Source organism: Musca vetustissima, unplaced genomic scaffold, assembly GCF_032173495.1.
Source record: "Musca vetustissima isolate MV318-11 ecotype Yass unplaced genomic scaffold, APGP_CSIRO_Mvet_v1 utg6435, whole genome shotgun sequence".
NCBI classification, from domain to species: domain Eukaryota; kingdom Metazoa; phylum Arthropoda; class Insecta; order Diptera; family Muscidae; genus Musca; species Musca vetustissima.
The window spans coordinates 66,954-139,042 of NW_026880411.1; the positions used below are offsets into that span (position 1 = coordinate 66,954).

Below are 72,089 nucleotides of genomic sequence, written 5' to 3' on the forward strand. Positions count from 1 at the left end.
CAAAACTTGATCTATGGCGAATTTGACATTTTCGACCTTTAATATACTCGCGTCATCCTCATATGGGATATTTCTACCGTCGAAATCTAGTTGAACAGCAGTACAAGTACTTGAATCGGAAATAATGGAAGCTACTCTAAAAAGCTAAAACTGGTCATTTTAGTACGGATATATGATCCCCAATGATAAACCAAAATACCAAATTACAGCCAATTCTGTTGACAAACACCAACTATTTAGAATTTTTATGCCGATACGTATTTCGAGTTTTTATAATTTTATACTTCGTATGTCGAAGACTGAGACACTATTGGTTTTTAGCTAACGTTTACCAAATCTTGATATTCACAACTGACATCTATCAGTAGCTTCAGAATTACGGCTATAATAATGTTGATATTGTACAGTATCATTGTGTTTATTGTTTGTACAGTTGAATAATTTTAACCCTTATCATGTCAGTGATGTACCGAACATATCTACGAAGGTTGGGAGAATTCGTATTATTGTTTTAATTTTAACCAAAGAGGTGTGCATACATACAACCCAGCCAATTTTTTTATTTCTTCGATTTTTTTGTTCTAAAAATTGAACGATTAAAACAATAAATGTTGAAACAATATTTGTTTTGGAGAGCGACAAATATTGTTTCACAAAACATTGAATTGTATTATTTTATACTCGGATTTTTATATGACGACAATCGAAAACGATCTACAAATACATTGAAAGTACGACCTACCTAAATTCTACAAATAAGCATTGCAAAACTATAGAGGCCTGATAAGTCTGTATAGTTCTGTATACTGCTCCACTTTTCTAGTTTTCCAACTCAATTTTCTTATCCCAGTTTTTCAACCTATCTGGAATTGGGAATATTATTTTTTATACATAGTCCACATAAAAAAAATTCCGGCCAATTTGATAGACGTTTATTTCAGATTGTTGTGGATTATACATGCTCGGATTTCCGTATACATGACAATCGAAAACGATCTACAAATAATTTGTAAATGTACCTGGACTGCCTGTAACGATAATTTTATCTTTTTGAAATCATCCTGTTCTAAATCATAAAATTCTTCAAAATAAAAAAAAACATTGAAATACAGTTCAGTTCTTAAGAAAATGATTATTTATTAAAATTATTTTTTATGTATATATTTTTTAAATATATGTATATATTATTTACAAATAATATTTAATAAAAAATGCTAAATGCACTAATTTGCTAAAAACTTTGTTTGTTATCATTAACGAATGCACATACGGTAAGTATTCATGCCCCTACACATACGACTTATGATGGATGTAATGACGTCACAAGTTTTCTTTCACCTGGTTTTGTGAATTTTTTGGGCAAATCTCACAAAATACCAGGCGCCCAGAATAAAATAGAAAGTAGCCCGCCAAAAATAAAATAAAAAGAAATTTCAAAATTTGTAGTATACTTTTAGGCGCTTGAATTTTTACGAGGGTAAGGTGTTGCCAGATTAAATTTTTGGAACATTTTTTGGCGTGCAACTTGCTATTTTATTCTGGGCGCCTGGTATTTTTGTGAAATTTGTCAAAAATAAACAAATCTTATGGGATGTGTTTTACTTCATTGGGAACAGGGTAGACGACATGTGACGTTCCTGTTAAATACTACTATCACTAAGAAACTAATATCGAATACCCCCACTAACAGATTTTTTAAACGTCCATAAATAAATAAAAAAACATTTTTAGTATTTGTTTTTACATAAAAAACAATGAATTACATGCACTATTTACTTAATATTATTTATGTAATACAATAACGTAGTGTATAAGATATAATGATGATTGAATTTTTCGGAAATTCGGAAATTGTTCAAACATACCAGGCATCCAGAACAGATAGTTAGAAAAATAAACATATTGAAATACTGGTGGCTTTTAGCTCTATAATATATACCAGAATGGAAATTCGGAGCAAACCATTCAGCATAACTTGTAGTCCTTGGGGAATGATAATGTCTATAAGAAAAATCTACTCCTAAAGAAATTAAAAAAACTCACTTGAAAAATAATTAGAAAAAATATCTCTGAAGAAAAAATAAATTCAATATTGCAGGTCATTAATTTTTTGTTTTAAATATTCAACTGTTATCTGCTTTCCGAAATGATTTCCGATCTATGTACCTCCGGTGTAAGAAATACGATTTTTTGACTCTCAAACTGCTCTATACTAATAAATGAGTAAAGTTATTGACTGACTGACTTAAAGATTCATCAATGCCCAGACGGAACGGATGAATCTACAATATTGAAGTGTTTGGTGAAGGTCTCTCTTGGTCCAAAGGTGTCAGATATGGCTGGATTTTTCTAGAACGGCACTAAATATGGTACCATTTGTATTTGGCGAACCGGTAGAGCTAGAATAGGGATTCGTAGTCGAGCATAAAAGTCGACTTCTAGACTTTACGATTTTTGCCTCTGACTAAAAAGTCGATTTTTAAACTTTTCGATTTTGCCTTTGACTAAAAAGTCGAATTTTCGATCTTTCTATTTTGTCAAGCGTGTTCAAAATCGATTTTCGACATTTACCGACTAATGCAAAATCGATTAAAAGTTTGATTTTTATGTAAATAGTTGCCAACCGATAAAATAAAGTTCTGGAATCTGTAATTTTTGACAATTTGGACTTTGTTTATTATTACAAAGCCCAAATTATCAAGTATTTATGAATAAAATCGAAAGTCGATTTTACGATTTCCTCACAGATCAATAGTCGACTTCGTCTTTTAGACTTTTCAATACAAAAAGTCGATTAATCGATTTGTTGAAAGTCGATTTACTTATCCCTAAACTAGAACTCTTGAAATGAGGGCAAGATAGATATAACAAAGGGTTTTTTTGCAGCGATTCAGAAATTTAGAGTTAGGATCATGGTTGCGGTGTAGGATTGTATGGTACTACATTTGGATTTTGGAGAACCGATTAACTTGAATTTTTGAAATTTGACGTTAGAATAACTGTTGGGGCCTAGGATTGGGCTTTGTAGAAAGTTTTGGAAATACGTACTAACGTGTACTAAATTTGGTACAATTTAAACTTTGATTGAAATTTGAATTTATGGTCAATGTTGGAGTGTGGGATGGGGATATGTAGAAAATTTTGGAAATTTGTACTAATGTGTACAAAATGGTACCAAATGTGGATTTGGGTTAGCCGATAGATTTGAAACACTGAAATTTTGAAATAAGGTTATTATTGGAGTACATCTTTGGTGTAAGGATGTACTTTTGGAAATTCATACTTATCGGTACTAAATTGTACAAAATTTGGTACATTTTGAATTTTGTGCTGGGATTCTGAAATTTGGAGTAGGAATCACTGTTGGGGTTTTTTATTGGGCTATGTAGAAATTTGTACTAAATGGTCTAAAATTTTCATTTGGGTGAACCAAGAAAGTGAACACTGAAATTTGAAGGTATGGTTACTGTTGGAGTGTAGGATTGAGGTAAGGATGTAGTTTTGGAATTTCATATTAAGGGGAACTAAATTGTACACAATTTGGTACAATGTGAATTTTTGGTAAATTGATAGAGCGGGAATCCTGAGATTTTAAGTTAGAATCATTGTTGTGGTGTAGTATTGGGCTATGTAGAAAGTTTTAGAAATTTGTACTAAATGGTACCAAATTTGGATTTGGGTGAACCGATAGAGCTGAAACACTGAAATTTTAAAATATGGTTACTACTGGAGTGTAGTATTGGGGTATGGATGTAATTTTGGATATACATAGTTAGGGTACTAAATTTGGTACAATGTGAATTTTGGATGAACTTATAGAGCTGGAACCCTGAAATTTGGAATCAAGATTGGTGTGTTTTGGAAATTCGTACTTATGTTTGTTAAAGTAGGTAATTATGGAAATTTATATTAATGTATACTAACTGGTATTTAATTTGGATTTGGGTAAATCTATATTTGAAATTTGAATTTTTTTGAAATAAGTACATTATTTTTCGTTTAATTGACCCTACGGTTAATTGGTTTCCACGCTTAAATGAACCACATGATGGGGCAAAAAATATTTCATAGGAAAATACATGTAAATTTTCTCGGATAATTAAACCCTGTTAATTGATTTTCCCGCTTAATTGATTCAAAATTCATGTCATTTTCACCGGTTAATTGCATAATAATAATTGAAAAATAATCTGCCCTTTTTTTACATACATATTTGACATAATTTGTGAAAAAGACTAGGCGGCATAAGGAAAAACTTCGAGAAAGCGTAATTTGTATTTGACATTGAATTTTTTTTAATCATTAGTATTTCCAAGTATACGTGATTACTGTAATTGAACAATCTATTCAATTAAGCGGGTTCGGATAATTGGTTCCTCGGTTAATTGAACGAAAATTTGTGCAAATTATGTTGTGCAATTATCCGAAAAATACTGTATTACAAGAGTGCAAAGGATAATAAATGATACCAAATGTATGGTCTGTTCCCGTATCGCAAGAACCTACTACTTTTTACTACAATAACGAATTTTCCTTTATGGTATCGAAGAAAATAGTAAAATCGAGTTGATTCTTGCAGTACGGGAACATACCATTAGTAAAGAGCTATATTATTGTTGCGGTCAGATTTGATACGTAGATTTGAGATATAGAGGTACATTTAGAAATATAGAAGAGAACAAATTTTAATTATGTTCGGTATTGGTTTTTAAATAGTTAGGACATTTGCTAACGAAGCAGCGGGCATATGCTAGTATGGAATAAAGTTTATAATTCCCTCGAACCATTTGTGCAAAATTTATGAAAATTGGTTAAGTTTTTTACTGTGTTATTTGCATTTGAATTCAACGATGTTCCGAAATGAAAATACTTTTCTGTTCTGGTTAAAGGTTATTTCCATGGTACAATTATAAAAGGTAACAGCAAGTCCCAGCTGATTTGATTCCAACGTAATACTAGTGTCAATATGAATTTGACAAATTATGTTTTTAAAAATCACCCAACAAGAAAATTTGGAACGAATACAATTTGAAATTGTTCTTTATTAAATGTGCTCCTTATTCAATTTACTCAATCTGCCTGCTGGGAAAGTTTGAAGAAGCAAATCTTTCTTCAAGGAATAACTCGCTATTCCCAGCATTTTCATATGTGTTATACATATATGTGGCAATGGCACAATTAAAGGAAAGATGTGGACGCGATAGAAATATAAATTTGATAGATTTTCATTCATGTTTTTCAATTTTTATTTTGAGGATCCGAAAATATTTCATTTTCAAAATAAAAATAATTTGATGATAATTTGTTTGTTTGTTTACATTTTTCTGTCAAGTGAGTTGACACTAGTAGAACTTACAACAACAAATTTCCATGTGGTTGTTGTATCGTTTGTTGTACAACAACACTTGCTGTTACCTTCTATTATTATACCATGGGTTATTTCCTTAAAATGAAAAATCACACAAGAATCGGTCTAATAAAAATGGAAATTTATTTATTTTTTAATACTACTATGTATATTACATTGAATTGGCACATAAAAACCAATAACATCAATTTAATACGGCATTTACATTAGAACTTTTTACCGGGTTAACCTACTTTATGAGGATTTATTTGGCATATATTCAAAGGAATTGAAAATTTAAACCCACTGGGTTAACCAAATCCGGTTTAATGTAAACGACCTTTAAAACTCAAACTACATAGACTGTGTTTTGCCTAAAATTATGCTATAATTCCCCATAGAAATCAGCAGCCATTATGAAAGGAAAATTGCCGTTTTTTAGAAATCAATTTTTGTGTGGTTTTTTATTTTCAGCATTATGTGAAAGTTCAAAGATATTTAAAATATCGACTATTTTTTTTATTAAATGTAATCAAAGCTGTATAGTCGATTTGGGAAGCCTATTCTAAACTCCACACTCGAAACATAACAGATGTTTTTTTATAATGTATGGGATATTACATTGTATAATAAAAGGATATATCCCCATTAGCCATAAGGCTGAGGGTATAGTTAGCGAAACTTAATTTCGAAAATGCATCCTTGAGTATACTCAAAATGCGAAAGGACAAAGTATGGACCTATATTCGCTCTCCTTTTTATTTGTAGATATCCTAGAGAAATACAAAACATATCCGAGAGGAGTAGATAATCCAGCAGTCGAATATCCCTTAACCTAACTTTCCTCCCCAAGCTACTATATGTAAGTATGTTAGGAGTTATGTACATACATATATTTGTGCCTAAAGACTATCGTCGACCTACCAAATATTTACCATGGCATAACCCACCATGTATAAATGTCCCGACATATCGATTGTTTTGATGTGAAATTGATACTCTAACCTTTGAACGTCATCTATTGAAAGGAATGGTATGGGTAACAGAAAAATATTTTTTTCTTCAGATTTGTTTTGATGTGAAATTGATGTCTTTCATGACCTGTAACTTTTCAATATATTGCTCGATTAAAAGAAATCGGTATAGGTATCATGTTAAGGGGTAAATATTGATATTAATTATAAAATCGGCGAATTTAAATTTGAAAACATGTTAAAGAATATAACATACAAACTCAGCATTCAACACAGTTTTTCACATGTAAAATATATAATAGTTCTATAAATTTTAGTTATACACGAAATAGCCAAACTCCGTACCTTTCATATGACACAAAGTTTATTCGAATACTACCAGTGGTTCAAAAGTTATGAGACAAAACCGATATCATTAAAAATTGCATTTGTGAAATTTCCAAATACTGAACAATAGATGGCACTGCAGTCGTCTAATTGTCAAGTCGTTAAGGAAAATAAAGGTATTCCTCCTTTTCTTACATTTAACAAAAAAACAATGAGTCGATATTTTAAATATATTTGAACATTCACATAATGCCAATATACTCTTACTACAACATACATTCTCATATATTGTCAGAATGTAATTAAACTTTAGATCTCCCTCTAACGATTTATGCAAATTTTATAAAAATCGGTTAAGTATTCGTTGATTTATCAGCATTTGAATTCGAGGATCATTCGAAATATACTTCGTGTTCGGTGCTGGGCGCCTATTACCTAAAAATGAAAAATCACACAAAAATCTATTTTTAGAAAACTGCAATGTTTTCTTCATATGTATGTATATTACGAGATATGTTACATTAATATTTGTGCATAAAAACTATCGCCTACCTTATCAATTTAAAAATTTAACGTCAGACTATTTTCGCCCTAAAAGTATGCTATAATTTTCATTACAAACCGGCAGTCAATGAGAAAAAAATTGTGGTTTTTTAAAAAACGATTTTTGTGTGATTTTTCATTTTTGGGTAACAGGTGCCCAGCACCGAACAGTAAGTAAATTTCGAATGATGGTTGAATAAAAATGCAAATATCTCAGCGAATACTTCACCGATTTTTATAAAATTTGCACAAATGATTAGAGGGAAATGTAAAGTTTTATTACATACCGATATTATAGTATGTTATGTTAGAGACAATTGACATTATGTGAAAGTTCTAAGCTATTTAAAATATTGACTATTTTTATACATACCCGGGTGAAGTGTATATTAAGTTTGTCATTCCGTATGCCACACCTCGAAATATTCACCGGTGGACCCCATAAAGTAGATATATTCCTCTAATTTATGCATGTCCGTATGTATGTTGAAATCACGGTAGAGCTTGCAATATTTAAAATAAAGCTTTGAAATTTTGCATATACATTGATAATTACTCCTAGGATGTTTTGGATTGAAAATTGCATATATCGGTCCACGTTTTGGTATAGCTTCCGTATAACGTTACCCCATTTACCTATTTTGAGATTTTTGGCACGTTTTTCAACCGAATTGGCTGTAATTTGGTATTTTGGGTTATCATTGATTGTCAAATCTCAATTTCGGTCCACTTCTTAAGATACCCATGTAACGGTACCTCCCAAATTTTTGCATTTCAAGGAGTATGATCGCCTTTTTCAACCGAATTGACTGTAATTTGGTACTGTGGGTTCTATGTAGCTAATACATCTGCATACCAAATATTATCAATATTGTTCCCTTTTTTAGGATTACCCCCATATAACGTTACCTTCATTATTCGATATTTTTGAACTTTTTTGCACGCTTTTCAATCGAATTGATGTAATTTGGTAATTTTGGTTCACATTTGGGTGTGAAATCGCTCGACAAAAAATACTCAATATTGGTTTACTTCATAGGATAGCTCCCATATAATGTTACCTCTCAAATTTTAGGGAGTATGAGCGCATTTTCAATTGAGTTTCAGATATTACTACCACAAATTGTCAATATTGGTCCACTTTTTAGGAACCGAAACCTCCGAAATTTCGGTACTTTAGATAGTATGGAAACGTTTTTTCCACCGAATTGGCTCTAATTTGGTACTTTGGCATCTAATTAGGTAACACATCTCCTACCAAAAATTATCAATATAGGTCCATTTTTTACGATGGCCCTTATATAACGGTACTATCCAATTTTTTGTATTTTATGGAGTATGAGTGTCTTTTTCAACCGAATTGGATGTAATTTGGTATTTTGGGTTCTAATTGGGTTCGTTTTAGGATAGTTCTTTACACGGGACCTCCAAAATGTCGGAATTTTAGGCAGTATGGGAAGATTTTTGAAACGAATTGGCTGTAATTTGGTACTTTGGGTTCTTATCAGGTAACACAACTTCCTACCAAAAATTATAAATATTGATCCTTTGTTTAGAATAACCCCCATATAACGGGACCTCCCAAATGTCGGCCTTTGAAGCATCATTGGGTAGCATATATTCCTGCAAAAATTGTCCAAAATTTACCCAATTTTTAAGGGAAACCTACTTATAATAGGGAAACCTACTTATAATAGGCCCTTTTCTGGATACTGGAATTACGTACGCGTTTTTTAACAAAATTAACAAATATTTACCATGGCAGAACCCACCAGGTGTAAATGTTCCGATATATATTGACACTTTAACCATTCTTTTTTCTTTCTCCTTTAAGGGAACCACACCCCCCCATTCTCGATTTTAATTTTTCAAGATTTTCAATGGGCTGGTAAATGAATACAAATGCTTGTTAAGGTTTGTAACTTTGCACATATATAATTGAAGATTTAAAAGAGAAGAAAAATAATTTACAAAAAATTTTTGTTATTGTTTTGTTGTTGTTTTTTGTAATTAAATGAAAGTCCTTATTTTTGATGGCGGGCATGATAACTCCTCACTGGAACATCGGAATCCGAAAATTCCAACGGTGTTAGAAAGAGTACATGTCTGGCTCTGAACTAGGATTATTGACTTCGCTCTAAAATTAACAAAATGGCGGACCTTTGAAAAAATATTTTTGGAAAATCGCCGATTTTTTTTACCAAAAACCATGTTCAAAAATAAGAAGATCTTCACCCATTGGCTTTATCCTAGTTCATACGAGAGCTATACACTCCCAGAGAAACGTTGCAAAATTTGGAACCGATTGGATTAATAGTTGTGTGTGTAATAGTGGGGGGGGGGGGGGTCCCTTAAATTTGCCCATTGCCGTCGCAACCTCAATACGGATAAAAAAATTGATTAGTTTTCTTCCATTAAAACAATTTTGTAAATAAAAAACATATCGTTTTTGTATATATATTTTTTTGCATATATTTCTTTTTTTATTATTTATTTTTGAAACATTGAATCTGTTTTTTTGTTATTGAAACCAATACAAGCTCTGTTGTTTGTGTTTTGTTGTCCATTGGAGTTACCATTATTATAATTATGTTTGGTAGTTTTGAATATTAGTCTTAACAATTACCCGGGAAAGGGGGGAGTGGGGGTTAGTAATATATTACATTGTTCCGTGTTAGTTTACTATTTATAATATTTATATAATAATAAAAGGGGGTTGGGTGTTTGATTTTTTTTCTTTCTTGTATTATTTTTTTAGATTATAGATTTGTTTGTCATTTTGTTTCATTAAACATAAAACAAAAACAACATTTACAGACAAACAAAAAAATTTGACTAGTATTTAATTCCTTTACACAATTCTTAGTTGTTGTTTTTCTTATTTTTTCCTTTTTGATTTTGTTTCTTCTGTTCCTAATTACTAATTGCTTTACAGAGTTTTATTTTCCATGTGGGTCTTATGTTTAAATATTTTGTTTAAGAAGATAATAAAGTTAAATTATATTTAGATATGTATATATAAAAAATAATTAGAAAATATTTTTATAAACTTAATGAAATAAGGCCTTAGTTTTTTGTTTTTATAATTTTGTTTTATAGAAAATAGAAATTGCATAAATTAAGTTTAAATGTTTTTTGTGATATTTCAGTTACTGAGTATTTTTTTCATTTAAATATTTAATAATATAAGTTGTAATATTTTTTTTTTAAATATAATACAGAATTATTGATTATAGATATTGTGGTTTTTGTTTTTGGAAAAATATATAATAATTAAAAATAAGTTTGTAGTATAAAAAAATAGTTTAAAGTAATACAAAAGTTATTTATACATTTATAGAGAAAAGGTTAATAATTAAATATAGAAATTATTTACAAAAAAAGTATAAAAAAATAAAATAAAATTCATTTTATTATTGTTTATAACACATGGACAAAGGTTCGGGATCTAAGATACAAATGTTAAGGGATTTTTTAATTCAATATAACAATGTTAATGTTTAAAACTGTGATAGCACTTCACAACTGTCTGAAAAAGTTCCCAAATATCTGAATATTCCTAATGTTTAAAGAAAATCATTAGTATTTCTGTTCGAATCAGCTGTTAATGGAGAGAATACTGCTCAAGGAATGCAACACCATGAAATCTAGAAAATAACACCACCGGAAATCAATGAAAACATTTAAAAAATCGAGTTGAGGACAAACAGAATATTTGATCTAAGATTCTACAGGGAATCCCTATTCTGTATGAGTGCTATTTATCGTCCAAAAAAATACAACATTTGAATTTTAAATTTTACCAAATAATCTACTAGGGACTACCTCTTATTGGAATTTATAAATAATTTTGAATTCTTCTGATGATGACCTGATGTGGTTGAAATATCATTCCACAAATTTTGAATTATCCAACTAATGACACTTGAAAATTTATTTTTATCCCGCCAAAAATATCACTAATGAATAAATCCATGTTTCTTTGTATTTCAGATCCTTAACATTTCAATTCATGTGTTAACTAAGTGTCGACGACGAAATTTTTTTGTCATAGTTATTAAAAATTAAAAAAATTAAATTTCTATTTGGAAAGTTAGTTTTTCTTGAGGATTCCTATAGATTCCCACATTTTTTCTTATGAATTCCTGGACCCTTACAATTACATATTTGTTTTAGTTTTCTTATTACGTGTTTGTTTTGTTTGATTTCCTTTATAACAGTTATTGTATAACATTTAAGGGTATAACAATTTGTTTTGGATGTGTACAATAATTAAAACATTTTATAAATGCTTTGTTTTTGTTTGTTTTCTTCAAATATTTTTTGTCAAAAAAATAATTTCATAAAAATTTTGAGACAATTATTTTACTATATATATTTCCATATAACTATATATATGTATAATTTCTATATATATAACTATATAATTGTAATATATATATATACTTTTTTAAATAATCCAAAAAATAAAATCAGTACTTTTGGTTTACTTCTTGTTTCATTTTTGTTTTTTTTTTTAATACACATATTTATGTATGTGTGTGTGTCTGGTTTTGTGGAGGCGGGAGGGAGTATATGTTTATAATCATGTATCCTGATTATGAACATTTTTATTCACAGGATTTTTCTTTATTTTTTCCTTTTTTTTCTTTGTGATGTATAATCCTCCGGTTTTGTTTTGGGGAGTGTATTTTTTTGGAGATCCATAACTGGTTGACAAATCCAGTTTGTTTTTCTTTGTTCAGCTTAGTTCACAATGCCATGGATGTTATTTGTTGTTGTTGTTATCCATATTACACTTTACTTTCAGGACCCTCGGCAACATTTTTAAATGCCAAACGTATTCTTGTTAGGAAATGCGATGCAATATGCCCATAACTTTTATTATACCATTCTGGAGTTTTACCCCTGGAAAAAAGAGAACAAAAAGAGAGAATTAGTTGAAATGTTTATTTTGAATTTAAAACTAAAAAATCTACAAAATATCTTAACATCGAAGTCTTCTAAGTGTATCATTCTTGTTAAAATGAATTTGTCAAAAGGTTTTTTAATACATTTTTATAAGAGGACCACAAAAATACTGAAAATATTGTCCTCAAGATCATTTGTAATTGATCGACAGACATGTCAGGGAATGGTATACCAGGTCCATGGGAATGATGATTATTTTTCAACACAAACAATTTTTTTGAATATCATATGGGGACCTTCCTCTAAGCGGAAACTAAGACAAGGTAAACAAGTGAAAACCCGTTAAGTTCGGCCGGGCCGAACTTTGGATACCCTCCACCATAGATATACTGACATGAACTTGAAATGAAAATATAGGAAGCATACCAAGAAGTGGACCTATACCGACATTTCTACAAACCCATAATGTAAACCATAATATTCATTTCAGAAATGTTTAATGGATAATTTTACCCTTAGCCTTATGGCGAATGGGGGTGTATACACTTTTACCTGGTGAAAATGTGCCTCATCGAAATAATGGTTCTAGACCCCATGTTTCTTTGGACCGAATCCGTTTCAGAAAATGTTGATTTCATCCAAACGTTGTCTATCTTATTATTTCTTTAAAATATAGTTCAAGTTCGAAGATGGGGAATATCGGTCCACTCCTCCTGTACCTCCCACACAGGGCCTAGACCAAAATGTGGGCTTTAGTTCATTATCGAACCTTAAGCTCTAGTTTTTTATCTCGATATCCTCCGCAGATGAAATGATTAGAACTGAGTCATAGAACCAAACCCAAACACGAAACAAATCAGATAACTATTTTAATATAAAAAAGGCGTTATATGGGAACGACCCCAAAAAGGGGGCGAATATTAAAAATTTTTGGTAGGGGAATTTGTAACCATATACGACTACAAAATACCAAATTACATCAAATTCGGTTGAAAAAGGCACTCAAGAATCCCAAAATACCGAAAATTGGGGGTATCCTTATATGGGGGACATCCGAAAAAATTTACCTATATTTATATTTTTTTTGTGGAGAGATTTGGTACCTATTAGGAACTCAAAATACTAAATTACAGCCAATTCGGTGGAAAAATACGATAAAAATCCCCAAAATACTGAAAATTAGGAGGTACCGTTATATGGGGGCTTCCAGAAAAAGTGGACCTATATTTAAAATTTACCAAATTTCAGCGTATTAGGATGAAAATCGCGCTCAAGAACCCCAAAATACCGAAAATTGAGGGGTACCGTTATATGGAAGCTATGCCTACACGTGGACCGATATATCCCATCTTCGATCTTGACCTGCCTGCAGACAAAAGACGAACCTATGCAAAATTTCAGCTCCCGATCTCAATTCCTTCAGAAGATAGCGTGATTACAACAGACGGACAGACGGACGGACATGGCTAGATCGTCTTAGAAGTTTACCCTGATCAAGAATATATATACTTTGTCGGGTCGGAAATGTATATTTCGATGAGTTACAAACGGAATGACAAAATTAATATACCCTCCATACTATGGTGGAGGGTATAAAAAGTGTTCTAATATATTCCACAACGATTTCGATCATAGTTTATAAATCTGGTCTCGTAATCTTTATAAATAATTTTAGAACCTGGCAGCGAATGAAATGTCAGGTTCATTGGGCAAAACATTTACGGAATGTCATATGGGGACGTTCGTCCAATTGGAAACTATATAATCGTACAATAAGTTCACTTTTCCTAAAGTTTCTACAAAGACTTCGACAATCCATCCTTATCAGATATTTCCAATATGGCATTCATTTTTCTACCTTACACAACTATGTTGTCAGGGTATTATAGCTTTGTGCAGCCCCAAATGTTTGTAACGCCGCGAAATATTGGTCCTAGACCCACCTTTAAGTATACCGATCGTCATATCTCGACTAGCTGAGTCGATCTAGACATGTGTGTCCGTCCGTCCGTCCGTCTGTCCATTATAATTTGTAAACACGATACAGGCCACAGTTATGGACCAATCTTCACGAAATTTTGCATGTAGGATGGGTTCTGGCCAATGAAGACCCCTATTGTTTTTGGAAAAGATCGGTTAATATTTAGGGGATGAAATGGACCAAATACTAAATTTTTGTCGGTTTTTCTGGTCGATCCAGAGGCCGCAAAATGGACCGAACTTGCATGGAGAAGGGGATCGGGCCAAAGAATAAGCATGCATGTTTTGATAAAGATCGGTCAATATTTAGCGGGTCAAATGGACCCTGACTTTTGTGTGAAAAATGACAAAATTTGTATTCTATGGCATATATATTTACTCCTGGAGGATGTAGACCCTAGGAGTTGATAACATATCCAAGAGGAGTGGTTGACCTTTAAATTGATACCAAATATAGTGATGTATCTACTCAGATGTGGGAGTTACAGTCAAATATTTACATGTGCTTACGTATTCAGATATTATTTAGTAATCCATTACCACATTAAAGGGAGAAATATCGCGCTGATGGCTTTGAAATTTTTCATGAAGTTCCAGTTATGGTCAAGAACAACGCCTACAATTTTCGGTGATGATCAGATTAAAATTTTGGGATGAAATGGACCGAAAACATAATTTTTTGTGTGTTTTCGAGTAGAGTATAATCCGAACATCACAACACACCCACCGTGAAGGTAATCTGGACAAGTAATTAGAAGGACTGTACAAGAGGGGGCAAATATCAGGAAATATTACTCAGACTCGGAATAAACATCCTCAGAAAGTTAGAGTTCGTGGTAGTTGTGTAGGATATCGTATGGTCGGCCCCGTCCGACTATACTGCTCCGCTCACTGGTTATAAATAACTTTGAAAATAATTTTTGGGTTCCACTTACTTAACATCAACTCTTGCCAAATGCATAACCCTTGAACGACCACTGCCACAGGGTTCAATTAAATATCTCGAGGCCAATACCACACCGCGTACTGCATTGAACATTGGTTTGGCTTTTGCATGATCGATGGAGGTTTCAACAATCACACAAGCACCACGGGGTAAATCAGTACGCCAAGATCTGAAAAACCAACAACAACAAAATATTAATTATATTCCGAAAATTTACAAAACATTGTCTCTACAACACTACCTTAATACACAAAAATCTGTACACTGTTGGCCATCAATGGCATATTGGAATATTTCCGTACAATCATCGAATTTCTTAATGGTTTGACTTTGCAACAAATTTGGATCCCATGAGGCACGTTGTCTTATTATATAATCCAAAACATCTTTGGGTGGTCCCTCAATTTCGGTAATGCAACGCCACAATCGAAGAGGATGGCCATCGCCCACCTTTTTATAGGCAATTTCAACATTGCTGTCATTTATGGAGGTGGTGGTAATCCAGCCACGGGACCTAAAAACGAAGGCAACAAATTAAATTATTAAAAACCTTAAAAATCTTGTATAAAATTCTCCAACTTACTTTTCTCTACCCTCCTTGATGGTGGCACTTGTGCTCTCATACAAATAGCCACGCCAATTATGAAATTGCATACCCTCACCCAAGGCTTCCAGGGGCAGTGGTTTTGATTCTTCCATATAACCAAATTTACACTTGGCCAGCTTTTCTTTGGGTGCGGTGAAGATTTGCTTGTAATTCTGTATCATAAATGCCAAACATTCATGTGAAGCCTTGGCCTCAAATAATTCTTTGGCATCGGGTACACCCGAACCCTTGGCTTTGCGTCTTGGTGATGCAGTAACCGAATTGCTACCCGTCGATATACTACTATGGAATAAGGAGGGGGCCAAACACACAGCCAAGTTATTGGCTGTCATTTGATTATATTGCGAATTGGCAGCCACCAGTGTTAGGAATTCCAAGAGAGCATAGAGGATTTCACGATTTTCATCGGGCAACAAAAGGACGGCAGATTGTACAGCATCCAAACGGACTTCGGTGGGGAGATCTAGAATCAAAATTAATTTTTAATTACAGTTGTTAATTCAAGAAAAAATTCCCCACTTACGTTGAAAAATTGCCGCAAATGTCTCCGACATTTTGGTGGTCAACAGTGACTCGGGTAAATCGCGGAAATACTGTTTCAACATATCAGCCACATCATAGGCCTGCTGCGTATCAAACACATCCATACATTCCGCAGTGGTCTCTGAGTATTCTATCAATTCTTTAAGTTTTAAAATTCTCGATTTAACACCACTCTTACGGAAGAGACCAATTTGATCGAGAGCATTCAGCTGAAGCCAACGGAAGGCAGCCCTTACAGCAATGGGCAGTGTCTGGCCACTACGTTGCAGAATAAGTAAAAGAGGTACACCAAAAACTTTCTTATCCTTATAATCGGGCATTTTGATTTTCTTTATGAATTTCGGAAGCTCCCAGTTCCATCCCGACCGATGAGTGGGACAATAACGTTCCATATACCCGGTTAGGGTAACCAAAGCCAATTTACGTATCATTTGTAATTGACCGGCAGACATGGCAGCGAATGGTATGCCATGTTCATTGGAATGAGGATCATTTTTCTGGGCAAAACATTTGCGGAATATCATGTGGGGACGTTCTTCCAGCTGGAAACTATGCCACCGTACAACAGGAGAACTTTTCTTGATGGGCTCTACTTCCACCTCAACCTTGGGTTCTTTGCGTGTGGTGGATCTTGAACGGAAACTGGCCGAACGGAAACCTTCACGTTTCTTGCCATCCCTACCCAAATTCAGGGAACCTCCTCTTGACAGTTTCTTTGATTTCACCTCAGTTGTATTGGCATTGGCATCCTTGATCAGTAGCTTCCTACCTTGATGGCATTCGGAATCAGAGTGTGCTCCAATATCATCTACCTTCCCCGTTCTTTGCAGGAATCTTCTTGCCTTGGAGGGGGTCTTACGTATACTCATCTTATTCACCGCCGATGTGGATTCCTGGCTATCGCTATAATACGAGGAGGAATCATCGGATTTACCCTCCTTTACATAGGGCATGGTATTGGTAAAGAAATGCAAGGGACTTGTCCGCATAGACCGAGGCGTGGTGGGTGTCCTCTTGGGACTTGCACGATTTGGACTTAAGAAATTATCACTTTGTGAGGGTACCTTCAGTTCATTGCCAAACATCGGTCCCTTATTGAAAGTGTGCATGGGACTGACGGCAGATGGTGATGGTGGCGTGGAATATACCGCATCCGGTTTACGCATACTTGACCGTTGACCCAACTGCGATAAATCCAATGCCTGTGGACCACTCAGTACAATACCCTGACGTTTTCTTCTACGCGATTTAATCGATTCCACCCTTCTCAATATGGCCTTAGCACCATCCTTTAAACGTTCACTACCCGTACGCCTCAGCGGGCTGGCATTAACATCTGCGCTACCATCGGTATTTAATGCCGTCTCTGCAGAATCATCTGTATAGGTACCGGGTAAAACTAATGATAGTGGACCACCGGTAATATCATAGGAATCATCCTCAAATCTATCGGGACTGGATTCTTTTGATGATGATTCGGTTTTTTCGCAGGTGGATAATTTTGTGGCGGGTGGTATTTCAAGACCCATTTCACCAATACGCGACCAGCGACGTATATGTGGTTGGAATGTCCAGTTTTCACTCAAGGCAAAATTTTCATCATCCGAGTCTTCTTTCTGTTGAAGGGGGGCAAAAAGAGAAATCAAAATTTAGTTGACATTTTTCATGGCATATTTTTAGGCGAAGGCAAAGTTACCTGTGGTGTTTGTGCTTTGTGAGATTGATCAACGCGCATATTGGCACAACGATTTAAGATACACAAACGCCGATATAGAGATTGCAATTGATCATTTTCCAAATTTGTATGATCCTTGGCAACATTGGTCAGGTCAATGGGGAATTGATGATCTGGAATAAAATAAGAAATTATTAAATTGGAAAATATAAATTAAAATTAAATAAATAAATTAAATAGTGTTATTAAAGTTAAATAATGTTATTTTTAGGAACTAATACAAGGCGAGAATTTTTTAAAATACTTTCAAAGGGACAGTCGTGGATTTTTAAAAATATTTTTCCAAGGCGTGGATTTTTAAAAATATATTTTTCAAGGCATGGATTTTAAAAAATATTTTTTCAAGGCGTGGATTTTTAAAAAAATATTTATTCAAGGCATGGATTTTTAAAAATATTTTTTAAGGCGTGGATTATTTAAAATATTTTTTTAAGGCATGGATTTTTAAAAATATTTTTTTAAGTCGTGGTTTTAAACAAAAATATTTTTTTAAGTCGTGGTTTTAAACAAAAATATTTTTTCAAGGCGTGGATTTTAAAAAAAAAATATTTTTTCAAGGCGTGGATTTTTAAAAAAATTTTTTTTAAGGCGTGGATTTTAAAAAAAACATTTTTTTCAAGACGTGGATTTTAAAAAAAATATTTTTTCAAGGCGTGGATTTAAAAAAAATATATTTTTCAATGCGTGGATTTTTAAAAATATTTTTTCAAGGCGTGGTTTAAAAAATATTTTTTCAAGGCGTGGTTTAAAAAAAATATTTTTTCAAGGCGTTGTTTAAAAAAAATATTTTTTCAAGGCGTGGTTTAAAAAAATATATTTTTTTAAGGCGTGAATTTTTAAAAATATTTTTTCAAGGCGTGGATTTTTAAAAATATTTTTTTCAAGGCGTGGATTTTTAAAAATTTTTTTTCAAGGCGTGGATTTTTAAAAATATTGTTTCAAGGCGTGGATTTTTAAAAGTATTTTTTCAAGGCGTGGATTTTTAAAAAATATATTTTTTAAAAATATTTTTCTATATATTAAAAATATATATATATTTAATTAAATATTTTTATTTTTAGCATTTTTTAATGTTTATAAAGTTTTTATTTATTATTTTTTAATTTATTTATAATAAAAAGTATGTTAAAAAAATTATTTTTTATTTATAAATAATTTTTTTATGAATTATTGGATTTTTAACTTTTTATTATTATTTTTTCATTATTTTTTATTAATAAATTTAAATATTATATATTTAATTTCTTTTATTTTTAATTATTTTTTTATATAAAACTGACTTTACTTTTTTTTATATATTTTTTAAACTCTTTTAATTGAAGTATAATATATTTTTATTTGTAATTTTTTAATGTTTTTAAATTATATATATATTTATATTATATATTATATATATATTTTTAATAAATTTATTGTTATATTTTATAAAATATATATATGTTTTTATTTTTAAGCTTAATATTATTTATTTTTTTTAAATTTTATTAAATGTATTTTATTTTTTTTAATTATTTTTAAATTGAATTAAATACAGATTTTTTTAATTATTTTTAATTTTTTTAAATTAATTAAATTATTTTATTATTTTTTATGTAAAATTTAAAAATTATTTTTTTTTTTTATTTTTTTTTTTAATTTTATATTTATATTTTTTTAGAAAATCAAATATAATTATTTTTTAACTTTATTTTTAATTTATGTCTTTGTTATGTTTTTGTTATTGGAAAATAATTTTTAAATATATTTTTCCTTAACTTTTTTAATTTTATAATAAAATATTTGTTTATTTATTTTTTCAACTTCATCACACCTTTTGTTTTTAACATCATCACCAACAACAATGTCTTGATATTCTGTCCTTGCCAAAAATACCATTGAATTTTGAAAATTCTATTGAAATATAAACGCAATAACAACAAGGATCTACGGATCGCCTTCTTCTTCTTCTGCGTTAACGAATAAAAATGACAAATGGAAAATTGTTGCCACGTCTTGTAAGAAGAATATAATTTTCGTAGGACACCGAAAAATTGCTCAAATAGTAGACGTTTCGATGCCATGTGAGAATCAGAACTGAATGAAGAAACCAATTACACATATAGACGACTATGGACAACGACGCCTATCGATGATTATTGGACTAAAATGAGGAAAACAGATGAAGAGAAAAAAAAAAACAAAATTCGACACAAAAAATCAGCTATCCAAAAAAATATACAAGAAACAGAAAAAAACAACAAGAACAACAACACAATACTGGAAAACCAGATGAAACCACGCAATAAATGCAAAAATACAAATTTTAAATTGGCAATCGCGTTATAGTAAAGTGTACGTATTTGCGGAGCAGGCTAGATGTGTGTATGTATGTTTGTTACATTTGTATATATACAGATTTACATTCAATGAAATATAAAAATAAGTATTTTTTTGTAATGGATTTATTTTTTGTTTTTCTTTTTTTTTTATTTTATTTAATTAAAAACATATAAATAAAAACAAACAAAAATTAATAAAAAAAATGAGCAAAACAAGAACAACAACAAATTTTGCAATTTATTAAATTGAATTATGAAAAAAAAATGAGAACAAACCGAAATGTAGACAAAAAATATGACACGAAAAAATAAGGCCTTTGAATATGAGGAAATTGGGGTTCCTGAGGAGGATACAAAGGAGAGGAGGATATAAAGGAGAGGAGGATATAAAGGAGAAAAAATTGTCATTAGGATAATAACGACTGAATTTGGTTCCTAGCCAATGGATCAGTTGAGACAAAGGAGAATATTTTCCTTTGGGATTTAAGAATCGAAATGTAGACAAAAAATGTGACATAAAAAATAAGGCCTCTGAATTTAAGGAAATTGGGTTTTAAAGACAATTAGGGGAGAGGTGGATATAAAGGGGAATATTTGTCATTAGAATAATAACGAATGAATTTGGTTCCTAGCCAAGGGATTAGTTGAGACAAAAGGGAATATTTTCCTTTAGGATTTTTGAATACCGATAGGGTTTCCGAAGATCTTATTTTGGTATATACACTAATTTAGTCATACCATTGGATTCATGTTTCGGTTATAGAATCCTTGAATATTGAAGACTTATTTGAATGGTATTCCCTATTTAAAATTTGTCACAAATAAAGTTCTCTGTAGATTTTTTGTTTGTTTTTTGTGTGTGTATTTTTTTACCAAACATTTTCCAAAGACAATTTTTTATATTGCAATACAATATTGTAGGTAGAAAATCAAGTTCTATATTCATTTGTATATCTATATGAAAAAACCACAAAAAATGGTAAATTATTTAGCCACACTCATATGGGATTTATTTTCCATTATAGCCTCTTAAATAGTCAAATGCGTTGCAGAGATTTATGGAGGAAAGAAAAACAAATCTAAAAAAAAATGCAGGGTCGTATAAAGTATTTGGTTTGGGAGGTCCTTCACAAAAAAAAGAAAAAAAAATATATACCATGATGACTACAAACTGTCCGTTAGCGACTATTTAGTATTCGTTATATATTAATTTAATCCTTGGCAAAAAATTAAAAAATAAATACCTATCCTTATTAAAAAAAAAAACATTCAAAATAAAAAAATATATCATAACACATTGTTCCCAATATTTTAAATAATACTTCTAGCGACTATTTAGCGTTCGTCATATATTAATTTAATCTTTGGAAAAAAAATTTAAAAAAAAAATCAAAACCTATTTTTATTGAAAAAATATAAAAAAAAAAACATTCAAAATAAAAAAAATCTGTCATAACTAACATTGTTCCCTATATTTTTGAAATTTTATTTATTTATTTTTATTATTTTTAATTTTAGACCCTCCCATTATTTTTTAAATAATCCCAAAACCCCCTCTCATTTACCACGTTCCTGTCCAGAACATATCAATATAACTGGGCGTACACATAAAAAAGACAAATGCGAATTTTTTCTGCAAAGCGTCCAGATCAGCCCAGACCACAACACACAATGGTGATGATGTTGTCTGGCTGTTGGGACGCCTTAATTTGTATTTGGAAATTAGATATAAGCCAACAAGAAAAAACAATTCCATAATGACAATTACCTGCCAATTTTTATCAATGGGAGCAACAGGAAGGCCAACAATATAAATCTAAATCTAGCTAAGAAATTGAATTGCATTTCATTGAATTGATTTTGTTTTTGTCTAACAACAAAAAATTTCGGTGTCTATGTGTCAACCACATCCACACACACGCAAAAAATTAAAGACAACAAATTTACAACATGTTCTCATGGCTTGGGGTTTGGAAAAAAATATAATTTGTTTCTTAGCGTTCCGGTAGAGATTAATGAACTTTTAATTGCTTGGTGTGGATTGGCAAATGAGAAGGGTGATATATTTTTAAAATATAGAAAGGGGAATTGAGCATAAAAAGTAATAATAATACCCGTAATAATAAAAAAAAATAATAATAATAACAATAATAATAAAAAATTATAATGATTAATTTAAGTTAAAAAAAAATCACCGATTGCCTTTAAAAGAATAATAATCAAAATATAATATTATAAATTCGCAAAAGTGAAAAATACTTGATGCTGACACAATAAATCGGCTATTAGTTCTTGAGATTTTCACTTTAAATTTTGTAGGGAAAAATAATAAAAATCAATAATTCCCTTAAGGTAAAAAATGTAACAAAAATATATTTAATAAAGTCAATTTTATTTTAATCTATACTAATAAAAGAGTAAAGTGATTGACTGACTGACTGATTTAACGATTCTTCAAATTTTGGGTGAGGGTCACTCTTGGTCCAAATGTGACAGCTAAGGCTGGGTTTTTTGGAAATTCGTACTAGAACGGTACGAAAAGTACTAAATGTGTTACCATTTGTATTTGGCGAACCGGTGGAGCTAGAACTCTGAAATTTGGACCAAAAGGGTTTTGGAAATTCGAACTATAACTATCCGAAAAGTACGAAAATGTACTAAATTTAGTACAATTATGGAGCATGGGAACGGATGGCGCTAAAAACTTGAAATTTGGAGTGTGAATTAAGATTGAGAAGTAGATTCCATTTAAGGAGATGGTTTTGTAAGCTTGTACCCATGTGTACGAAAAGTACTATATGGTGCCATATATTCTGTATAACTTTAATTTGGAAATACAAATCGAGCTGGAATCTTGGAATTTGAAATTAAAATTACCGTCGGAGTGTAGGATTGGGATATGAACGTAGTTTTGGAAATTTATTACTTATGTACGAAAAGTACTAAATCGTACTATAATCGGTACAGTTTGGATTTGGGTGAACCGATAGAGCGGGAACAATGAAATTTGGAGTCAGGATCACTGTAGGGGTGTGGGATTGGGGTCAGGATTCAGTTTAAGAAAATAATACTTATGGATACTAATTGGTACTAAATTTGGTACAATTTGAATTTTAGATGAACCAATAGAGCTAGAATCATGAAATTTGGAGTCAGGACCACAGTTGAGGTGTAAGATTGAGATATGTAGGAAGTTTTAGAAATTTGTACTAATGTGTACTAAATTTGGTACAATTTGAATTGTGAGTGAACCGATAGAGTTTGAATCCTTAAACTTGAATTTAGGATCACTGTGGGGTGTAGGGTTGGTGTATGTAGGAAGTTTTTGAAATTGGTACAACTATGTACTAAATTTGGTACAATTTGAATTGTGGGTGAAAAAATAGAGTTGGAATCGTGAAACTTGGATTTAGGATCACTGTGGGGTGTGCGTTTGGGGGTAAGAAGGAGGTTTGGAATCATTGTGGGGATGTAGGTTCGGGGTATGCATGAAGTTCTGTTAGATGGTTGAGGAGGGTACTTATCGAAATAATGTGTGCTAAATGGAAAAATTAAAAAAAAAAAATTGGATTTGGGTGAACCTTTAGAGGTCGAATCATGAAATTTGGTACTAAATGGTACTCAAATTTAATTTATGGTTGATATTAATTTGTGGATGATTTTTTCTGAAATATGCAGTTTTCTGTGAAAATAAAATAATATGTTAATACATGTTTAAAAATTTCCTACATTCGTTAACGAAGTTGCATATAAAAGAGGACAAAAATGAAAAAAAATATATTTTATTAATTTCATTTAGAATTGGAAAATATATAAATTGGATTGGAACAAAATAAAAGAATTAAAAATAAATTAAAAATTTTCAATTTACTATAAAATAATTATGCTAATTAATATATATATTTTTAATTAAATATTTAATTTTTTGAGAATTTTATATTCCGTAGAAATGTGAAGTGAAGAAAAAAATTATAATAAATAAAATTATAAAAAAACTAATTGTTTTAGGTAAAAAATGTAAAACAAAAATATTTAAAATAGTCAATTTTATTTTATCAATAAAATTAAATAATTAATTTTTTTTATAGTAAATTGAAAAGTTTTAATTTAATTTTAATTCATTTATATTATTTTAACCCAATTTTTATATTTTCCATTTCTAAATGCAATTAATAAAATATATATTTTTTCCAATGTTTGTCCTATTTTAATTCTATTTTATTCTGAAAACGATTTTCGCATTTTGTTCCCTTCAGAGTTCAAAAAAATATATTAATAAATAAAAATTATTTGATAGCTATAAATCTTCTTTCAAATAGATAGCCATTTAATTGAAATAATGATTTAAATGTTTAAATTCTATTAATAGAATATTCAATTTTTTATTTTTTATTACGTTAAATATCCATTCTTCCAAGTGTTTTTTTTTAATTTCAATCAAATTTGAAAGCCACAAAAGAAAAAAACATGAAACATAAAATTTGTGAGTTTGTCTATTTTTAAAATAAAATGATAGCAACCACTTGATTTGTTTCATTCAAAACTTTTTTTTTGGGTTTTCCTATGTTTATTTCTTTGTGCGTACGCTTCAAAAATATATATGTTTAATTGTTTCAATAAACATTGTGTCCAATGCCACACGCAATTTAAATACGTTAGCCAAAATCGAATGAGAAAAAATAACATTCGAAGCAAGGTGCCTATTGTAATTAAAACAGAGATTGATATATAATAAATAAACAAAATCTGAAATGAATATACGTCACACGTATCCAAAAAAAAACATGTTCTGAATGGACAGTTTGTTGGTCGATTGGCTGCCTGAATGACGTTATTAGATTCTTATTATTAGTGATGTATTATTGAAAATAAATAGGCATTATATACGGATTTATATTTTTTTCCTTTAGCGAAGAAAATTAAAAAAATAGTTATTAAATAATTATAATAAAATAAATAATTAAAATTCAAATATTAAAAAAAAATATATTTTTTAAGTCAACATTTTCTAATGAAAAAAATTATATACTTCGGGCATTTTCACCACACCAACATATTCAATCCTTTTATTTTGTCGAAAAAATATATATATTTTTAAATCAGTTATTTTCTCTTTAATTGTCAGACAAAACTCAAATACAATTTTTTTTAAATATTTTTTCTAATGAAAAAAAAAAATCATATACTTCGGGCATAAAATCCCATCCCCAATACCAAAAAATTCCATATCCTTTTATATTGTCATAATATCAATAACAAAAAACCAACGAATTAATCTCAAATCTGTCACATCCTATTTAAATTAAAATTCGTTTTCGTCCTGCCAATACCATCCTTTACCACTCTACCACATTATCTGATTTTCATGAAATTGATATGCGGGATCATCATCACCTTTCGTTCGAACACAAACATTGCTGTTAAAATGCAAATTAAATAAAGAATGACACGAATCTCCATGCAGAATTGCTGGTAATATCGAATAAGCAGAGCCTAAGATTAAAGATCGTATTAAAAACCAGAACATCTCAAATTTCTAAGAAGATTCGGACAAAAATAAGGTGTGGAGTTTTTGTGTGGCATGTGCGCAGAAGCGTGTTTTTAATCTGGAGATTCTTTTTTTATTTTATTTTTATTCTCTGTTTAGAGTTTAAAGACCTTTTTTCCTGCGGCATGCCAAGCGATGATGAAGAAGAAGAGTTCAAAAGGACACTTTATGAGCGAAGAACTTTAATTGTTTGCTAAGCTCAAACACACACACACACACTAACACAAATGTATGCTCATCAAAAAAAGAGACACAAAATCCTGAACATCAAACTCTTTGAAAATGTTTTGAAATAAAACATTGTTGTTCCTTGTCTCTGGTCTGCTGCTGCTGCTCAAGGAAGAGGAGTGTCATTTGACAACACATCGTGGTTGGGTTTTTGGTTCCTGGTATCCCAAAAATATGTTCAACTTTTTTTTGTTGTTATTTTCTCTTTTTTTTGTTGTTATTTTTTCTGGCACGGATGATATAACAATACCAATGTCTGCACAGATTTTACGCCTCAAGGGTTTACAGAGTGATTATAAACAGCAAAAAAAAAAAAAAATACCCGACCACACCAATACCGCCACCATCATCATCCTCATCATCATCGCGAGAAGAATCTCAAACATTAGATTTGGAGTATTTTGAGAATTCCACTAAAGAGATTTTTCATACCAAATAAAAAAAAACTAAAAAGGGAATCTCATGAAATATGGTTTAAATAATTTGTGCGCATGCGTGCCAAAAGATAAAAGTTCTTTGACTTCGATTAACACACGAAGCTGTGTTCTGTGTTTTTGGAGGATCATTTTCTTGCTATTCTTTTTTCTTGTTGTTGCTTTTGTTATTATTTCATGCAGACGACATGAATTATGTTTTTGAAATAACAATACTCCAAAAAAGTGAATCTGTATTTATGGCCTGGCTGGCGGACTGGCTGGTTTTTATTAAATATTGAATCGTTCAGGTTGGTGGCCTTTAAAGAAATTAAAAGTTCGCTCGCTGCATGTCCGATGCACTAAATAAATGTAATTTTATTATATCTTCTGCTTAAAGCCTTTCTTGGTCATAAATAAAAAAATGGTATTCAATGTGGAATTTGTTGTTGTTGTTCTTTGCCATGATGAGGGTTCATTGCTCAAAACCTTAATAAGAAAACCGATTACCATTTTTTTTTGTAAAAATTAGCAGAGTTCGAGAAGAGGACACCGACCGACTTAATGGGTATTTAATGCTCGTGATAAGGTAGGAGACAAATAAAATAAAGTATAAGCGTGATTAAATTCGGACAGGTTACATTTTTTATATGCTCCACCATGAGGAGGTCGTTCAAAATACCTCAAATCGATCGGAACTTACATACGCGAACTATGCCATGGTAAAATTTTGTTGAAAATTGGGCGTCCAATTAGAACCTAAAAGATAAAATCGGAGCCAATTCGGTTAAAAAACGTATCCAAAATATCGAACAATGAGGTGGTCCAAATAATAGGGCCTACAGAATTTTAGTGAATAGTTTTTGTTAGGGAGATTTTCTACCCAATGGGAACACAAAATTCCAGATATTTAGGTTTAAAATCGTATCCAAAAATACCCAAATAACCGATTATATTTTATATGTGGTATGTAATGAGTATTCAAAATACCAGATTACAGCCCAAATAAAAAATGGGTACCGTTATATGGGGAGAAATACCAAAACGAGGTTCGATATAACCCATTTTCAACATCAAACACTGTAGCATTCACCTTAAATATAATAGGCCCTATTGTGATTTCAACAGATGGACGGACAAGTCTAAATCGACAAAGAATATTATTTTGACCCATATCTTCTTTATAGATTCTCCGAAGTTTATTTCGAGGTGTTTGAAACAGAATGTAAATTTTAATGTACTCTCCACCTCATGACGGATAGCGCCTCTACGAAAAAGCATCAGACAAATAAACAAAATCCTTTTTTGAATAAGATCCTAGGCTTTTCTATGTAAAAGACCTAAAGCTTTCTTACCTTAAGTTCTTCAATGAAGAGAAGTTGAAGCTCTTCCCCGAAAAAGACATTGAATTATTTTCTCCTGTGAAGAACTCCCAGAGTTCTTCTATGAAGAATACCGAAAGCTCTTCTTTAAAAAAAAACCCAAAGGTTTTTATACAAAATACCTAAAGCTTTTCTATAAGGAAGACCTAAAGCTCTTCTATTAAGAGGACCTAAAGCTTCCCATAAACAGGACCTAAAGCTTTTCTATGAAGAGGACCTAAACCTTTCTATAAAGTAGAAGAACAAAAGCTATTTTATGAAGAAGATCCAAAGCTCTTATGTGAAAAAGACCTAAATCTATAGTATGAATAATACCTTCAATGGAGAAGACCTAAAGCTCTTTATTGAAAAAAACCCAAAGATCTTCTATGAAGAAGACTTAAAGCTGTTTCATGAAAGATCTTATATGAAGAATACTTAATGTCTTTATTAAAATAAACACTAAAGCTCTTCTATGAACAAGACGAAAGGAAAACTAAAAAAAGCTAATATATGAAGAAGACCCACTAACAAACATTAAAGCTCTTCTATGAAGTAGACAAAAATCTCCTTCATGAACAAGACGAAAGGAAAACTAAAGCTTTTATATGAAGAAGACCCAAAGCTCTTCTATGAAGAAGACTCAAAGCTATTTTATGAAGAACATATTTGATATTTAATGCAGAAAACCAAAAGCTATAGAATGGACAAACCTTCAATGAAGAAGACCTAAAGCTATTTATTGAAAAAAAGCCAAGGTTCTTCTATGAAAGCTTTTCTATGAAGAAGACCTAAAGCTCTTCCATGAAGATGATCTAAAGCTGTTCTGTGAAGCTTTGTTGCTTAAAAATCCAAAATTTTTTCGCTTCCAAATTTTAGCGATTCCCTATTGTCGCCCATACCATCATCACGATCCTTTTCCATTTAATTTAAAAAGCAATACAAATTCATGTCATGACTGCAAGGTAAAGTGTAACACCATAACTTAGGCCATATTCGCATCACCCTTTCTACTTCTTCTTCTTCCAATTTTGGGATTGGTAATATTTTGCAAGTTAGTCATAATGTATGAAATGAAAGACATTATTGTTGCACAGCAAAAGTTTTGCAACAATGCACTTGTACCTGACCTTGAATTGAATGTGTCTGCCTGTATATATGTGCAGATGCATCCGTATGTGTATTAAGAAACATAAATTTTCTTTGATTGTAAGACATGCAAAGCAAAATCGAAAATGGATTCAACGAAAAAAAGGAAACTCTTTCAGGAGGAGAAAAAGAAGAAACAAATAAATACACATGTGATGGCCAGGAGCCAGTGAGTTGGCTGATTGCTTGCTTGCCTGCATGCCTAACCCTTTAGTTGGTTGTTGAGTTTTAATTTTTCCTTTTATTTCTGCAGATCTGGATTGGTCATATAGAAATATATAATTTTTTGTATATATTTCTTTTGAATTTGAACAAAGAAAGAATTTGTTGTAACGATGCGGAGAACTTCTTCTTTAAAAAATTAAAGGGTTCTAGGTTAGTTTGGCTTTTTTCTTCCTAAAATTTCAGTATACATTTCAAAAGATTAATGTCCATTTTAATGAGATTCTTGCAAGAATACACTTGTTGTTGTTATCCTTCGACTTGTGGCCTTCTCTTGTGGTAATCCTGAAAGTATTTAATTTAGAATGGCTGTAAATTGCCTTAGGTGTCAATGTGTGGTAATCATGAATTACAAAAAAGGCTTCTTGGTATTTGTGGACTGTTGAAAAAGGGAGTCACCTTGCAAAGTGATCATGTGCTAATTTGTTAAACCGAAACCTAGATGAGTAAAATGGACTAGGATTATTTCAATGCAAATGGGCAGGAAGTTGTTTAATAACCCAGCAAACAAAATGGCAAATAAATATATTAATGTTGGATAAAAAATGCAAAAATAAAACGAAGAAGCTTAAAAGCTGCTATGTAGCAACCCTAAATGTCTGCTACGAAGAAGTTCCAATAATATTCCATGAAGAATTCCTAAAGATCATCTACTTAAAGCTCTTTTGAAGGGATATCCTGAAATTATTCTATGAAAAATACATAAAGTTCTTATGGTAGGAATACCTTAAGCTTTTCAATGGAATATACACAAAGGACTTGTACAAAGAAGACCTAATGTCTTTCAATGAAGAAATACTTCTATGAAGAAGTTCTAAAACTATTCTAAAGGGAAGACCTAAAGCTCTTCTATAAAGCAGACCTAAAGCTCTTGTATAAAGCAGACCTAAAGCTCCTTTATGAAGAAGACCTAAAGCTCTTCTATAAAGAATACCTAAAGCTCGTCTATGAAGAAAACCTAAAGCTCTTCTATAAAGAAGATCTAAAGCTCTTCTATAAAGAAGATCTAAAGCTCTTCTATAAAGAAGACCTAAAGCTCTTCTATAAAGAAGACCTAAAGCTCTTCTATAAAGAAGACCTAAAGCTCTTCTATAAAGAAGACCTAAAGCTCTTCTATAAAGAAGACCTAAAGCTCTTCTATAAAGAAGACCTAAAGCTCTTCTATAAAGAAGACCTAAAGCTCTTCTATAAAGAAGACCTAAAGCTCTTCTATAAAGAAGACCTAAAGCTCTTCTATAAAGAAGACTTAAAGCTCTTCTATAAAAAAGACCTAAAGCTCTTCAAAAAAAAGACCTAAAGATCTTCTATAAAGAAGACCTAAAGCTCTTCTATAAAGAAGACCTAAAGCTCTTCTATAAAGAAGAGCTAAAGCTCTTCTATAAAGAAGACCTAAAGCGCTTCTTCTATGAAAAAGACCTAAAGCTCTTATTTGAAGGAGGCTTAAAGCTCTTCCATCTCTTCGAAACATTTTATTATTAGTAAATACCTAAAGCTATTCTATGTAGAATACCTAAAATATTCTTTGAAGAATTTCTAAACCTATTGTATGAAGAATACATGACTTAAATCTCTTCTTTAAATATATTGACCTCTTTTGAACTTCAGTTCAGAAATCAGAAACATTTTTTTATATTCCAATTATCTTGAAAATATTTTTAAATAATAAATTACTTTAATTCCATATACAGAAGTCGCCAGTCTTTATATCAAATGATTAATTGAGATCACTTAACCCGGATGGTATATTTTTGTTGTGCTCCGAAAAAAAATTAACCTCTTTGTTCTGCAGAAAACCAAAACAATGTTATGTAACATAATCTTTTTTACTTCCCAACGGCTTCTTGACTTTCATCTCAGGAAGACTAATGACAAAACATAAAGGAAACTTAAATCAGGCAACCTATCTGAGCTTTTTGCGAAAAAATACAACTGTCATCGGTTTCTTTGTTTTTGGCTGACGAAGAAATATTTCAGGTAATTATAATGCTGGTTGAAGCATTAACAAGATGCAGTGGAGATTTTTAGTCTTTGAAATTCCGCAAACAAAAATACGAAATGTTGATTAAGAATATTTTTGAGAAATTAGGAAGAGTTTTCATAAGGTCGACAGGGTTCATATGTATATGTGTTAGCGAACTTTTTTGTATAATATCCGACACACCTTTAAAATTAAAAAAAAACGTGGATTTATTTTCATGTCTGAAAAATCAAAATTTAAATTTTGAATTAATTTTCCTTGAGATTTCGAACGTATTATGAAATTATCAAATTGCATTAAAAATGGCCTGCCAAGACCATGGCAGAACGTTTGACGTTGGACGATGACACAATCAAAGCTAAAGTGAAGCGTGACTTTTTCCAAATAATCAATATCATAATTTGAAAAAATTCAATTCAATATCAATAATTATAACTGACGTAAGAAAACAAAATATGGCGGGGTAGAAAATAAAATATTATTAACAATAAATTAGGTTAAGGCTATAATTAAAAATGTATTGAAAAACAAAATCTGACAGATATTATAAAAAGAGGGTTGGTACACAAAATTAACACCTACAAAATTTTGGGGGATAACAAAAGTGAATGTTTAAATATATTTCGTTGAATTCTGCTTTATATTGAATACAAACTCAAATATATATGAGTTCACATAACTAATCAAGTTATAATTATGGCCTGCCATAAGAAAAAGTGGCCAATAAAAATTTATAATATTTTTATTTGGTAGGGAATTAAATAAATCCTGCAACGCTTTGTTAAACTTAAACACCTTAAGGGATCGAAAAAAAAAACCAAAGAAGGCGAACATCCAACCTTCACAGAACCATTTAACCGGAGAAAAAAATTACTTTGGCAACAAATGATTTAGTTGACTGAAAGTGAAAGTACGACAGCAGATGTCTTCAAAGTAAAAAAAATCTGCAACTGTGTCAAATATCATAAGCTGTCCCCTTTTTATGACATTGTCCAATTTTCGGGTGGTCGAACAAAAAAACCCACATGAAAACATCAGAAAAATTACCTTTCGTGTTTCTTGTTTTTTTTTTCATTTTCATCTTTTTGAAACAAGTCACTGTGGCAGCCAATCACTTTGTCATTCAGTTGGTCCAATAATAAAAAAAACAAACTTGGCCATCAATTAGCAAACACACTGAGAGTGTGTATGTGTTTGTGGTGTAGCCATATGCCATTTGTGGTCTTGTTTGCAAAGAAAAAAAAAAACTGAAACAATACCAAAAACCCTTTGAAGACCACATCACCTAAAACCGACCACCTTCCACAAAACAACAACAAAATGTTTTACATTGTGTCGGAGTTCTTTGCCGGTTTCACATATCTATACCCAAAAGTTTTCTCAGGCAAACAACACATCACAAAGTATGAAGAGGAGGAGGCTTGGCTTGACAATCAAAAAAATGAAATTAAAATTGAAATGTATTAAATTCGTTTTGTTTTGGGTAGTTTATAAATCATTTGATTTCCCCAAGGTGTATTACAACGACAACAGGTTCCAATAAATCTCAGATGATCGGTAGTTGTTTACCTCTTTTTATTCATTTCGTTTACCAAATTTTTTTTTTGGTCATATCGAAGGCAATTCCCTTTGGGGATTTGATATAACTGAACGGAATTTTTATTACGTTAAAGCAAATCTGCGAAGGGGTTTTTTCGTGAAGGTACAACAACTAAAATAATTTAGGAAAATGTATGATTATTTATTAATTTTGATTTAAAAAAAGTACTTTGGTTTTATTAAAAAAATATATAAACAATAAAGAAAAACTCCCCACAAACTAATTGCACTAGTCTCAGGCGGCGACGTAGCCAAAGGGGGAGCCCTGGGGTCCGGCCCCCGAAATGAAATTTTTTTCACAGTAAATGAAATCCTGTATACGTTCCTGGTCTCAGGCCAGGTATTTATGGTCTAGGTTTTCCCAATTAATGTTATTTTTTTTAACAAATCCAGACGAGGATCAGGGGTCAAATACTAAGTATTAGCAGACGTTGGCATTTTTTTAGCAGAAACCTACAGTTCGGCTTGACGTACAATCATGTGTTGTGTTTTTTAGAGTGACTTGAGTGACCTCAAATTGTTGCCTGACACCATCTGACATTTCCACGGGAAAATTTGAATTTTTTAATAGCAAAAACATACTCAATACCGTATGACGTACCAGCAAGTGCTGTGTTGTTTATAATGAGTTTAAAAACAAAGTTTCCTAAAAAGGTGAATTTAATTTGTGAACATTTTCGTGCAATGATTTTTCACAACATTTTTCCGCAGCCTAACACTTTTCAGACCAATTATTTTTGTTAGTGGCCAATAGGCGTTCCATGTGGATTTTTGATAAAACTTTTTAGAATTATATTTTTTTCAAAGAGCATACGATGACTACTACACTAAGTATTGCCTGTCATAATTTGGCATCTATATGGGAAATATGTCACATTTTTCTCTTTTTAGGATTAGACGTACATCCATGTGTTGTTTTGTTTGTCTACGACTGCAGCGATTTCAAAAAATCAATTTGTCAAAAATCAACTCGTAAAAATGCTCTTGCGTTAATTTTTTTCAAAACTTTCCATTTGGGCGCCATTTAATGATAATGACATGGATCAATTAAAAGTCGGCTAATATGTGTAATGAAAATAATTAAAAAAAAATAATAATAAGCTTTTAAATAGATAAGAAAATATATTGGCGCCCAACGTACGATGACTACTACACTAAGTATTGCCTGTCATAATTTGGCATCTATATGGGAAATATGTCACATTTTTCTCTTTTTAGGATTAGACGTACATCCATGTGTTGTTTTGTCTACGACTGCAGCGATTTCAAAAAATCAATTTGTCAAAAATCAACTCGTAAAAATGCTCTTGCGTTAATTTTTTTCAAAACTTTCCATTTGGGCGCCATTTAATGATAATGACATGGATCAATTAAAAGTCGGCTAATATGTGTAATGAAAATAATTAAAAAAAAATAATAATAAGCTTTTAAATAGATAAGAAAATATATTGGCGCCCAACGTGGACATTTTCAAATTATTTAATAATATAAAAATAAAAAATCTAATAAATATTCAAAATTCGGGATTTAAAAAAGGGTTTGGCGCCCAACCTGAAAATCAATTGGCAAAAAATAAAATCCAAATCGGCATACCCACAATCAGGATTTGGGATATTAAATAAATATGAAAAATATATTATGGTGCCCAACGTGGATATTTTCAAATTATTTGATATTATAAAAAATTAAAAAATATCATAGAACTAAAAAAAAAATGAAAAAAATAATGAATAATAAGGATTCGGGATTTTAAATAAATAAGAAAATTATGTTGGCGCCCAACGTGGAAATTTTTAAACTTATTTGATAATGTAAAAATGAAAAAAAAAAATAATTAACAAAAAAATCAGAATTCGAGATTTTAAGTAAATAAGGAAAATATATGCTGGCGGCCAACCTGGAATTTCTCAATTTAAAAAAAAAGAAAAAATGTCGTATAAAAATAAATTTAAAAAAATCGACGGTATACCGAAAATTTTTTGTATGCAGAATTTTTAAAGAATGATTTTAGAAATCAATTTGTCAGAAATTGAATTAACTTGTTAAAATGTTCTTGCACTTATTTTATGCAAAACTTTCGATCAATTAAATGGCGCCCAAGGTGTCTACTGAAAATAATTAAGAATAATAATTATACATATAAATATATAAGTGGATATTTTGGATACGGTATTTTAAATAAGTAAGAATAATATATTGGCGCCCAACGTGGATTATTTTAAATTAGTTTAGAAAATAAAAAATTAAAAAAAAATAATGAATAATCAGAATATGGAATTTTAGAAAAATAAGAAGAATATATTGGCGCCTAACATGGATTTTTAATAAATAAGAAGAATATATTGGCGCCCAACGTGGAATTTTTCGAATTATTTGATTAAATATTCTGACAAAAAAAAAACAATGAATAATCATAATTTGGAATTAAAAAAAAAATAAGAAGAATATATAGGCGCCCAACGTGGATTTTAAATAAATAAGAAGAATATTTTTTAATTATTTGAGAAAATAAAAATTTAAAAAATAATGAATAATCAGAATTTGGAATTTTAGAAAAATAAGAAGAATATATTGGCGCCTAACATGGATTTTTAATAAATAAGAAGAATATATTGGCGCCCAACGTGGAATTGTTCGAATTATTTGATTAAATATTCTGACATAAAAAAAATGAATAATCTGAATTTGGAATTTTAGAAAAATAAGAAGAATATATTAGCGCCCAACGGGGATTTTAAATATGAAGAATATATTGACGCCCAACGTGAAAATTTTCTAATTATTTGATAAAATATAAATGTAAAAATTTATAAAAAAATATAATTAAAAAATAATAAAATTAGGATTCGGGATTTTATGTTAATAAGAAAAGTATATTGGCGCCCAACGTGGATTTTTTTTTAATTTTTTAATAACAACAAAAAAAGCTGTATAAAATCAAATGAGGATTCCTATACATATTTCTGACCTAGGCAAAAAAAATAAATAATCATTTCGACACTTTACCCAAACAATTTTTCATTCATAATTGGTTAAGCATTTTAAAATATATTTTTTTATTTTTATAAAACAGGTTTCCTTCTTCTTCTCAGTGGAAGGTCAATGCGCCTAGAAAATTTAACAACCTTATTATAATATTAAATTTTAATCATGACACTTACCTTCATACATCTGAGCATATTGAGGAAAGCCAGCAGCTCTGAGCCATTTGCAGGCTTCAACAGCTTCGATTTCTGTAAAATAAAAAAAAAAAATTACAATTATTAATGGAATGAATAAAAAAAACAATTTACAAACTATTAAAAATTTTTAATTATTGAACATAAAACAGTAAAAATAAATAAAAAAATGTCATGTGGTCTTGTAGGAAAAAATCGCTCAGAAAAAAAATAAACAAAGTAAGTGATTTTTTTAATCGTTAAAAAAATTGTCATATCATTAAATCGGAGATTAAAATCATAAATAAAAATGTTTTTAAAAAATTGTTTGGGGTCTCTGTAAAATATTTTAGTTTTTGCGGTATCGTTTTGAAATCTTCTTGCAGGAAGTATTTTCAAGGTAATTTTGGGATTAAATTTATAAATAAAAAAATAATAATTAGCATAATTAAAGACCATACATTCTTTATAATTATAATTACATGTTAAAGATATATTTATTGTCACCAAAATAGAAATATAATTATGTTTGATCTGCATCGAGAGTAAATATTGAGAGTATCAATACAGAAAAAAATAGTTGTTTTTTAAATCAATACAAATGTTGACAATTTAATTATCGAAATTGTACTTAAGTTCAAATATTCGGTTTTTATTTATTATTAAAATGAATGAAAATGTTTTCTTATATATTTTCCAAAAAACAAATCTTGCCTTTAAATCGAACAGAGAGAGTGAGAAAAAATCTTGAAATTTAAATTTCATCAATCGAATTTATATATGGAATTTATTTCCCTTATTATTCGAAGACTTCTCTTCTAAATTAGACTCAGAAGTTTCAGAACAAATTTAATTAAATTTGTCTCTATATTCGCAGAAAGGAATTGAATTTTCGGTTCTAATTATTTTTTTAAATTTTCATACCAGAAATTCAATAAAAAATACACCGACATCTTTCACAAAAAATTGAGTGAACTTTAATTTAAAGGTCGAAAAATCATAAACATAATTCAATTTTTAATTTTATTTTAAAATCCATTACAAGTTCCAATTTAAAATTCCACGCAAAAAAACTGTCACCAACAATTGCTGAAAATAATCACAAGCAACAAATAAAAATTCTCCTTCCCCAAAAAATAATTCCCCGCATCATTTCATGTCCTTAATCCACATTTCCATTGTGTCTATCATCTGATATGACAATCACTTTGATGTTCCTTAAATCCAAAAGTTTTTCTTTTTATCATTTCTCTTTCAATCTGACATCATTGATGTGCTGCTCTAGTGCCCATTATTCTATTATTTAATAAAACTGTTACGGTTCCCCGCCCTCAACTGCTCCTTTTTTTGTCGACATTGTTGCCTTGTATAAGGTTAGGTTATTTAGTCTGTTCAACTATTTCCTTGGTAACAGGAGAAGCAACAGCAACAACAAAAAAAGAGGCATTTACAAAATCTGTGAAAAAAATGTTATTGGCATTTAATTTCCTCCCTCGCATACAATTGGGTTAGGCTGGGAGGGTAGTGGTGGTGGAGAAGAATGCGGAGGCGCTAGAAGGAAGAAATATGTTTGTTTGCTCAATTTACAGGCTTGAATGCACATGAATAAAATTATTAGAAAATTGTCACTTGGATAAGGGAACTAGTGCAGGGGAACTAGATTTTTTTTTAATTTTTTTTCGGATACATAATTTTGACTTTAAATCGATGAGGGAAAGAGGGTGAGACAATTTTGAGTCTCTAATTATTTTTTTATTTAAAAAAGAAGAAATCGTTTAAAAAGACGATCAATGGACCGCTGAAAATATAGCGGCTATAAGCGATAGTAAAACATATAGCAACACTTTTTTCGAGACCTTTTGTGGATTTCGAGAAGATGGGGTGTCAGTATAAACGGTTTCAACTCAGAATGGTTAATTTTCTCTTCTTAGAAAATTGTCACTTGTTTAGGGGAACTAGTGCAGGGGAACTATTTTTTTTTTGCATTTTTTTCGGATACATTATTTTGACTTTAAATCGAAGAGAGAAAAAGGGTGAGAAAATTTTGAGTCTTTAATTTATTTAAAAATAGAAGAAATCCTTTAAAAATACGATCAATGGACCGCTGAGAATATAGCGCCTATAAGCGATAGTCCTCATAACCGCTAGTAAAACATATAGCATAACTTTTTTCGGGACTTTTGGATTTCGAGAAGATGAGGTCTCCTTATAAACGGTTTCAACTCAGAATGATAAATCTTCTCATCTTCGAAATTATTCCAAATCTTTGATTGATTCTCATCATAGTTTTTACAATTTTCACTTAGTTCCAGGGAGAAAGCTGTCACTCTTTGTTTTTTGCAAATATTGATTTTAACACACATTTATGATTTGATTTGAAATATCAATTTTGTGCGGATTTAAGACAGATTGTAAGCGTATTATTTTGTTACCGGAATGTAATGTAAGAGATTTACATATTTTGCCACAAGGCAAATAAATATTTAAATCTATCTGGAATAGAATTTAATAAAAATATTATAACCAAAAAAACAAAAAACGAAATTCTTTTCAAGGTGGAATTGAAGCTCTTCCAGAGGTTGAGAAGAATAATTTTTACATTTAGAGGAGATCTTGTATTGAGAAGATTAGGGTATTTTAGAGAGGAAGAATTTTTTTTTTATCTTGTGAAGAATAATTTTTATATTTAGAGAAGATCTTGTATAGAGAAGATTAGGCTCTTTTATAGAAGATAGAAGAGGGATCTCTTCCCTAAATGCTAGGACATTTAATTTGATTCGAAAATTACCCTGCCAAAAATATACTATTCGAGGAGGATTCACTTTTGCAAATTAAATTATTTTCAAGGTGGAATAACAGCTCTTCTTGAGATTGAGAAGAATAATTTTATATTTAGAGAAGATCTTGTATATAGAGAAGATTAGGCTCTTTTATAGAAGAGAGAAGAGGGGTCTCTTCCCTATATGACAGGATGTTTAACCTGATTCCAAAATTACCCTGCCAAAAATATACTATTTCAGGGGGATTCACTTTTGGAAATTTAATTATTTTCAAAGTAGAATAGCAGCTCTTCTAGAGAAGACTAATTTTTATATTTAGAGAAGATCTTGTACAGAGAAGCTTAGGCTCTTTTATAGAAGAGAGAAGAGGGGTGACTTCCCTAAATGACAGGATATTTAACATGATTCGAAAATTACCCTGCCAAAAATATACTATTTGAGGAGGAGGAGGAGGATATGTCTCTATACAAGACCTAATAGAATAAATACGATGAGAGAAATATCGATGTGGAAAGGTAGTGTGCGGGAGGGGAAAATAATGCTCATTTATTGGCGCGTGTCTATACATATTGATTTAGGCCTCTAATAGCTTCACTGAACAGTGATTATCATTATCATCATCAGCATTGTTATTATCATCAATAGATAAATAATGGTTAATGGTAGGTGGTGGGAACGGACGGTCATGGACCAAAAACACCTAACACATACCTGTAACATGTACACACACAAACGTCGTGTGGCTAAGTTCATACATACACACACACACCTCACCTTTTTTAAATACACTTTTAGCCACTTTGCTTTACATTGCGCTCTACAACATTGTTGTTAAATGTTTCGAACTATCCAGAGGGGAAAAGAAAGAAAAAATACACCAGCGAACCTATAACTCACTGGTTAATCACTGTCCAAGGAGACGAAAATGGGACGGGGGAGGGGAATTTTGTTTAGGGAAATCTTACACACACTCACTCACTCACAAACCTAAACATTTCCACCTATTATAGCTTCTAATCGATTTTAAAGATTCACTCGGCCAGAAAACAAGATACATGGTATGGACTATGGGAGGGGTTTTTCGTGTTCGAGATGAATGGTCAGTGAATGGTTTAAAGGGTTATCGATGGAAGAGAGGTAGAGAAATCAGGGGTTGGGGGGAGAAGAGAGAAGAAGCTGGAGAGAAAAAATGAAGATGCGGAAAAGCCAACCAATACTGCTGTATAGATATTTGTAAGTGTGTGTATGGTTCGAGTGTACGTGGCCTATTTTTGTGGCACGCGAATGATGTTGTTATTTGCATGAAAGATTCCGTATCTAGCAGCCTATATAGTAGACCACAGACTTTCATTTTCACCGTTGACCTCTTTAGGGAAATGTGGAAAGGGAAAGGTAGGGGAGGGGACGGAAGGGATGTGTTGTGAGAAAAAATGGCAACTAGAATAACAAATTACAAAATAACAACAAAGTGTATTCCCCGCTAAATAGACCTGAGGGGGCAAACATTTTATGGGCAGAGTTTGATTTGTTTCTTTAAACATGTTGTCCATAAACTCAATGATTTAAATATCCCCCCTTTCCGTGGTGAAATTAATTTTTAATTAATGAAAAAATGAACAACAACTAAAGACTGTTGAAATGTAATTAGGTTTTCTAATTACAAAAAGAAAAGGAGGGGGCGAGAGAGGGAGATACAATTTTTAAATTTAAAAGTCATCTTTAAAAGTTAAATTATTAAGATAGGAAACAAATTTATTAATTAGATAAATAATTTTTTATTCAGCTTTTAAAAAAATAGGAGGATAGAAGAAATGTGGAATTAAATTATTTAATTAATTTTTTTTAATTTAAATATTCAAAATAAAATTGAAAACGGTTTAAATAATTGACCCATTTTAAAAATAATTTTTAGAGGGGCATTCAAAATATTATCCAACGGTTTGAAGTAAAAAATATTATGAATATTATAATTTATAAAAATATTATAAATATAATAATTATAAAGTATTAATAAAAATTAATTATTATAAATAAATAATATAATAAAAAATATATTAAAAATATAAAAATGCAAAATAATAAAAAATTTATATTTTTTTAATTTAAAAAAAAAATAAAACTCTTGTTTACAAATGCCTTGTTATCCTCGATGTGAATAATAGTTTTATAAAATCGGGAAATCAATATGACCACTCTGTTTTAATTTTATTTTATATAATTAATTTTATTTGCTTTCCCCTATTTCTCCTTAATGGGATAATTATTTTTATTATTCTCCTTAAAGAAAAACGAAACAAACAAAAAATAAACTAAACTAAATACTCATGACCTTTGACATATGACATCCACATGAAAAAAAGACCCATGAAATTTAACTCATTTTAACTAACGATTTTGTTGTTTCAATTAAAGGTCATATGAACGTAACACACACACGCTCACATACACCTACAGACACTGTCTAATTTATGATGGTGATAATGACAATGGCCCAGTGTTAACTACAGTACTTAAATTATATATCTACACTTTTCCGACAGACAATACGGCATGACATCAGTGATGATATCAAGAAATGTCATGCCAAGTGAACTCCCTATTACAATAGGAAGGTGGGGGGAAAGCAAAATGAAGCAAATTAAATGGAGAAGTAATGAACAAAAAATTAAGGAAAATCCTTAACGAAATAAAACGAGGTTGCTATTTGGAAGCGAAGAGAGAGGCCACAGCTAGGTAATAGAAAATCACAATTCAGCATAGAAAATTAAAATTCAGCAACGTTTTGGTAATACGACGGACAAATACAGGGATGCTATATAAAAAATGGGTTATGTGTTAAAGACATTTTATGGATTCAAAGAAGGGAGTTCTAAAATCCAGAAATATAGGGATGTTATATGAAAAATTCCGTCCAGTGTTGAAACCATTTTAAGGGGGGTGGGTTGTGGCTTCGAGAAAGGGAGTTTTAAATTGTTAAAAATTATTTAAGGGCAACGAGGGCTACTATATATATCTCTGGCGACATCTGACATTTCGATAGGATATTATTTTTTATTTAATATAATTATAATTAATATTTAATACCAATTTCTTTTTTATATAGCACAATAATATCTATTATTTCTTTCTAAAAAATAGGAAAAAAAGAAATAAAAATAAAACATTTTGACCCAATTATTAATTACTCATAAACTTGTGACCTACCCTAATATACTACAAAAACAATTTTATTTCCCATTATCGGAAAAATGTATTGTCATGTGGTGTACAAGTTTTGTTAGAAAAATAAAGCATTTCAAAACAACAATTGAAAACTTTAAATTGAATAAGAACAAGTTAAATCATAGAAAAGGGAAAAACAAAAAGAGAGAGAGAACTACTTTTGCATTTGACACCATTACAGGTGTGACAGTTGAAAATGAGATAATTATCACACAGGAGAGTTAGATGATGTTTTTTTTTCAGTATGAACACCTACACATTTAAATAATTTATTTTCAAGGGGTTTTATAATATTCATTAAGGATTAAATTTTAAATGATCTTTCAAGAAATACATTTTTTGTTTTTTACATTAAATATTATTAAAATTAAATATTATTCAAGGTTTTTTGAAATATTTATTCAGGTTTAAATTTTTAAATATTTATTAAAGAAATTTAGTTTTTGTTTACTACATGAAATCTTATATATGTTTGTAACAGGCAAAAGGAGACGAGGTAGACCCATGGTTCCTTTTGAGAATATGCATAGAATCACTTTCTAAGTCGATTTATGCATGTCCATGTTATATTGTAAACAAAGTACAGCTCGCATTTATGATCCGAATTGGATGAAATTTGGCATATGTCACTTATTTGGCCCAAGGACGAACCCTATTGAAATTGGGAAAAAATCGGTTCAGATTAAGATATAGCTCCCATATATATTTTCGTCCGATTTAAGGTAAATGGTGCACCAATGTCCCTATATATCTTTCGATTTGCACGAAATTTGGCATAACGTACTGAATTGAGCCTAGTTTGATGTCTGCCAAGTTTCGAGAAAATCGGTCCCGATTTAGATATAGCTCCCATATATAGTTTCGTCCGATTTTAAGTAAATGTTACACCAAAGTCCCTATATATCTTTGGATGTGCATGAAATTTGGCACAGCGTAATGAATTGGGTCTAGAATGCTGTGTGTTAAGTTTCGTGAAAATCGGTTAAGAGTTAGACATAGCTCCCATATATATTTCTGTCCGATTTAATGTAAATGGTGTACCAAAGTCCCTATATATCTTTCGATTTGCACGAAATTTGGCATAGCGTACTGAATAAAGTCAAGAATGATGATTGCTAAGTTTTGTGGAAATCGGTTCAGATTTAGATATAGCTCCTATATATTTTTTCTTCCGATGTTATGTAAATTGTGCACAATTGCTCCCAAAGTTTGTCCGATTGCCACACACAATGAACTGTAGTTAATACAAATTGATCTCTGGCAAGTCTCGTTGAAATCGATTCAGATTTAGATATAGGTACACCAAAATCCTCATGTTTATCAGATATTTATCTAAATTATAAAGCGATATTTGCTTTAAGGGAACCCCATTCTCGATTTTAATTTTTCACGATTTTCAATGGGCTGGTAAATCAATACCAATGCTTGTTAAGGTTTGTAACTTTGCACATATATATTTGAAGATTTAAAAGAGAAGAAAAATAATTTACAAAAAAATTTTGTTATTGTTTTGTTGTTGTTTTTTGTAATTAAAGAAAAGTCCTTATTTTTGATGGCGGGCATGATAACTCCTCACTGGAACATCGCAATCCGAAAATTCCAACGGTGTTAGAAAGAGTACATGTCTGGCTCTCGTATGAACTAGGATTAGTGACTTCGCTCTAAAATTAATAAAATGCCGGACCTTTGAAAAAATATTTTTGGAAAATCGCCGATTTTTGACCAGAAACTAAGTTAAAAAATAAGGAAAATCATCACCGATTGGCTTTATCCTAGTTATTTATTTTTATCTTCTTCCATGTACATTAAATATTAATATTTAATTTAATATTCACGAAGAATATCAAAATGTAATTACTCAAGTTGAAAGAAATCCTAGATTAACAGAGGAAGGAAGTATACTTCGTTCGCTGTATATACTACATACACATATACTTAATGTTTGATATAAATTTAATTTATATAAAACATGTTGTTGTGTGGTAATTCAATTAAAATTGTTCTCCCAACTCCCATCACTCCTTACTGGCAGCATTTGCCCTTTTGACTATTTCCATTCATTTGATAAATGATTTTGAAAGTCCTTGAAAATGTTCGATTTTTTGCAAAAACATGGAAAGGTGGGATTTTCATTTTTTTCTCTCATTTACAATTAATGTATGTGGATAAATAGTTAAGGACATGACATGACATATGTGTGTGTGTGAGTCTGCCTGTGTTGATGTCACAACCTATGGAGCTAAAAAAAATCCAGATTTATTCATTTCTCTTGACAACTAACATCCACATCACATTTAAAGTGTAGGACGGATTGACAATCCTTTTTACAACTAACCATCAACAGAAACATTTGCACTAAACCATGACGAGAATGTTCATGTTGATAGTGGGTGGATGGCGGTGGTATTGGTGTTGGTCTTGGTGTTAGTGTTGTTGATGACAATCCGCAAGATATTGTTATTTATTTGTTTGAATAGCGAACTACACACACACCTACACATATAGTACATACACAAGGTGGGAGGATTTATCTACTCGCCGCTTCATATGTACGCCCGTCCCTAGTGTCCTGTCTGTGGCATCATCGTCATCATCAGGCTTTTGTTGAGTGGAATATTTCCCATAGTTGTTGTTGTTTTTGTTTTTTCATTTTAACCTGTTTTGCAAACATTTTATAAAAGTGTAGCCATTGAAGCGTGATTTGTGCACACACACGGTGCAATCCTTTTTGCATCCTTTGCTGCCATTGATATGACCGCCTTTGTCTATGGCCTGCCTAGCACAATTTTTGTGTGTGTGTGCGGGCGCGGAGGCGTATGGTTAACACCCTCAACCTAGGGATATTGAACATATTCCATAAAAGGGATATGAGTGAAAGTGAAACCACTAATTTTGGTCGTTTAATTAAAATCCCCTTCATATGAAGTGCCTGGGATTTTTAGCATACTCCAGAGTGGCGAGCTGGAATTTAATTTATGTGGGCAATGGATTTTTTCATCATTTGATTTTATTAAAATGTTATATGCAAATTTATTTGGTTCAATTAAATTTTAACACAATTAAGGATGGCGTTATTTATTTTATTTTTTTTTTTTGCTAGCAAAAAATATTCGCGCGTGGGCTTTTAAACTTCGCACATAGCTATCAAAAATGACATGGGAGATAGCCACAAAAAATTTGGTGACATCTTGTTCCATGTTGACATTTTCATATCAAATTTAAATGAACTTTGAAAAACATGAACAATGAAAATGACACTAAATAAATTTATTTTACATTTTGCAGAGGACAATGGTTTTGTATTTCAATTTGGTTGCAAAGAATTTTACTAGGAAATTGAATATTAATATTTTTAAAATATTTTGGACCCCTTTGAATTTTTGTATCCACCAAAAAAATTCATTCATTTTCTTTCAATTGATTTTTTCAATACCGTTTTCTTATTTTGTTTTTGCATTTACGTAGACATACTAAATCACAACGTTAATGCACATGTCAAAATATAAAGAACACAAGACATATAAACAGGAAGATTTTTAATTTTTTGTTTTTGTTTTAATTTTTTTTTTATTTTTGTAAATACATACATGAATGAACAAAATAAATGGCATATAAAGTGGCTGTTGGTGATATTCTCAAGGAAGAAATTAAACTCAGATAAATGACTCAATTTCAATTCTTAAAAATGAAATTATTTCACATGAATCACAATCCTATATTTATGATATATATATATATATATGTTATTGTTCTATAGGCCCAATTTTTTTATTTGGTCAATATAAACAAAAAACGTGTATTCATTTCCTGAAGTGGGTCATTATATGGTGATATTGACCCATCTATAAGTAAAATATAATTGTGATTTAAAAAGAAAATTTGATAATTTAAAAAAAGAAAGAATATTTAAATTTTTCAATTTCCCCTAAAAGTTTACAATAAACATAATTTTCAAATAGGACAATATTTTTTGTAAAATAATACAAATATTATTACAATCTCAGTGATATTGTTATGTATATGGAAATACACTTGATCAAACGCCTAAAAGTATGCATCACACATCTCTATGAAATATGTAGTCAGCTGGTTTTATTCAAAACATTGTTAAAACACCTACAAAGAAGACATTTTTATGGAAAAATTTTCAAATATCACTAAGTTGGCGATTTTTAATATAATGATGACAGCTTTGCCCCCAAAATAAACACCAAACGCAGAAAAGTGTAAAACAAACGCAATATCTAAATAGGATATCAGCTGATGATTCCTAAATTATAGTAAAATAATTGACATCAGCTGATTATTTCTAAACCCTAGTAAAATAATACAAAAATGTTATTAAGACCACAGTAAAATGTTTAAGTAAAGCAAGACACCTGATCCAACCGCCAAAAGTATGCATCAAACATTACAATACATGAAGCAAACTGCTTAGAAGCATACATCATACACTGCAATTAAATGGGCCATTAGCAGATTTCTTTTAAATCATAGTTAAATATTACAAAATTATTATTATGACCTTAGTAATATGTTCGAGTATGTGGAAAGACATTTGATCTAACGCCTAAAAGTATGCATCATACATTAATTTTAAATAAACAGTTAGCTGACTGTATTCAAGGGCCAACAAGAAAAATTTTTACAGTACCACAAAAGCAGGAATTTTTTAAAGAATAATTATATAGACATGATTTTTTAAAGATATTTGATCTAGCCCCTAAAAGTATGCATCACATATTTATATTAAATAAGCTATCAGCTGACTGTATTCAAGGGCCAATAAGAAAAATGTTTACAGTACCACAAAAGCGGGAATTGTTTAAAGATTATTTATATAGACATGTGGTTTTAACGATATCTGATCTAACCCCTAAAAGTATGCATCACACATTATTATTAAATAAGATGTCAGCTGGCTGTATTTAAAACTTAATAAAGGACCAAAAAGCGTAGCATTTTAAATAATATATTTCCATGGCGGGGACATTTTAAAGAAGATTTTTTCCAAGGGAATTCTAAGGCGGGGACTTTTTGAAGAAGGTTATTTCCAAGGTATTTCTAAGCAGGGGACTTTTTAAAAAATATTTTTTCAATGCCAAGGCATATCCAAAAATTGGATTCTTTAAAGAATATTTTGAAAAACCAAGGCATATCCAAGAATTGGATTTTTTAAAGAATATTTTTCCAAGGTATATCCAAGGCGTGGATTTTTTAAAGAATATTTTTTCCAAGGCGTGGATTTTTTAAAGAATATTTTTTCCAAGGCGTGGATTTTTTAAAGAATATTTTTCCAAGGAGTGGATTTTTTAAAGAATATTTTTTCCAAGGCGTGGAATTTTTAAAGAATATTTTTTCCAAGGCGTGGATTTTTTAAAGAATATTTTTTCCAAGGCGTAGATTTTTTAAAGAATATTTTTTCCAAGACATATCCAAGGCGTGGATTTTTTAAAGAATATTTTTTCCAAGACATATTCAAGGTGTGGATTTTTTAAAGATTTTTTTTCCAAGGCATATCCAAGCGGTCTATTTTTTAAAGAATATTTTTTCCAAGGCATATCCAAGCGGTCTATTTTTTAATAGACTATTTTTAAAGAATATTTTTCCCAAGGCATATCCAAGCGGTCTATTTTTTAAAGAATATTTTTTAGGCACATACACAAGGCGTCTATTTTTTAAAGAATATTTTTTCCAAGGCATATCCAAGGCGTGGATTTTTTAAAGAATATTTTTAAGGCATATCCAAGGCGTGGATTTTTTAAAGAATATTTTTAAGGCATATCCAAGGCGTGGATTTTTAAGGAATATTTTTCAAAGCCAAGGCATGTCCAAGCAGTGGATTTTTAAAGAATATTTTTCAAATTCGAGGCATATCCAAGGAGTATTTTTTAAAGAATATTTTTCAAAGAAATCCAAGGCATATCCAAGCAGTGGATTTTTCAAAGAATATTTTTCAAAGGCAAGGCATATCCAAGCAGTGGATTTTTCAAAGAATGTTTTTTTTCAAGGCATACCTGATTCACAAAAAAAATTTTTACCCCAATTCAATGATATTTTATTTTTTAATAATTGAAGTTCTTATTTGTTTTTTTTTTTTTAACAAAATATTATTTCTTGTTCAAGAGCATATTATAAAAAATAATAATGTAATTCCGCGGTAAGCCTTCCAGTAAGAATGAAAGATTGCTTCTTCTGATGGCGCCAAATTCAATCAAATTTATTTGTCTAAATTTTTTTCATTTAAGAAAACATAAATTAACTATTATTTATAAAAATTCCCATTGTGCAAATAAAAAGAGAAAAAAAACAGCAAACAACAAAGGCGCCAGTATCCATAACAAATCTTAATCTCATTCCCAAAAAAATTTTAAATTCGAAAATATATAATAAAATATCATCATGTTTTTTTTTTTTTTGTTACAAATTGGGTAAAAAACATAAATGTTTACCAAAAATAATAGGAAAAAACATATGTTTTTGTGAAAATTTCCTCGGTGTGCCATGTTTTCTGATTTGCGATAATCACAAAAATGGTGATATGCATTTTTTGTTGCAAACCCAAAATAACAAAAATCAAAATCAACAACAAATATAAGTGTGCGAAATAATAATAAAAAAACATTTCCGTAATGTTGTAGGAGTCCGTTTGTCTGCCATTGAGCAAAAATGTTGTCACATGTATTTATTTTTGTTGTTGTTGTTGTTGTTATTTTGGGAATTTGATTGTCGTATATTTATTTTTTATTATTTTTTCTCACGCATTTCACTGCCGTAAGCGTCAAAAAATGTTGGTATATATGTACATACATGTGTGTTTTGTGTCTGGCAAATTTTCCATTTGATTTTGATACAGATATTTTTTTGTTGTTTTGATTTAATTGTTATGATTATTTTTTCAATTTTTTATGACATTTTCATTGGGGTGTGATTTTATATAACAAACACCAAATTAATAAATGGATTTTTAATACAGTAGAATTCCGATAATGCCCATATCGATCGATAAACTGTAAAAAATAGTTCTAAAATCAAAATATGTGATAATGCACAATAATTGCCGTATAAGTATGGGAGATTCGTGAAAATGTATTTTCATAAAAAGTTAGTTGACTTCGAATTGAAAAATACCCAATATATAAAAATTATACGAAAAAAAATTTTCTTCTTAAAAATAATAAAAGTAAATTTTTTATGGTTAATTCTTGACATTGTTCTAGTGAACCACAAACAGTATCATGTCGTCGGCGAGAAGCAATAAAGCGGAAAAATAATTTTCTTAATAAGAAGAACATTTGTCACCACAATTGTGAGTGTGTGTGTGTATGTTTGTATGTTTACACTTTTCTTGTTTAATTTTATTTCTAGTGAAGGCTATGCGTTATACACCTTGTTAATCTGTTATTACAAATTAATCAAAAAATATATTTGTGTGGATATACGAAAATATATACATATATTTATTCTAGTGAATAATGTCATTGTAAATTATTCGGAAGATTTACAATTTTCCTGGTGACACGAATTTTAATTTATTTACCGGAAAAATTTAAATTGACAAAAAAAAAATCACAAAAAATGTAGGAAATTAAAAAAAAAAAAATATATATATATATATATACTAATAAAAGATTAAAGTGATTGACTGACTGACGGATTTAACGATTCATCAACGCCCAGACAAAACGGCTTAAGGGGACCCACCATTCTCGGGGTCAAAAATATTCTTGACTTAATTCGAATCTACACTAATTCAAGAATGTCCCTACAAAATTTCAAGTGAAAATCTCAAGAACTCTTGAAGATATAGCCGATTTATTGTGTCAGCATCAAGTGACGGCTAAAGGGCTTCTCAAACTTTAAACGCGTTTTTCTCTTTTGCGAATGGCGGGCACGATAACTCAAAAACTAATAACCCAATCGAGTCCAAATTTTTACACGTTTCTCTGTAAGTGTATAGCTATCGTATGAATTGGAATAAAGCCAATCGGTGAAGATCTTCCTTATTTTTTAACTTGGTTTTTGATAAAAAATCGGAGATTTTTCAAAAAGCTTAAGCTAGAATCTTGAAATTTTGCGTGAGGGTCACTCTTGGTCCAAATGTGACAGATAAGGCTGGGTTTTTGGAAATTAATACTAGAACGGTACGAAAAGTACTTAATGTGATACCATTTGTATTTGGCGAACCGGTGGAGCTAGATCTCTGAAATTTGGGTTGGTGGACGTTGTTGGAATGTAGGATAGATGTACCAAAGAGTTTTTGAAAATTCGAACTGTAACTATCCAAAAAGTACGAAAATGTACAATTTCGCAGCATGTGAACGGATAGCGCTAAAACTTGAAGTTTGGAGTGTGAATTAAGGTTGAGACGTAGGTTCCAGTTATGGAGATGGTTTCGAAAGCGTGTATATTTGGTATATTTGGTACAAATTTATTTTGGAGGTACAAATTGAGCTGGAATCCTGAAATTTCATTTTAACACTATCGACTAGTGATTATTTATACTCTTTCGAGTCGAGCTTGATGATCTAAGTTTTTGCTATGAAAAGGAAAGCCAGGAGAAGAACCTACGTACTATGCGACGCGTTTCGCCGTTGGTTAAGCGGCTCTTCAGGTATATTGGGCTATTAAATTCAAATTTGTCACAGTTCGACATTTGTCTTCATTCTAGAAACAGTACTTTTTCAAAGCAAATTTTTGCTAGGATATGTACTTAATTTTGGAATTTTTTTACTTATTTGTACGAAAAGTACTAATTCGTACTATAATTGGTACAATTTGGATTTGGGTGAATCGATTGAGCGCGAACAATGAAATTTGGAGACAGGATCATTGTAGGCGTGTATGATTGGGGTCAGGACTCCGTTTAAGACATTATTACTTATGGGTACTAAATGGTACTAAATTTGGTACAATTTGAATTTTAGGTGAACCAATAACGCTAGAATCATGAAATTTGGAGTCAGGATCATTGTTGAGGTGTAAGATTGAAATATGGAGGAATTTTTAGAAATCTGTACTAATGTGTACCAAATTTGGTACAATTTAAGTTGTGGATGAAGCGATAGAGTTGGAATCCTGAAATTTTGATTAAGGATCACTGTGGGAGTCTAGGTTGGTGTATGTAGGAAGTTTTAGAAATTGGTACTACTGAGTACTAAATTTGGCACAATTTGAATTATGAGTGAACCGTTAGAGTTGGAATCCTGAAACTTGGATTTAAGATCACTGTGGGGGTATAGGATTGGGGTATGTAGGAAGGTTTGGAAATTGGTACTACTGTGTACTAAATTTGGTACAATTTGAAATTTGGGTGAACCAATAGAGTTGGAATCCTGAAACTTGGATTTAGGATTACTGTAGAGGTGTAGGTTTGGGGTATGTAGGAGTTTTTGGAAATTGGTACTACTATGTACTAAATTTGGTACAATTTAAGTTGTGGATGAAGCGATAGAGTTGGAATCCTGAAACTTGGATTTAAGATCACCGTGGGGGGTCTAGGGTTGGTGTATGTAGGAAGTTTTAGAAATTGGTACTACTATGTACTAAATTTGGTACAATTTGTATTGTGGGTGAACCGATAGAGTTGGAATCCTGAAACTAGGATTTAAGATCACTGTGGGGTGAAGGTGTGGGTTAAGTAGCAAGTTTTGAAAATTCGTACTACTGTGTACTATATTTGGTACAATTTGAATTGTGGGTGATCCAATAGAGTTGAAATCCTAAAATTTGAATTTGGAATCACCGGGGGGTGTTGGTGCGGGATATGCAGGATATTTTGTTGGATGGTTGAGGAGGGTGCTTATCGAAATAATGTGTGCTAAATGGAACAAAATTTGGATTTCGGTGAACCTTTAAAGCTTGAATCATGAAATTTGATACTAAATAGTACTCAAATTCAATTTATGGTCGATATTTATGTGTAAATTGTTTAGTTTTCTGATATATGCAGTTTTCTGTGAAAATAAAATAATTTATTAAAACATGTTCAAATATTACCCGCATTCGCTAACGAAGTAGTGGACATATGCTGGTAATAAATAAAATAAATAACTATGATTTTTATAAAAAATTGGTAATTTTGAATTAAACAATTCTTTAATATAAAGTGGTTTACAAAATGCGGAGATGCGTATATTGAAAAAAAATATTTCTTTTTATATATTTTTTATGATTCCTCAATTTTACAAAATATTTTTTTCAGATATTTTTATATTTATTTTTAAAAGTAAATATTTTTTAAACCTATCATTAAGCATATGTTATTACTAAAATATTTTTTATGATCCTCTACTAAGCGCAGACTTTCTTAAAAAAATATTTTTGTGATCCTTCACTGAGCGTAAATTAAAAAATATATAATTTAAAAAAAAATATTTTTTATTATCCATTACTAAGCGTGGATTTTTAAAAATATTTTTTTTGTGGTTCATTATTAAGAGTGGGTTTTTAAAAATTATGTTTTTAATACATTATTAAGAGTCGATTTTTTAAAAATTATTTTTTCTGATCCTCTAACTTTTAAAAATTGTTTTTTATGATCCACTAATTTTTAAAAACTATTTTTTGTGATCAACTAATAAGCGCGAATTTTTAAAAATTAATTTATGATCCACTATTAAGCTTGGACTTTAAAAAAAAAAACCCACAATTAAGCGTGGAATTTTAAATACATTTTTTTTAGATTTTTTAAAAATTATTTTTTATGATATACTTTTACTATTATTTTTATTCAATAAATATTTTTTAATTGAGTTATCATATACTCTTTCGAGTTGAGCTTAATGATGTTACCCACTATTATGCGACGCGTTTCGCCGTTGGTTAAGCGGTTCAATTTGGGCTATGTGGCTTTACAAAGGTAGTATGTTGATAACCTGATGCGACATTTGTCTTCATTCTAGAAACAGTCCTTTTCAAAACAGATTTTTTGTTGTAGCGATGGATATATTTATCCATCACACACACCTACCATCCACCACACGCCTACAATTGCTTCCTTGATATACACATGTTTTTGCGCAACCGTTTTGGAAGTGTGTTGATGGCTCAGAACGTTAAGTGGTCTGGCAACATTTGTGTTGCTCTGAGGACCGGAGTTCGATCACTATATTTAATATATTTCCCATGATACACAATTATTTTAGTGGAATTATGTATTGTATAATGTATATATGATTTCTAATATTCAAGTGTTATATGTAATTTCCCCTCAATTAATTAATTTCTATAAATACGATTTTTTCCTTATAAATAATACTAATTATAAGCTTCACATATCTAAAAATTAATTGCGAATTATTCCAATTTCTTATTAACAGTAATTCAACCTGCATACATGTATTTCCAAAAAAACTGATTAGCTTATGTCGTTGTTATGGCAACCTCCAAAGACGAAATCATATGTCCCCTTTATATAATTATAAAACAAAAGCAACATGTGAATCTTATATAAAGAAAGAAGATCTTACAGGAGTTGGGGACATAAAATGAAATTCAGAATATTCACACAGGGTGAATTGACGACACAGCCATTTATATATATTTACAATGTTGGCGACTATTGTGGACATGTACAAAGGTGTACACCAGATACCCAGTGTGAATAGTCCAGATTTTCATTTATTTCCTGAATTAATGAATGACTGAATTATAATCGGTCAGTCACAATCACACAATCGTCATGAACATTATTTTCATTATCAACACCAATGCCTTTCACATATCCCTTTATTATATTTTGTTTTTGTTTATTTGTAATAATTAATAAAGCAGAAAATGCAATTAACTTTATTTGTATGTATTTAACTTAAATAACTTGTTTATTTAAATAAAATATAAAAAAAATATATATTTTGTAGGCCCCTTTGTTTTTATTTTCATATAGTTATTAATTTGTTTTTTATTTATTATTTTCACCTACAATTGCAAACAATAATTGCCATATATCGGTGCGTGTGCTAGCTTTGTTTTGTTTACTTTCAATTCACTTTAATTTATATCCACATGCACGTACACGCACACACACACACACATATGCACCATCATAATTCCCTGTTCAATGACCAAACAAAATTCCTCTTCTAGTTTGTTGATAAATAATATTTCGCGGTATGTCTGAGAATCTATCTGAGTTACGAATGATGATATGCAGAGAGTAGAAAAAAGAAAAAGTAAAACAAAAACACAATCGAAACAGAGAACAAAAACAACAAACTTTTAATTTGTCTTCGGATCATAGAATTTAATGATTATTATTATGGGAAGAAAGGTTGAGGTGTTGAAATACAGGATACGGATCAATGTTATGAATTTGAAAAATATATTTTTTTGAAATAAATTAAATATTTCACACAGCCAAAGAAAAATGTTAGGAAGACAAATACAAATATTTCAAAATAATTATAAAACCAGTGAGCGGAGCAGTATAGTCGGACGGGGCCGACCATACGATAACCTACACAACTACCACGGAACTATGACTTTCTCCGGAGGTTTATTCCGAGCCTGGGCAATATTTCGTGATATTTGCATTCTTATTGCTGGATTAGAGGTCAACTGCACCTCTTCCTTACACTGACATATTTTCCGATTATTACTAATATTCAGTACAGCCTTTCTAATTTTTTGTCCAGATTCCCTTCACCGAGGGATGTGTTGTAATGTTCGGCTTATAATTGTGGCCTATAGATCGACTCGAAAAATACAAAAAAAAATTAAGTTTTCGGTCCACTTCATCTTAAATTTTTTTTATCAGATCATCACAGAAAATTATCCCTGGCCATAACTGGAACCTTATGGAAAATGCCAAAGCTATCACCGCTATACTTCCACCCTCTAGTGTGGTAATGTGTTACTAAGTAATATCTGAATACGTAAGCACCCGTACATATTGAAGTGTAACTCCTATATTCGAGTAGATATATCACTGTATTTGGTATCAATTTAAAGGCCAACTACTCCTCTTGAATATACCATCAATTTCTCGGGTCAATATCCTTCAGGAGTAAATAAATACGCCATAGAATACAAATTTTGTCATTTTCACACAAAAGTCAGGGTCCATTTGATCCGCTAAATATTCATCGGTCTTTATCAAAACATGCATGCTCATCTTTGGTCCGATCCCCTACTACATGTAAAATTTCACGATGTTCGGGCCATTATTGCGGCCCCTGGAGCGACCAGAAAATCAGACAAAAATAAAGTTTTTCGTCCATTTCATCTCCTAAATATTAAGCGATCTTTACCAAAAACAATAGGGGTCTTCGTTGGCCAGAACCCATCCTACATGCAAAATTTCGTGAAGATTGGCCCATAACTGTGGCCTGTATCGTGTTTACAAATTATAATGGACAGACGGACGGACACATGTCTAGATCGACTCAGCTAGTCAAGAATGACGATCGGTATACTAAAAGGTGGGTCTGGGACCAATATTTCGCGGCGTTACAAACTCTTGGGGCTGCACAAAGCTATAATACCCTGACAACATAGTTGTGTAGGGTATAAAAATGTTGTTCTTGGATTAAAATAATTGGAATAAAATAAATTGTGGATTTTTTGAAAGATATTTTTATGGCCCTTTAATAAATTTGGATTTAAAAAAATATTTATTTTAAGATCCTACAGGAAGGGTGGATTTTTTCAAAAAAAAAAATATTTGTTTATGTTTCCATCTTTGATTTGTAAAACAAAACTATTCACAGATCCCTCAATAAACGTGGATTAAAACATATTTTGAATTGTCTATCAACAAATATAAAAAACGAATTTCGAAAGTTTTGTTAATTTTTCTATTTCTCAATATTCAACACAACAAAAATCTCTCCATTTATAATTACCACTCAAAAAATAATTATAACTTATATTATTAATAAAATTTATTAACAAAATCCACTTGAAAAAAATTATAATTTTAAAACAATAAAATTTAAAAAATATATAAGACAATATACCACAAATCTACTTATGGAAAATTTCGAAAAAAATATTAAAAACAATTATTTTCAAATTTCCAATAATATTTTTTTTATTCTAAAATTAGAATAATTTGATTCTCCCACTTGTTAACATTTCAATTACAGCTAATTAAAATGAAAAACCCATATTGACCACATCCAACAGTGCCAGCTATTTTTTTTCTTTGAGTGTTTTTTTTTTTCTGGCCCTCACATACCACACACCGAGAGGAGAAAGCATAAAAACGCACAACTGACCATTACCATTCCCTCAACCCCATATCACACCACCTGCCTGTCTGCCTTCTGATCTTGCAGAATTTTATCTTTATAGTAATAAAAGAAAAATTAAAAAAAAAACACACACATTTTCATAATTGAGGATAGTGTTAAGAGTGTTCTAATGATATCAATTCAAATCGCCACAGAATAATATAAATAATAGAAACAAAATTGAAAGTAAACAAATTGTATCAAAGAATACAAATACGATAATTATGGTTTTGGTCAGACAAAAATGGGAAATGGGAGGCATTTTGGGATAAAACAATTCAAAAATAATTGAAACGAATTTTTGGAAAAAAATGAATAAATTTTTAAATAGTTTTGTATTTTTTTAAATACTTTCTGAAGCTATTTTTATACCCTACACAACTATGTTGTCAGGGTATTAAAGCTTTGTGCAGCCCCAAGAGTTTGTAACGCCGCGAAATATTGGTCCTAAACCCACCTTTAAGTATACCGATCGTCATATCTCGACTAGCTGAGTCGATCTAGACAATATACAGGCCAAAGAATAAGCATGCCTTTTTTGATAAAGATCGGTCAATATTTAGCGGGTCAAATGGACCCTGACTTTTGTGTGAAAAATAAAAAAAATGTGTATTCTATGCCGTATATATTTATCCTTGAAGAATATGGACCGAAGAAGTTCATATAGACCTTAAGAAGGAGTGGTTGACCTTTAAATTAATACCAATTATATTGTTGTATGTTCTCGGATGTGCGAGTTACACCTAAATATTTGCAGGTATCTCCGTATTAGTATATTATTTAATAACCCATTATCACTCTAGAGAGCGGAACTATAGCGGTGATCGGTGATGATCAGATAATAATTTTGGAATGAAGTGCACCGAAAACTTAATTTTTTTGTGTTATTTTCGAGTCCGTTTTTAACACATCGAAATATTCATTTCCGACCCTATAATGTATATATATATATATTCTTGATCAGGGTCAAATTCTAAGACGATCTAACCATGCCCGTCCGTCTGTTGTAATCACGCTATCTTCTGAAGGAATTGAGGTAGGGTGCTGAAATTTTGCATTGGGTTGTCTTTTGTCTGTAGGCCAAGTTCGATGATGGGATGTATCGGTCCACGTTTAGACATAGCTCCCATATAAGGGTACCCCCTAAATTTCGGTATTTTGAGGTTCTTTAGCACGTTTTTCAACCGAATTCGCTGAAATTTGCTTATTGGGTTCTAAATTTCTCCTCAAAAAATTATAAATATAGGTCCACTTTTTCTGGTAGCCCCAATATAACGGTACCCTCTAATTTACAGTATTTAGAGGGTTTTGATCATATTTTTCCACCGAATTGGCTGTAATTTAGTATTTTGAGTTCTTATTAGATACCAAAACTCTCCACGAAAAATTATGAAAATAGGTCCATTTTTTCGGATAGCCCCCATATAAGGCTACCCCCAATTTTCGGTATTTTGGGGTTCTTCAGCGCGTTTTTCAACCGAATTCGCCCCCTTTTTGCGGTAGTCCCCAAACAACCCCCTTTTTATATTAAAATAGTTATCTGATTTGGACTTATCCCCATGTTTTCGCATTCCACCATAGTAGTGTATATATTCTGTACTCGAAATATGGAATTCTATGACGATTTAGCCATATGTTTTAATCATTCTACCTTCGGGGGATACTGAGGTAAAAAACTAGAACGGCCAGGTTCGAGAATGATATATAATATATGGGCCCAGTTACGCCTATCCCCCATATTGTGATACCTATCCATTTGCGGTATTTTTAATATTTAGAGTGAACGAAGGTATGTATATAAGTCGTTAATTTTGCATAGGACCTCAAATAATTACAACTCAAACTGTAAGGTATTTCCTATACGATGTAATAGCCTCCCGGAACCTACAATTTGACCATCCAGTCCACACCTTCTTCACCACAAACTATCAAAAAATTATCTATTAAATACGTAATTTTTTTTAAAATAAAATTTAGGATCAACAAGTTATCAAGGATTACAAAATTAAGATTTTTTAGTAATAAATAATTTTTGTATTATATTTTTCTTTAATATTCACCTGCAATTTTCCTTTCGCGCATTTTCCGCCATAACGCCTCAGCCTTGCGTTTCGGCCAATTTTCGAATTTTTGCGAAAAGCTGCGAAAGAATTTATATTCGCGTATGGTTATTGACATGCGACGTTGCATTTTGACGGCCGATGATTTTATTGATCACGACAATAAAAGAGAGAACGATCAACACAGAATTTAATTGTTGATGTTGTTGTGACAGATGAAAAATCAATCCCACTGTGACAAATTTAACGATAATTGATTGGCGAGCAACGAATAAAACAAAAACAGACACAAGACAAATGCTGCTGCGTTTGCGTTCCGGGTTTTCTTGTTTTTTCTTTTTTTTGTCGTTTTTTTTTTGTATTTTTGCTATATTCACAAAAAGCTTTTCACTCAATTATTTTGACAGCTGATTTGACATGTGACAAATGTGTAAAGGGATTGTTGTGAAATTTTGTGGTTTTGCTATTTTTTTTTCACTTTTACATTGAAAATTAAAAATAGAGTTGATGGTGTAAGCGCGAAAAAATGACACAGAGAAAAATTTTGGTAATAAAAATTTGTTCAGTTTTAAAATTATGAGACTTTTTTTAATATTTTTTAATAATTTATTTTTTTTACATAATTTTTTTTTTCAATTTTTGTTTATTGGCCAAAAAGAAAAAACACAAACGGAAAATCACAGTTGTACACGTCCACACGGCTGCAACCTGCGCTATCCGGCCAATCACTGAAAAATCTAATGCAATGCACTCAACACCGTTGGTGTTGAAATTTTAGAGCAACCACTGCTGTTTGTTTGTTTTCATTTGTGCGTAAATTTTGTTTTCGCCTCAAAATGTTTGAATGCAACGATTAGCACACTCACTGTTTTTTTTTTCGAGAGAGAGAGAACAGGAAATTGCTATTTTTGTTTGTATTTTCGCCACTTGTTTTTGTATTTCCTCTTTTGGTCAAAAAGAAACAACACAAATATTTATGAATGAATCGCCACGAAACGAATGGTTTGTCACGCGACTGTAATAATATTTAGTAAATCACATTGACAATGTAAACATTACGATTTTGCCAAAAAACAAAAACAACTTTGAGAGCAAACGAAGAGAGCCAATACTCCACGCTAGATAACATTCTCAGCAATGAATGAATGAAGGAATCGAAATAATATCACACGTCTGTTGGCTACGAAGCCTGTGGCACTACTAATGAATTTGCCACAATGTTAATGGGGGGAATAAAAACACACGGCCGTGCAAAATATATCATGATGAACACTCGTTGTTTTCGTTTTACGCATAGTGGTGTCACTTCATCCTCATCATCATCGTCGCCGTCGTCGTATTTATCATCATCACCATCCTCTTCATCGTAATTAACTACGAAGGCGAATAAAACACGAGACGATAGGCCTTGCTATTGGGGCGTATGATGAATATTTTTTATTTTATTTTATCCGAACTCACAACACAACGAAAACGTAACGTATGAGTAACGGAAAATTTCGCTTTCAAAAAACACGAACAATTTATTTTACTTTTCTCCGAAATACCGTAACTTTCTCCAATGAATTGTACGGCCGTACTGAGGGAGTCTTCGAAATGTAACAAAATAGAGCCAGCCGCAAACACACAGCAGGCTGGCTGGCAGGCAAGCAACAGCAGCATCATCATCATCAGAAGCAGCAGCAACTGAGTATATGGAAAAGAAAATTGTATTGCCTGACTGGCAGACAGTCAGTCAGTCGGATAGTCAGGTTGACTGCCAATACAGAGTGTTTCCGATGTGCTGCTTCGTTGCTTGTCGATATTGTTCGATATGCAAAGTGTTTATGTCTGCCCAACCAACCAACAACACAGTCAATAACAACAAATGGGAGATGCGAACAACTAAAGGGTGTTCCAAGGGGAACTAAAAATTTTTGAAAAAAGAGGAATAGAAAAGGGGCTTGTGAGAAGACCCATATAAATGTTAATGATTTTTTCAATTTATTTCAAACAAATTAGGTTTTTAGAAGATATTGCATATAAAGGAAGATTGTAGGAATTTTATTTACGGAAAATCGATAGAAGCATTAGAGCCGGACATCTAAACATAAAATGCGAGCAGGAGGTAATCTAAAGACTTGAAATTTTTAAATTTAGATTTAAAAGAACCCTGGAGAGACATGATCTCTAGAAGAGCGCAAAACATCGTATTCGATGTTGTTTTGGTAAAAATACTTTGTGGTACATTTAATGAACCAGTTCGTAATCCTCATTTCGCTTAATATAACAATTTTGAAATTTCCAAGGAGTAGACCAATGACTTTCATTTTTGAACCGGATCTAGCTTGAATAAAAATATGACGGTGTGCAATGTTTGGATGAAATCGGATTATCTATTTGTTTGATACTGGATTTAAAAACTTTAATACTTTTGACTCATTTTGTGGGGGATGGTACCAGAAAGAGTGACCATATGGATTCCATTTTTGGACTAGGTCTAGGATTGGTAAAAATTTTACGATGTGCAAAGTTTGAATGAAATCGGATAATCCATTCATTGGATGTTGGATTTTCAAAATTTTCCAGAATTCCAACACTTTGTGGGGGAGGTACCAGAAGGAGTGCGTAGATGGGTCCCATCTTTGGACTACTTCTTGTTTTCGTAAAAATATTATGATGTGCAATGTTTGGATCAAATCGAATATTCCAATCGCTTGATATTGGATTTACAAAATTTTCCGAATTTTGACCCATTGTGGGAGAGGTACCAGAAAGAGTGGACCAATGGGATCAAACTTTGGGCTAGGCCTAGGGATGGTAAAAATATTAAGACGGACAAAGAGTAGACCAATGACTTTCATTTTTGAACCGGATCTAGCTTGAATAAAAATATGACGGTGTGGAATGTTTTGATGAAATCGGATTATCTATTCGTTTGATATTGGATTTACACATTTACATTTTTTTGACTCATTTTGTGGGGGAGTTACCAAAAAGAGTGACTCTATGGATTCCTTTTTTGGACAAGGTCTAGACTAGATAAAAATCTTACGATGTGCAAAGTTTGAATAAAATCGGAAAATCCATTCATTGGATTTTGGATTTCCAATTTGTGGAGGAGGTACCAGAAGGAGTGCGTAGATGGGTCCCATCTTTGGACTAGGTCTTGTTTTCGTAAAAATATTACGATGTGCAATGTTTGGATCAAATCGAATATTCTAATCGCTTGACATTGGATTTACAAAATTTTCCGAATTTTGAACCATTGTGGGAGAGGTACCAGAAAGAGTGGACCAAGGGGGTCAAACTTTGGGCTAGGCCTAAGTATGGTAAAAACATTACGACGCACAAATTTTTAATAAAATCAGACACTCCGTTAGATTGATATAGGATTTACAATTTTTTTCAGAATTTCAACACTTTATGGGGGAGTTACCAGAAGGAGTGGACGGATGGGTCCCATCTTTCAACTATTTCTAGCTCTCGTAAAAATATTACGATGTGCAATGTTTGGATCAAATCTTATAATTCAATTGCTTGATATTGGATTTACAAAATTTTCCGAATTTTGACCCATTGTGGGGGAGGTACCAGAAGGAGGCGAGCGATGAGTCCTATTTATAGACTTGATCTAGATTCAGTAAAAATATTAGCTTGGGAAAAGTTCAGATGAAATCGTTCATTCGTTTGGTTTTGGATTTTCAATATTTTCAGAATTTTGACCGATTGTGTGGAATGTACAAGATGTAGTGGACCAATGGGTCCCATTTTTGGAATCAATGTAGTTTTGTAATTGTATTACGAATTGCCAAGTTCGAATAAAATCAACTACTCTATTCGGTTGAAATCGGATTTGCATTTTTTTCAGAATTTGGACACCTTGTGGGGAAGGTACCAGAATGAGTGGACCAATAGCCTCCATCTTCGGGCTAGACATAGTTTCGGTAAAAATATTAGCAGGTGCCAAGTTCAGATGAAATCGAATATTCCATTCGATTGATATTGGATTTTTAATTTTTTCTGAATTTTGACCCATTGTGTGGTAGGTAACAGAAGTTGTGGACCGAAGGGTCTCATCTTATCATAGGACCACATACAAAGCTTGAATGAATTCGGTCTCTCTATGCACTTGATGTTGGATTTACAAATGTTTCAACAGTTTGACACCTTGTGGGGGAGGTATCAGAAGGGGAGGGTCGTTGGGTCCTATTCTCGGACTTAATCTAGGGTTTATAAAAATATTGCGATGTGCAAAGTTTGGTTCAAAACGGAAACACCATTCAATAGATTTTGGATTTACAAATTTTTCAGAATTTGTACCGAATGTGGGGTAGGTACCAGAGGGTGGACCGAGGGGTCCCATCTTCGGATTTTATATAGGTTTGCTAAAAATATTACGATGTGTAAAATTTGAATCAAATAAGACACACCATAGGTTCAGTGTTGAATTTTTTTTAAGATTTTGGGGGATGTACCATAAGGGGAAGCTTGATATGTGCCATCTTCGGACTCGATCTAATTTTAGTAAAAATATTACGATATGCAAAGTTCGTGTCAAATCGCACACACCATTCCCTTGATATGAAATTTACAAGTTTTCAAAATTTTTAACCTTTGAGAGTGGGGTTCAAGAAGGATGGGCCGATATTTCCTATCTTCGAAGTTTGATGAAAATCTTTCAATTTTCAAAGTTTGGAGAAAATCTGCTACTCCAAACGATAGAAATATGGAGGGCGGAAATTTGTAAATCGACTCCAAATCGTGTTGAACGAATTTGACCGAAAGAAACATTGGGTCTACAAGCAATACTTCGATGAGATACATTTTTGTCGTATACTCTTATTAGACATAAGCCTGAATGTATAACAAAATTTTTAAAAATTTATTTAAAAATATGCAGGCAAACGGTTTTTTTATAAAACCTATGATACAATTTTTTAAAAAATATTTTTTGTGACTCATTTAATTATTACCAAATTGCCTCAAAATCTTCCCACAAAATTCACATCAACAGCCTCTGGAAGTAATTTAATTTTTATAAATTTTTATCCAAATCTAAAAAAATCGTTCCTAAAATTCTATTTTATATATAAAATATTTATAATCTTTTTAAAAACATTGGTTTCAATTCCTTTTTTTATAATTTAGAAACAAATACAAAAATTCACGGTTATCGATCTTAGAATTTGTTACTAAAATTTTTTCAAAAATATAGTTTCATTGAAAATATTATTTTTCTCTTAAAAAACCAAATTTATATTTCCCATTTAATACCCCTCTCCTCATCCTCTCACAGCAAATTGTTATTATGGGTGTTAAGCTGATTTTGTTTTGTAAACAAAAAATAAAAAAAGCCACAAGGAATCACAACATTTCGCCATACCACAACAACGAAAACAAAGCACAACAAAATTTACATTGGCCTTTTTTTAATAGTCTATCTATCACACAGCCACCACACGAACACCCAATAACTAGATAAGCAGCCTCATAATCATCATCGTCATCATTTAAAAACAACAAAATGACCAACAACACCACCACTTTGCAGTGAATTTAATTCAATAACATGTTCATCGTCATCATGATCATCATTGTCATGATTACAACAACAACAGCAGCAACCTCAAAACTCATTAGCCAACCACAAAGTTCTAGTCATCAACACAACATCGTCATTATCATCATGTACCATACACACACACACTCATTCATAAACAACAACAACAATGTAATCATTGAGTTTTTAAAAATCAATTTATAGTAGTAGTGTGTTGTGTGTGAGTGTTTGTGTACGATTGAGAGGTGGCTTCGCTGGCAAATGGTTTTCGTTTTTCTGTCGTGTGCCAGTCAGTTGCTGTTATGTTTGTCGTTTCTTTCGAATTTCGAAGTTGTTCGTGTCCGTGTTGCAAATGCTGGTAACGATGATGATGATGACGATATGTGTGTGTGTATGTGTTTGTGTATTTCTCTTTACACCTCTAAACAAAATTTAGTTGTCGTAGTCAACCGTTAGATGGATGGTTAGATGAATGAATGGTTTGTTAGTTGGTTGTTTGAATTGATGTGCTGTGGCATGCACAGCACAACACAAAAACAAACATGTTGGCTGGCTTGTGTGTGTGTGTGTGTATGTTTGGTACACTTAAACGTATACGTAACACCACAACGCGAGACAATATTGGAGAAAGTTTGTTAAGTATACGCGATATAGGTAAATTGTTGTGTATGGGAGGTATGGTTGGTTGGTTGCCTTTTTATTTTAATCGTGAGTTCTTTTTCTTTTTTGTTATTTAGAGGGGGTTGCTCTCATTTCCCGAGGAGACGGATGCTAATAGTTATTGGCTCAATGGCTGGCTGGCCTGGTTTGGACATGACAATGTCCTTACCTGTTAGCTATTGGTATGTGTGTGTTATTTTTTTGTTATTTCTATGTGACAAAGACAATCTTGTTTGCATGTATGTATGTTTGTCTATTGATTAAGCTATTGTGCAGGCGGCATTAAGCTGGAATTGATTTTGTTCTTGTTATAGAATATAATAATATATATGTGTGTGTATGTATGTGATACTCTTTTTGTTTATAAATAGATTATATCTATGTTATGTGCCCTTATTGGAAAAATATTGTATTCTGTGTTTTTTTATAAATAACTTTGTATTTATTATGTGAAGCGAAGAACTTAATCCAAAAACAAACACATAGAAAGGGGTTGTTTGATAAATTCTAAATACAAACATTCGATAATGTCAACTTTAATGGGAATTTTTCTTTTTTGAAAGAAATATTATATTAAAAGGTTTATAGAAATAAATTATATAAATTATTTTAATTTTGATATTAACATATATTGAAATGAATTGAAATATATACAAAAAATTTTATAATTAATGTAAAAAAGAATGAAAATACTATTCAAAATAAATTAAAAAAATATTTTAAACTTAAATTACTATATCAGAAATTAAAAATAAAATATATATTTTTAAGATTTGAAAAAATATTTGTAAAAACTCTAAGCTTATAAGAAGAAAAAGTAAAAAAATTAAAAATATAGGATTTGAAAAAATATTTGTAAAAAATCTATGCTTATAAGAAAAAAAAGGAAAAAAATATTAAAAAAAATCAAACTTCCTGTAAGACCACGAACAAATAATTTTAAAATAAAAAAAATTATTAATTTTTATTTTTGTTTTTTAATCTAAAATATCTTTAAATTTAGGATTTAATTTTTTTTAACAATCGTTCCATTCCCGTTTTAAATTTCCATTTTCTATTTAAATACTATATAAATATGTATGTTTAAATTTTTTCCATCCAAAACTAATTCCATAGACTGTCAATGAACTGTGCATAAAATTTTATTTGATAGAAATTGAAACCTTATTGTCTCATTAAATGACAATGACAATTGAAATTTTACTCAAATCCAATTGAAGTATATCTTGGTCCTTACTTTTGTTGTTGTTGCTGTTGTATTTCCTCATACCCAACTAACAAATTACTAGGGAAAAGTTTTCAAACAAGTTTTTAACACGTGCTAAGTTTTTATTCGGTATTTAAGAAATGCTGCTAAATATATCTCTGTATGCGTGTGTGTGATTTCCAAGAAATTTGTCTACTCTGGAAAAACTTCATGGAAAACACACAGACATATATTCGATTTTTCGAAAGGGACGTAGGGGAAACAATTACTTAGGCGAAAACAATTACAAAAAATGCTAATTAATTTTGAAGTTAAAAAATATATGAAATATTAAAAAATATTAAACTAATTATTGTTTAAAAGTTTTTTGAATAATTTGAATCTAATTTTTAGTTAACAAATTAATTTAATTATATAATTTTAATCTTTTAATATATTTTTATATTTATATAATATATTTTTTAATTTTTTATATATTTTTAATTTTTAATAATTTTAATTTATGTAGTAATTATTTATTTTTTAATAAATGTTATTTTTTATATAAATTAAAATTATTAAAAATTAAAAGTAAAATTTATTAAAAAAAAAAAAAATTTAAATTAAAAAATAAAAAAAAAAAATAATTTAATAGTTTTTGATTAAATTCCCCAACGTTAATTTTTTATTACAGTTTCAAAATGTAGTTTTTTTAACGAATATTTTTTCAACTGTTATACAAGGCGTGGATTTTTTAAAGAATATTTTTTCAACTGTTATACAAGCTGTGGATTTTTTAAATAATATTTTTTCAACTGTTATACAAAGCGTGGATTTATTACAAATATTTTTTCAACTGTTATACAAGGCGTAGATTGATTAAAGAGATTTTTTCAACTGTTATACAAGGCGTGGATTTATAAAACAATATTTTTTCAACTGTTATACAAGGCGTGGATTTTTTAGACTATTTTTTCAACTGTTATACAAGGCGTGGATTTTTTTAAAGAATATTTTTTCAACTGTTATACAAGGCGTGGATTTTTTTAAAGAATATTTTTTCAACTGTTATACAAGGCGTGGATTTTTTTAAAGAATATTTTTTCAACTGTTATACAAGGCGTGGATTTTTTAGAATCAATTTTTCAACTGTTATACAAGGCGTGGATTTTTTTAAAGAATATTTTTTCAACTGTTATACAAGGCGTGGATTTTTTTAAAGAATATTTTTTCAACTGTTATACAAGGCGTGGATTTTTTTAAAGAATATTTTTTCAACTGTTATACAAGGCGTGGATTTTTTTAAAGAATATTTTTTCAACTGTTATACAAGGCGTGGATTTTTTTAAAGAATATTTTTTCAACTGTTATACAAGGCGTGGATTTTTTAAAGAATATTTTTTCAACTGTTATACAAGGCGTGGATTTTTTTAAAGAATATTTTTTCAACTGTTATACAAGGCGTGGATTTTTTTAAAGAATATTTTTTCAACTGTTATACAAGGCGTGGATTTTTTTAAAGAATATTTTTTCAACTGTTATACAAGGCGTGGATTTTTTTAAAGAATATTTTTTCAACTGTTATACAAGGCGTGGATTTTTTTAAAGAATATTTTTTCAACTGTTATACAAGGCGTGGATTTTTTTAAAGAATATTTTTTCAACTGTTATACAAGGCGTGGATTTTTTTAAAGAATATTTTTTCAACTGTTATACAAGGCGTGGATTTTTTTAAAGAATATTTTTTCAACTGTTATACAAGGCGTGGATTTTTTTAAAGAATATTTTTTCAACTGTTATACAAGGCGTGGATTTTTTTAAAGAATATTTTTTCAACTGTTATACAAGGCGTGGATTTTTTAAAGAATATTTTTTCAACTGTAATACAAGGCGTGGATTTTTTAAAGATATTTTTTCAAGAGTTATACAAGGCGTGGATTTTTTAAAGAATATTTTTTCAACTGTTATACAAGGCGTGGATTTTTTAAAAAATATTTTTTCAACTGTTATACAAGGCGTGGATTTTTTAAAGAATATTTTTTCAACTGTTATACAAGGCGTGGATTTTTTTAAAGAATATTTTTTCAACTGTTATACAAGGCGTGGATTTTTTTAAAGAATATTTTTTCAACTGTTATACAAGGCGTGGATTTTTTAAAGAATATTTTTTCAACAATTAATTTATAAAATAAAATTTAAAGTAATAAAAATGTATTTTTATTTTATCCAATTTTAATTTAACTTTATTCGACACGAAAATAATATTGAACATAATTTTAAAAATAAGATACAGAAACTAAACTTTCCCTTTACTAGCTATTTGAAAATTAATTTTAATTTTCAATGATTATATTATGGAAAAGTTTCAATGTTAGTATAAATATTTCCATCTAGCATCCTTGAGACAACCCTCTTCTAGTAACACACAAAATTTTCCACGATTATCAAACATTGTGTAACATGTGTAGCTAAAATATTTATATAACGGATTATATACCCAAAATACCACCCCACCCCTTCTCCTATTACTCATCCATCTGACAATAATTCCATTCATTTTTTCCTCCTTTGTTATATAATTACATATTCAATTTCCAGGTGTTGCGTCAGTGAAATTTTCCCAAAAAGAAAATTCCGCAAAAAACGAACAGAAAATAATGAATTCATCATTCAAACCGTTTTGCATAATGATTGGATAATGGATTACACATAGGAAATAATGCCGCATTCAATAATTATTAATGTATACAAATTACAATATAATTGACTGTCAGATTGACTGGTTGGTTGGCTGTCATAAAAGACAATAAGTCAATCACATACAGCGGGCCATTAGCTTGCCTTTTATGTGGAACAAAAAAGGAGAGAAATAAATAAATACAAAAAATTCTGGGAAAAATCTGTCAAAGGGATCGAGGAAAAAATAAATAAATTTCCATATTTTTCCCAGCTCAATAATTAATACAAAATCAGAAACAGGCTGGTGATTAATGCATTTATTGGCAGGCTTTGTTTTTTCTCTTGTTTTACGTTTAATAAATTCATTTTCAATTGCAATTGTTTTGAATGCATGTGACACACAGAAAAAGAACTTAAAGCAGTCATTGTTTGAAAAAAATTCTACATACATATACGTATGTATGTTTATATACATATACATGAATTGAACTAGAGAGAGTGCAAAATAATAAAAAAACAAATCCAAACCTCTTCAGATTTTTATTTATTTCAGTTAAAACAATAGGTCTCGTCGGATCTATTTCCATTTGCAGCATTTGTCAAATTCAATTTCAATTTCTATAACAGATAAAAAACAACAAAAACAACAACTCAATCAATGTGGATTTTGTTGTAGAGAAAAAAAATATTGGAGGACAGACAAAGAGAGAGAGGCAGTGTGTTAATATACTGATATATCCAATAAATGTCCTTGTTGAGCCTCCGACCACAAGTACTGACACTTTCTTTTTTTTTTTGAAGCATTTTTTTTCTCCCACACCCAACCTCCCCCACCAACCATTGTTTTTTTTTCTGTACAGCCACGAGAAGTTTCTGTCAATCTCTTCTGTCATCAACAACAACTCAATAAATTGACTGACGTCCATCTCAACGACAATTTATCCACTAGACCACTTCATATAGGCAACACACATCTTGTTTTACCACGCCGTTCATTTCAGAATTATTCTTCGTTGTAGTTTTTGTTTTCTTCCCCCCTTCGTATCACATTCGCTGGTCACATGAGTAAAACAAATTAAATTTCCAACAATCGTTGCATATCGGTTGTCCTTCATAAGAGGATTTAACCATGCCTGAGCTTTACTTGTTCTTCATGACAATAATAATAATGATGATGATGGCGGTGATGCTATCCTGCCTGGATGTTGTTACCACACAGTTAACAAGCATTGTTTTACTGGGATTTATAATCATCACCTCCACCATCATCATCAAAGTGAAAAAAGCGGACAACATGGAAGACATGGCCTGACAATCACTTAAGTATCATTGTAAAGGTATTAAAGTCAAATGAGCAAATCTGGATAAAGTGAATCTGGGTCCATATGTGTAAGGTGGGCAAATAAAAAAAAAGGAAAAATATAACGGAATGATTAAAATTACAAAAAATGTACGTCCAAAAATGAGCCCTTTTTATAAAGGAGTAAAAGGTCCTGTCAAAGAAGAGCACCCAAGGGCTTCTTCATATTTTTTTGACTTGACTTCAAAAATCAATTTGCTAAAAAATGGATTTATTACTTCAAAAATTTTGTTAAATCGCGAACATTTTCGTGTGGCCCTTTTTCGCATCTTTCTACGTGGCTATGAAGGTCCTCCAAACATTCGTTTTGCTACAGAACATGTGGTATACCATGGGTAAGACACATCCTCGAGCATTTCTTCCATCAGCAACACATTCGAGCATAAAAAACTTGGCTCCAATAAAAAAAATGTTTTTCTCGGGGGAACTTTACATTTGAAAATTCCAAAAAGCCTCGTATCGATTAGTGCAAAAAACTTTTGAAAAAAATATGATCGTGGAGCTTCAAAAGAAATTTTAAAAATCCTCACAGACAACGAATCATTTATGTAGGCGTGTGAATCTGGACCCGGCAGTAACTGACACTGTGGGACATTGGGCAACTGCTACACTTGAGTTTGCCTTTGTGAGCTCCTACAAAACAGCTCAAACCAGCGACTTTTTGATGGGTTTTCCGCCCCACAGGTTTAACATGCAACCCAATAACTTATTTTTTACATTGAGAAAGAAAGACCAAACAGTCTTCTAAGAGAAGATCAATTTATCTTCACAAAGCAGTTCAGTAGATTCTCTAATGGAAGGTCAGGATATCGTATCATACAAGACTACAATGTATTCTCGAAGAAGACAAATAGGTATTATAGAACGCAAGAAGGTATTTTAAAAGAATGGTATCAATGAATTGTTCGCCCCACAGCTCTAACTTGAAACCCAATCTCTTCTTTTTGACATTGAGAAAGAAAGACATAGAAAGTTTTCTAAGAGAAGATCATTTTGTCTTCTCAAAGTAGTTCAGAAGATTTTCTGATACAAGTCCAGCACGTCTTCACAAAGAAACCCCGATGACTAGAAGGTCTTCTTATATAAAACTACAATGTATTCTCAAAAAAGACAAGTAGATCTTATAGAAGACCAGAAGGTATACTTGAAGATGATCAGTAGGGATTCTCATAGAAGACCTACCTAGAAGCCTAGAAGGTCTTCTTATTTAGCCTTTAGATGGGTTGTAGATTTTTTTTTAAATTATTCCCACAGAAAACCCGAACGTATTTTCATTGAAAACCAGAAGGACTTCTCAAATGCCAGGTGTGGATTTCTTAAAGAATAATTTTCAACTGTCATACAAGCGTGGATTTTTTAAAGAATATTTTTTCAACTGTTATACAAAGTACGGTTATAAAGAATATTTTTTCTACTGTTATACAAGGCGTTGATTTTTTAAAATTCATTTTTCAACTGTTATACTAGGCGTGGATTTTTTAAAATTTATTTTCAACTGTTATACAAGGCGAGGATTTTTTAAAATGTATTTTCAACTGTTATACAAGGCGAGGATTTTTTAAAATTAATTTCTCAACTGTTATACAAGGCGTGGATTTTTTTAAATTCGTTTTTCAACTGTTATAAAAGGCGCGGATTTTTTTTTTTTAATTCATTTTTCAACTTTTATACAAGTCATTGATTTTTTAAAGAATATTTTTTCAACTGTTATATAAGAATGACTTTTTAAAGAATATGTTTGCAACTGTTATAAAAGGCATTGATGTTTTAAAATTAATTTTTCAACTGTTATACAAGTCGTTGATTTTGGTAAAGAATATGTTTTCAACTGTTATAAAAGGCGTTGATGTTTTAAAATTCATTTTTTCAACTGTTATACAAGTCGTTGATTTTGTTAAAGAATATTTTTTCACCTGTTATACAAGAATGAATTTTTAAAGAATCTTTTTTCAACTGATTTTTACAAGAATGATTTTTTGAAGATTTTGTTATATAAGGAGTGAATTTTTTTAAATTGATTTTGTAACTGATACCCTCTCTTATAAAATTTGTATTCGTTGTTCTTCTATCCAAATTCTGTTCGTTGTCTCTCCCCTTTAATTTTTTCATTATCCTTCTTTTTCTTTTCCACTTCTAATCACTTTATTGTGCACACCCCTTTGCATGATACCTTTTGTATATACATATATTATACATTGATTGATTTTCAATTGCCCTTTTAAGATCTATTTTGCAGCTTTCTTCGTGTCACTCAAATATTTGTTGGCACTGATGCCCACCAACCTTTCGTTTTCATTATAACGTTGTCAGGTCAGAGCTGACGTCATTCGTAGAAAGGGTAGAAAAAAAGAAACAGAAACAAAATAACGTAAGGTAATATTTTAGCGAAAAAAATAAAGGTAACAAGGGTTATTGGAAAACAACAACAAAAAAGGTGGGAGGTGGCCTACAAAGGCGCGCTCTGCATGATAGCCGATAA

The 72,089-nt window shown here is 30.9% G+C and overlaps 1 protein-coding gene across 1 annotated transcript; it reads right to left on the reverse strand.

Annotated features, from left to right (window-relative positions):
* Positions 1 to 11,972: 11,972 nt before the first annotated feature.
* On the reverse strand, positions 11,973 to 58,320 carry LOC133326009 (rho GTPase-activating protein 7). The gene is made up of 8 exons (XM_061534688.1): positions 58,184 to 58,320; positions 35,891 to 35,962; positions 17,875 to 18,026; positions 16,159 to 17,794; positions 15,612 to 16,098; positions 15,270 to 15,542; positions 15,018 to 15,197; positions 11,973 to 12,099 (listed from the first exon to the last, which is right to left on the reverse strand). Exons 1-8 carry the CDS (start codon positions 58,311 to 58,313, stop codon positions 11,985 to 11,987), a joined length of 3,045 nt encoding a protein of 1,014 aa, XP_061390672.1. The 5' UTR covers positions 58,314 to 58,320; the 3' UTR covers positions 11,973 to 11,984.
* Between the last annotated feature and the right edge of the window lie 13,769 nt (positions 58,321 to 72,089).

What these genes read in the sequence shown, in the direction of transcription:
- LOC133326009 (XM_061534688.1), bottom strand. Translation starts at nt 58,313, where the DNA reads ATGCAACGTCGCATGTCAATAACCATACGCGAATATAAATTCTTTCGC. An exon ending in ACAAAGCACAAACACCACAG is followed by an intron (nt 17,795 to 17,874) that starts GTAACTTTGCCT and finishes CCCCTTCAACAG; the next exon opens with AAAGAAGACTCGGATGATGA. An exon ending in ATCAAGGAGGGTAGAGAAAA is followed by an intron (nt 15,543 to 15,611) that starts GTAAGTTGGAGA and finishes CTTCGTTTTTAG; the next exon opens with GTCCCGTGGCTGGATTACCA.